Below are 72,089 nucleotides of genomic sequence, written 5' to 3' on the forward strand. Positions count from 1 at the left end.
GTAATCAACCATAGTAAAAATATAGTAAAATAAATTGAAAGAAAATCGTTTCATGTTGCATTAAAGTTATTCGCTGATAATACGATTTCATTCTGTTTGGCTTTGAAATTAACACGCAAATAATTTTTAAACTTACACTTTTACTGTAAAACTTGAGTAAAAGCAATTTTTTTAAATTAAATTCTCGTCAATATCGCATGTAATTTTGATTCCATGTTTGGAATTTCATCGTGATAACGCAACGTATAACTGCCCGTGACTAAATTTCGTTTCTTTCTCTCTATTAAATAAAACGACTTTTTCAAACGTTTGTCCCTGTGATTTGTTAATTGTCTTTGAAAAAGCTATTCTAACGGGAAACTGTAAACGTTTTAATACGAATGGCATATCAGGATCTCCTTTGGTTTCTAATGTTATCCCCTGGAGATGCACTACATGACCTTTCTTGGATACGTCCTTCTTTCTACAGTAATTTGGGCGTTAGAAGACCGGACGGTGTTAACGGTTGTCGATATTCTTCGTGATATTGTAAGTTGATGTTTTCATCTTCAGCACCATCACCACCAACTGTTTCAGCAGAGTCTATTGATACGCATTTAACCAATTTGCCGTGTAACCGATCGACAATTTTCACGTTAATTCGTTTGACTTCATTGTTTCTTGCTGCCATATTTAGATGAATGGCTGATTCTAAACTGGATCTTCATAAGTGTGTGTGTGTTCATAAGTAAACAGATTGTTATTTTCATGGGAATTGTTACTTATGCTTAATAGAACTATTTTACATTAAGCGAGTAATCAACCATAGTAAAAAACCGTAAAATAAATTGAAAGAAAATCGTTTCATGTTGCATTAGAGTTATTCGCTGATAATACGATTTCATTCTGTTTGGCTTTGAAATTAACACGCAAATACTTTTTAAACTTACATTTTTACTGTAAAACTTGAGTAAAAGCATTTTTTTTTTTTATTAAATTCTCATCAATATCGCATTGAATTTTGATTCCGTGTTTGGACTTTCATAGTGACAACGCAACGTATAACTGCCCGTGACTGAATTTTGTTTCTTTCTCTTCACTTTTTCGAATGTTTGTCTCTGTGACTTGTTAATTGTCTTTGAAAAAGCTGTTCTAACGGGAAACTGTAAACCTTTTAATATGAATGGCATATCAGGATCTCCTTTGGTGTCTAGTGTTATCTGCAGGAAATGTACTACATTAGCTTTCTTGTCGCCTGTTAAAATTTTACATGTCAGAATTGTTCGACCAATTTTGAATACGACTAATCTTGTCCTATTGCATAGCCCATCACTTAGACATAAATTACACAATAACATTACGATACATCCTTCTTTCTACAGTAATTTGTGTGGTGGAAGACCAGACGCTGTTAACGGTTGTCGATATTCTTCGTGATATCGTAATTTGATGTTTTCATCTTCAGCACCATCACCACCAACTGTTTCAGCAGAGTCTATTAATACACGTTTGACCAATTTGCCATGTAATCAGTCAACAATTTTCACATTAATTTGTTTGATTTCATCGTTTCTTGGTGCCATATTTAGATGAATGGGTGATTCTAATCTGGATCTTCGTGTTGGTGTTTCTCCAGGTTTAGTGCCGGAATGCACCTGATGATGGTTGTCGATATTCTTCGTGATACCGTAATTTGATATTTTCATCTTCAGCACCATCACCACCAAGTGCTTCAACGGAGTCCATCGATACGCATTTAAACAATTTGCCGTGTAACCAATCGTCATTTTTGGCGTTAATTCATTTGACTTCACCATTTTCTCGTTGCTAAGATTGCCCGTGTACTCATTTTTTTTTTTGCTGATAACCCTTTCTTCAATAGGATTTGGACGTAATACGTCATTCTTTAATTGGGAACTTAAGGTGAGGAAAACATTAAAATTTATAAGAGCTGAGAGAGCAGGAAGTGCGTCTGCCCAAAGCATTTACACAAATGAGAGGTGAGATTACAGTGGGCGTGGCTGAGAGGAGGGCGGGACTTGAAAAAATCTCGTGTGCCAAAGTCTCGTGGGACTTGATAAAATCTTCAAAAATGTCTCGATTCGTTGTAGGATTTTTTTATATAATAGAGAGATAGATAAAACTAACATGCAATTTTGTCCATTCTAAAAACGTTACTTTTTGAAGTTAGCCGGTGGCAGCCTGCGACCCAGACACTGTGGCGTGATGTCCATAATGGACATAATAGAGTTGTGCTGTGAATTAACATTGTGCTGAACGTTGATGATCTATGTAATTTGAAATTGTTTAAAATAAAATTCTTCTTTACAGGATCCGTTCAAAACTTTTTATAAAATGATGGCTTGACCTAATTAAAATTTTAGAATGCTGTCAGCGTTTGTGTCGGGGAAACATGGAAGTGACTAAGCCTTGCGCTGTGGTAGCCTACAGTAACACGAGGGGAGTGCCGATTGTGCGGATCAGGCGTTGACATTCTACCCTCTCAAATGCAAGCAACAAGAAAATAAATTTCTTAAAGTCGCGCAAAGAAACACGCGTCTAGCAGCCCGATTGTGATGTCGAGCTGCGCATTGGTCACGAAATGTCACATGTTAGTACAGCAGTGGACGCCCGCCATGCTTACCTACCATTCTCCTGTTGACGTCTTGCCGTTTACGAGTTTTTGTTACACAAAATCACATTTTTTCTTGCTGATAACATTACGTAACATTACGGGAGTAAACTTAACGGTGAGGAGATGAGTGGAGAGCGGACAATTTTTGTGCCATCTTGTCGGTGTCACGATTCCTGGTTTACTACCGTTGTTAAAACCGTTGCCAGGTATGTGGTGGGCACGGGGCACCGCACTTCCTCGCACTAGAAATGTTTTATTTTTTTTTTCCTGTGAATTCATATATCATGCCCGTGCTTTTTTTTAACCTTCACGGTGGGCCGCTGGTTCGTGTTTCCGTTTTGACCCTCCTGGTGGACTGTTGCCCCCTCTCTGTTTTTGTTTATGCGGATTTTATTTTTTTGGGCTACATCCAGTTTGCAATTCCCAAAAAAAGGAACATTCCAGACGGCAGAGCTGTGAAGGGGGCTTATCATTGTGTGTGTGTGTGTGTGTGTGTGTGTGAGATGCTCTTTTCACACATTTTATGTGATTTTCACAGCTGAGCTTTACTGACTCTTCACCCATCATTCACTGCTCCATCTCCGCATGCCAACAATGAAGAGGATGCTCCTCCAAGCCCAGCTGCCGACCATTAAGCTCCTTTAAATCTCTTTACTGTAAAATGGCTCAATGGCTTCAACAACTCCAAGTTATTTTCCAGGTAATTAAAGGGAATTGCCTGAACAAAGGAACACGGGTGAGGGCTTCCTCTTGTATGAGATGCGTAAAGAAGTCCAAGAACAGCATTCAAAATGTCACAAATGGCTTCATCACAAGAACAGTGACCAGTGTGTGGCAACAGTGTGACCCGAGCTCGGTCCCCGAGGACTGACATGCACAATGCTGGTTTAAGGTTAGTGGACTGGCCATTGCTCCCATTGTACAAGTAGGAAAGCAACGGTAGTCTGCCATTAGAGCGTCTTAGGACGGACATCGCAAGTATTAGGGGTTGTCACAAACTCCACAAAGAGCCAGAGCAAGGTTTGGGGCAGCCACCCATATAACTGGTATCCTGGCTGCAAAGTCATGAGCATGTTACACCGCACTGATGTCCAAAACAGAACTGAGGGAATAAGGAAAAGGTGGAGGCTTTTAAAGGGGAAGACAGGAAGTCTTATGTCTTATAACATAAGAAACATGATAATTATATTTGAATACTAACCCTCACCTATTCCGTTTCTTTTCTCGGTACCCAAATGTGGCCATTGGTGCCACGGCCCACCTGCCAAGTTGTTTGCCTGCCTATGGTAAAGTCATCCCTGATGGAGGATCACAGGAATCATGGGAAAGAGGGGTCTTATCATCGGAGCAACGTTTCAGCTGTGGCATGGCCAAATGGGGAGGCAGCTAGATGGATGAGGTCTCCAGGACTCTAAAAATATCCAAACCTAATTATGTCATATCATCTACTGTTAAGCCGTACTTCTAAAATTTTTATTATTATGCTGTCTTAAGGAATTGTTCTGTTCTGTGTATCGTATTGTATTGTATTGACCCCCTACTTTTGACACCCACTGCACGCCCAACCTACCTGGAAAGGGGTCTCTCTTTGAACTGCCTTTCCCGAGGTTTCTTCCATTTTCCTACAAGGTTTTTATTGGGAGTTTTTCCTTGTCTTCTCAGAGAGTCAAGGCCGGGGGGCTGTCAAAAGGCAGGGCCTGTTAAAGCCCATTGCGGCACTTCCTGTGTGATTTTGGGCTATACAAAAAAATAAACTGTAACTGTAACTGTGACATCAAAGGGGTCGGACTCATAAGGGTCTTAAACCATAGGCTCGAGCCTGGATGTGACATCAAAGGGACCAGAGCTGGCGAGGTCTTCTTCCATAGGCTTGGACCCGGAAGTGACATCAAGATGGCCAGGTGGAATCTCCCGTGAATGGTCTGCAGAAAAAGGAAGAAAAAGAGTCAGTGCACTCTGCCACATCCCGGTCGGATTCGGAATTCCCTCACTCAAGCCCTTTGGCTGCCTCCCATGCTCACGCGTGTGACAGGGTGTGCGGGGGCCTCGGGCTGACCAACCCCACACGGGGCCGGTTACGTCAAACGCTGTTACTGGTATGTGTGGTGTGGCAGACTACCAGGGACCATGCTCCACCAGGACACCTAGAGAAGGGATGGGACAATATCTTCCCCGGGGTGCAAGAGGGGAGCCCCACCTGGATTACATCAGGGCCACGGATTGGGAGCTTGGAAGCTCAACCCGGTTGGTGTCCATGGCCTGGAAAATCCCAGAGCCCTGTATGGAAGCACTTCCACCACACCAAGAAGTGCTGCTGGAAGAGGAAGAGGAACCAAATGCATCTGGAGTGCTTCTGGGTGCCCATGCAGCACTTCCGCCACACCAGGAAGTTCGTCAGGGCGCAACATAAAAGGAGCCACCTCATTTTGTTCGGGGAGCCGGAGTGGGGAGGATGAGGATGGGTTTTGTGAGTGGAGGAGTGAAGGCGGAAGAGGAGAAGGAAAAGAGAAGAAAAGAAGGAATTTTGAGCTAATTATAGCTGTTTAGAGCATTGTGTGGTGCTGTAGGAAAAGGAGGAAATAAACGTGTGTGTGTATTTTTTATTACTATTTTATTACCACACTTCTTTTAACTTCAGCTGTTTGTTGTCTGGTACAAATCTTGTAATCGATATTTAGCCCACTTCCTATTGTCCAAATGACTTGAACTTTTGCAGAATTACTCACTTCAGATGACAATACATGAATCAATAATCAGTTTCACTAATTGATCAATTAAGCCATGTTAATCAAGAAATGAAATTTCATATGAAGAATAGTTCAAGATTTCACCAATAGAAATATGAAAGGAAGTGTTAAAATATTGATAACAAAATTATACTAAAACAAACCCAAGACTAAAAAGTTGAAAATAATATGTATATAAAAATACTTTTTAAAAGCCACACTTATATTAAGTGCATTAAAAAGTAAAAAATAAGTTTCTCATATATCACTCGTAAAATAAAAGCGTGGGCGCTTTTCATCGATCAACATTCAAAAAACACAAGGCACCCACCTTTTATTTTCCGAGTGATGTATTATTTTTTATTTGTTAATACACTTTATAACTTAATATAAGTGTGGTTTTTAAAAAGTATTTTTTTATATATATATTATTTTGTACTTTTGGCTGTCTCAGTGTCTGTCTGTGTCCGGGTTTCATTCACAGTGGACCGTATAAACCTGCGCGTGAATTTAAGAAACATAATGTTAAAATACACCGGATTTTCTCTTTATGGTATTCAGCTAAATGTTTTACAAGATAACACACTGACTTTATCAGAATATAACGATATAATCTATTAATAAAGCTCAATTCATAACTCGTGACAATACCACGACGGTACGAAATGCGGTGTCATGAAGAAATTAGCAGGGCCTCTTCTAGAAAAAGGAAGTATACTCGGAGTCTCGATATGCAGGATGTCGTCGTCATAACTCACGTTGCTGTCACGTCAGCCGGTTATCAAGTTTCTGTGCATTAATATTCGGACATGTGAGTTAAAACGTGAGTTTCAGTGTTTTAACAGGCAGTGTGACATTAATGTAGAAGTACCATCATGAAATCTCTTACCGGTTTCCAGGTTCAGAGACGAAAATCCACTTTTCTTGTCTTCCGAACTTTGTAAGTCTAATTGGGATCTGCCGTGTCTTTTTTCTAGTGATAGGATCGCCAAACCGCAAAGCCTGTCTTCAGACGTGGTTGATCTATCCTGGAGAATATAACTTGACAAATCCGCTTGAACAGGACACGCGCACCTCAAAAGCGTGTCCCCTTAGGCGATGGGCCTGGGGTGGTTGCCTGACTTGGCCACCGCCAAGCAGCGCTCTTGAGGATTAGTGCAATAAAATTAGGAATACGCTACCCAAAAATAATATTTTTTTCATCTGTTTCTTAGCCCACTTTGTCTGTAATGATGGATAAGAAAAACATAAATCATAATATCATGCTTTCATAGAGATATAATATTCTGATATAATAAGGTTGAACAACGTCAAAAAATAAAACAAAGTCCTGAAATTGAAATTCTTAACAGGGAGCATAAAAGTCACAAAAACTAGAAACTCCAATAGAAAAGGATGCTTACATAAACTCCATAATCAATGGAATGATTCCCAACTCCTGAGCCTTCTCCGCTGACTTAAATAGCCAGAGGAGTGGTGACGTCAGGGTGGCCCCGCCCCCTAGGGCTGCACTGACTAAGAACAAGGAAAATTAAGTCAATTTGAAAAAGACAAAAGGAATACCAAGACAAGACCAACACATAAACACACGTTTTTAAACATAAGGGACCACCCTCATCCTTTAAATTCAGGCGAGGGGAAGCGAATCCCTTAGTGGTTTATCGATTGGTATTGCAGTTGCTAAGGATGCTCTTAAAGCTTTCACTGCTTTTACCCACAAAACCAAACAGCTTAGAAAAAAGAGTGCCATCTAGGCTTTACCAGCCTACCACCTGAACTTCAGAGCAGGTCGTCCACCTGACGCTAAGGCTGCTCAGGCCCAGGCAGGACTTGGATGGGAGACCACCTGGGAAAAACTTGGGTTGCTGCTGCAAAAAGATGTTGGTGATGCCAGCAGTGGGTACTTACCTGGTGGTCTGAAGTATCCCAATGCCCCCCAGTGCAGTGACGGGGAAACTGTGCTGAAAAAATGGTGCCATCCTTTGGATGAGACATAAAACTGAGGTCCTGACTCTCTGTGGTCATTAAAGACTCCTGGGTGTCCTTCGTAAAGATCAGGGGGTATCTTGATGTTATAGATAAACTGCCCACCACAGCCTAATCATTCTGGCCCCTGTCTCTGATTGGCTAAGCTATCGCTGACACTGCTTCACCACCTAACAGCTGGATTGGTGAGTGCACTGGCACAATAATGGCAGCTGTCATATTGTCCATGTGGGTGCTACACATTGGTAGTGGTTGAAGATGCTCCCCACTCACTTTATAAACCCTTTGGAAAATGCACCATATAAATGTAAAGTATTATTATTATTATTATTATTATTGTTATTACTACTAATTTGTTAATACAAGCTAAAGCCCCCATAGCCAATATGGGCACAATGCCACTTACCTTCTCAAAGCAATCAGCAAAAGTGTATTTCAATGGCGGTCCTTACGGCTCGGCATGTCTTTCAGACTTTTTCAGGGACGTGCTTTTGTTCCTTTATATGCCCTGAAACAATTACCGTGTCTGGTTACAAATTCTGACATATTTGAAAGGACGCCGGGCACACAAAGGATGGCTTATGGGTCATTCTGTGCCTCAATGGGGAAAGAGCCAACGGTAATTCTATCAAAGTGATAAAGCCTGAGATAAAGATTTAGGGATCACTAATAATTGCCCAATTTAAGGCTTATCCCCTCAGAATCATTTTCTGAAATAATCTTGGGAGTGGCTGCGGGGACAAAGTGCCATACTTGATGTGAAACGTATGACTGGGCACAGGTTCAGGGGCAAAGGCACCGCAGTATGAGCTCATTGGCTCATTTAAAGAATCGGCTGTCTGTCAGTGGCAGTTTGGAAATCAAGGGGCAACGTAAGGGAGAAGCGTAATAGGATTTATTCTTTTATTTGTTTTGTGGTTTTGCTTTGAAACTTAAATAAATACAATGCATATTGCAATTAATAGAAATGAAAGAATGACCTCATTTGATTACAAGCAACCACAATAAAATTAGAAAAAGGTGTGCATTTGGGGTCTGCAATGGATATCAACAGAGCCCTGAAGAAAGAAAGAAAGAAAGAAAGAAAGAAAGAAAGAAAGAAAGAAAGAAAGAAAGAAAGAAAGAAAGTGTGGCACACGGCTCGGGGTGGTACCCAGCCGGGACACCCTGGAGGACTGGAGGAGGGCCCATGAGGGGGAGACCGCCCTGGTTGCATGGGGGACCACGGGTGCAGAGCTTGGAAGCTCAACCCTGTAGGGGCCCGTGATCACCGCCAGGGGACGCCCCGGTGCCTGGAGAGCCCTGGACCTCAGCACTTCCGCCACACCAGGGGGTGCTGGGAGGAAGAAGACTTAGGACACCGGGAGGGCTTCTGGGTGCGCAGCCGGCACTTCCATCACACAGGGGAGTGTCCCCAGAGGAGTGTCGGGAAGCAGCTGGAGCCCATCCAGACTTGTATAAAAGGGGCCGCCTCCCTTCATTCGATGGCTGGAGTCAGGTGGAAGTAGACGGGAGTCTTTAGGGAGAGGAGTGGAGGGGGCCTGAAGAAGGCATTGGAGAGAGAGGCCTGGACTTTTGGGGATCAGTGCAGAGGCTCTGGGTTGTGCACGAACTAATACTGGAAATATTGTGAATAAATATGTGTGTGTTGGGTGAGAAAACGTTGTCCGCCTGTCTGTGTCCGGGGCTCGTTCCACAATAGATAGATAGATAGATAGATAGATAGATAGATAGATATGAAAGGCACTATATGATAGATAGATAGATAGATAGATAGATAGATAGATAGATAGATAGATAGATAGATAGATAGATGTGAGAGGCACTATATGATAGATAGATAGATAGATAGATAGATAGATAGATAGATATAAAAGGCACTATATAATAGATAGATAGATAGACAGATAGATAGACAGATAGATATGAAAGGCACTATATAATAGATAGATAGATAGATAGATAGATAGATAGATAGATAGATAGATAGATAGATATGAAAGGCACTATATAATAGATAGATAGATAGATAGATAAATAGATAGATAGATAGATAGATAGATAGATAGATAGATAGATAGATAGATATGAAAGGCACTATATAATAGATAGATAGATAGATAGATAGATAGATAGATAGATAGATAGATAGATAGATAGATAGATAGATAGATATGAAAGGCACTATATAATAGATAGATAGATAGATAGATAGATAGATAGATAGATAGATAGATAGATAGATAGATAGATAGATCTACATCCTCTACATCCATTCCTTGAAATGTAACTACACATAGAGGCTCTTTGGTGCAGTGAAACTCAAATACATTCTAGTACTAATGTGGAGTTCCCAGAACATTCAAGTAATGAGTGGACGTTTCCAGAACATTAAGCAATAAGTGGAAGTTTCCAGAACACTCTGGTAATGAGTTGCATTTTCCAGAACATTAAACAGTAAATGGAAGTTTAGAGAACATTCTAGCAATGAGTGGAAGTTTCCACAACATTAAGCAGTAAGTGAGAGTTTCCAGAACATTCTAGCAATGAGTGGAACTTTCCACAACATTAAGCAGTAAGTGGAATTTTCCAGAATATTCCAGCAGTAAGTAGGCTAAGTGATTAGTCAACAATAAAAAACTTAAACAGAGGTCATTCTAGCACTAAGGTGCAGATCCCAGAACATTCTAGAGGTAAGTAGAAGTTTCCAGAACATTTTAGTAATAAGTTGGTGCTCTCAATAACCCAACACACACACACACACACCTCCCCTGTACAGTTCCCTCATCACTTACTTTTGTAGTTATAGAAAAGCCCCAATTTCATAGACTTTATGATAAGAAACTACAGGTGTGAACACTATCTGGACTTCACAGGGAGCGTCACCCCTTATTGTTTCAATGCAGTTGGGACTTCACCCCCTCATTGCTTTAACACAATCTGGACTTGATGATGGAACCATCACCCCCCATGCTTTAACATGAATGTGACTTCAGCCTCTCTGTCAGTTTGAACCATTGTGGCCATTTTCCTTTGACCCCTCTCATCATCGATGTGTTTCTGAACCCCAGGACCACCACTCACTGGGCGTTTTTCATTTGTCACACCCTTCTAAGTAAACTCTGGAGACTGTTGGGCCATGGAGATCCCAGGAGATCAGCAGTTACAGAAGCACTCAAACCTTCTCACCTGGCAGCAACAATGATACCAACCTTCTGCTGTTTGATGTGAACATTAACTGACGCTCCTGACCTGAATCTGCAGGACTTTGTGCAGTGTACTGCTGCCACTTGATTGGCTGATGAGATCATTGAATGCATAAGTGATTGTAAAGGTGTCCCAAAGTCAGTATAAGTCAGTGGCAGTATAACCAGGTGCAACTGTCATCTGAGTGGTGCTAACCCCTGTGCCACCACACTGCCTCTTTACTTAAACACCCCGACAAGCCTATTTTTGCATTTTTTTTAATATTAACCAATCGTGTATGGGGGAGGAGCGAAAGCTTTAGATTGGAGCTCCGGTCTTTGACGGCTCTCGACATTTTAGGCTTCCCTGGTACATCTCGATGATGGGGGTCTGTCCGTGCGTCACAGTTTCTGCAGTTGGTCAAGAGCTGAAATGGCTGGACGGAGAAAAACACCAAACTCGAAACTGAAGCCTGTTATGAGAGGACGATGTGCCGATTAGTTTTTTAGCCAAAACGTGAAAGAGAAAAGAGCGCCCAGGAGGAACCCTCAAATATCGTAATTCTGCAATGAATGATGAATTCTTCTCGTCAATTGCTATCGTAATGACTTATTTTATAATCAGAAAGATTAGCATCAGAGCGGTCAATAATTATTGAAATGTTAAGTAATAGTTCGGGTAAGTTGGTTCCTATAGGGCGAAAGCCTACTGACGCTCACGTCCGAATTTTGTCATTTAGTCTGATAGCGCAGTAGTAATATGCGCCACCGCGCATGCTCCATCTCAGGGTCCGTTCCAACATTCATTTTTTAAAATTGTTTCATGATTTTCTTTTTCTCCTGATTAAAAAAAAAAAAAAAACTGGCAAATTTAGCATTTGATTTAGCCATCAAATGTGTACACAGTCGGCCAGAAGAAGCCAACCAATTAAAATCGAAATCAAAAAAGCCTGCTGATGGCAACGCTGCCTTCATGGAAACAATGGAACATGAGGCGCGTTTTCTCAATGGTAATTTGTAGGTGTAGCGATCTCAGCGGATAATAACACGTCTGCTCATCTCCAGCACATCTGCTCACACATGGGTGTCTGGGAGGCGCGGACTTGTTGTTGTTGTTGATGCTTCTCTCTCTCTCTCTCTCTCTCCCTCCTTCATTTTTAGCACACAGATCTCGCTCTCCCGCAGGTGCATTGAACTGTGAACCGGGCTGTAAATCAAGCTAAGTTACTGCTGCTCCCCTGCTACTTTTATAGGTGATAACCTGCCACTTCAAAAATGAAGCTGTTACTTTAGTAGCGCCCATTACCAGCTGATTATTCACTTCATATGTGTGCCTTGCCACATGCGGTGCCGTGGGGGGCGGCGGAGCCCAGCCATCTGGGGATACTAAAACCGAAAAGAAAGAAATGCATCAAACATCCATCCACTATTCGATTTATTAAACCCAACGTTAAGAAGACGGACTGAGCCCATCATAATGGCAACAGGCATCAGGCAAGGGAACCCTGTGGGCGTGAAGTTATCACAACGCACTCAATGCCAGTTCATTACAGGGCACAATCAAGAGGATGCCCACAAATATTTACTTATAATCTTCAATAAATCTAGCAAACACATTTTAAAAATTAAATATATCACAAATATGCTTTTATAGGGTTTTGTATTTTGAAATATATGTTACTCATCCTTGAATTCTCTTAATTTCTTTCCCATTTGAGAGTTGTAAACAGCAGCATTGGAAACACAGGGCTGCCAACAGTAGGTAGCTGTGAAGATGAATAACCTTCAGCGTGCCACTTTAGTGAGTCGGCCTTAATAAAAGGACAAGCGACTGTGTGTCTGTCTGTCTGTTTGTTTGTCCACTTGTCACATCCCTGCCATTCCAAAACATTTTTAGTAATGAAATGCACTGTATTTCTGAATTTCCCCAATGGGTGTAGTAACGTTTATCTAGTCTAGAGAAAACAAGAATCAAAAATATGAAAAATTCATCTATTGAAACCAAAACAAATTAACTTAAATTACATTCTGATACTAGAAAAATAAATATAGAGTTAGATAAATGTCGATAAATGTTAAGTAGGTATAATAAAATATGCATCTATGATATATCATTAATTAAAAAAGAACGAATTATTATTAGTGGGCTACTTTCAAAAAAAACATTAGGGGGGCACGATTAAAACTATTATGAAAACTTGGGTCGCAAATACTTAAAGGTTAAAAAATGCTGATCTAGTCTAATCTCATCTAATTTCTCATTCCAACAGATGGCGCATCGCAAATATTAACACTGTTTTTACAAATCCCATACAAAATGGCATATAACGGAGACATTTGCATTGTATTTTCATTTCAAGGGATGACTCATCACAAACATTTGTAATAATTAAATGCTTTGCATTTGTCATTCCAACAAATGGTGCATCACAAATATTTATGCTGTCTTCACAAATTCCACACCGAAAAGCATATACAGTAATAGAGGCATATGTATTTCATTAGTCATTCCATCACAAACTTTAAAACTGCTTCAAAGAATCCCATACCAAATGGCATGTAACAGAGACATATGCATTGCATTTGCCATTCCAACAGATAGTGCATCAGATGTTTACACTGCTTTTACAAAATCCATACCAAATGGCATATAATAGAGGCATATGCCTTATATATGTCATTCTGACTAATGGCACATCACAAATATTTACACTGCTTTTACAAATCTCATACTAATTGGCATATTATATAACAGAGATATATGCAATGCATTAGTCATTACAGCTGATGACACATCACAAACATCAAGGCTGCTTTTATGAATCCCATACCAAATGGAAAATAAAAGAGGCATTTGCATGGCAATTGTCTTTTCAACAGATGGCGTATCACAAACATTTACACTGCTTTTCGAATCCTATACCAAATGTCATACAACAGAGACATATGCATTGCATTTGTCGTTCCAGCTGATGGTGCATCACAAACATTAACACTACTTTTACAAATCCCATATCAAATGGCAAATAAAAGAGGCATTTGCATGGCATTTATCTTTCCAACAGATGGCTATCACAAACATTTACACTGATTTTATGAATCTCATACTGAGTGGCATACTATATAATGGAGATATATGCATTGCATTAGTCATTACAGCTGATGACGCATCACAAACATCAAGGCTGCTTTTATGAATCCCATACCAAATGGAAAATAAAAGAGGCATTTGCATGGCAATTGTCTTTTCAAGAGATGGCGTATAACAAACATTTACACTGCTTTTTGAATCCTATACCAAATGTCATACAACAGAGACATAGGCATTGCATTTGTCATTCCATCAGATGGCGCAGCACAGGTATTTGTAATAATAAAATGCTTTGCATTTGTCATTTCAACAAATGGCACATCACAGTGGTGTGTCTGTAAACTGACAACTTCAACTGACAAAGAGCTTGGAGTTCTGCTCCATTCAGTGTCCCAGGACTGAGTGCTGTCTTCTCCAGTTTGTTGCTTGTAATAAATTTGCTAAAACTTCCTAAATGTAAATGAATTTAGCACAAGGCCTCAATAAAATGTGGACAAATTCAAGGGGTCTGAGGACTTTCTGAAGGTACGAGACATCAAAGAAATATGATATCTGTGAGACTGGCATATGTGATCACTGGTGTGATGAAGTTTCAACATCCACAGGGACGACTGCTGTAGTATCCCTTGGTGGGAAAGCCAATTAGGTCAGCATTTACGGCCAGCGTGCTGATGTCACGGTGTTGGAAAATAAGATTCAGAAATCATAAGTGTGGCTCCCTTAAGGACAGCGCCATTCCATATATAACATTCCCGAGGTGCCTCAGTGAACGATGTGCTTCACTTGGGGTTACGTCATCTCCCTGCAGTAGGAGCCGTGGTGTTGCCTCGTATCCGTTTTGGTGTGGGTTTCCATGTAAGTCCTTGTGGATCCAGGAAGACAAGGGATGTCAGTAGACAAATCCCCAGGCACTTTGAATTGACGAGCACTTAAGTGAATGACGTCAGGAAGCGCCGCTCAAAGGAAAACATGGAGCTCCCCCCTCCCGCCAACCTCTAACTTGTTTAACTGCCATCTGCATCACAGGTATAAAAATGGGTCGTATTCATGCTGGAGTTTGAGTACGTGTGTCTTTAGGGCTTGCAAATGGAGGGGTTTCTCTTTTTTAAGCAACCAGCTGCAGAAGTACAGCGCATTGCCGCACCCATCACACAAAGAAACAGCTCGGGACCCCCCTCAGGCATTCAATCCCAAATGAAATGACGATCCATCTGCCACAGCCAGGTGTTAATGTGGATGTCTCCTTGGCTTGGTCCAGCCGCTTGGGTCCTCAACAATGAGCCGGATCACCCTCGGGTAATCGTGTCACATGGCCGTAGTGCTGTAACTGACGCTCACTCACAGTGCAGGTGATGTGCCCCATTCGGGACTCCGTGAGCAACACAAAGTCAAACCAGAAGTACCCAAGGACCCTCTGAAGAGACAAAGTACCGAAGGAGTCCAGTCTTCATCTCAGGTCACTTGTTAGAGGCCATGTCTCGCAAACAGGAAGCAGCAGGACTCTAAAGAATGAATTGAAATGATTTTATCAGAAGACTGCAACATAATGAAATGGGTAAAAATGGGATGGGGTCTGAAGACTTTTTGAAGGTACCATAGCTGGTCTTTTCTGGGTTGCCTCCATCGAAGGACTACCATTCTGACATCATGTAGGGAATGTCTCCTTATTCTGATTCTCTTTCTTCACATCAAGAGCTCTTGTTCACACTGTGTTTTTGTGCACTTTCTCCATCTCTTAGATTGATTGGTGACTCTAACTAAGGATGTTCCTAAAAAGTGACATGAGGAGATGTTCAGAAAATGGGTAGGTGGACATACAAGAGTGACTTTGACGTCTCCCATTATAGGCTTGCAGGGTATGCCAAGAAGGAAGCAAGCCTTGCATGGACGCCAGTCAACTGGAGACCACATACTTACTCCAGGAAGAGTTACCAGGTGAACTAACTTGTTTGTTCTTGAGAGGTGGAATGGAAATCAGAGTTCCCAGTGGAAAAACACACAGAAAACATCTGACATCAGGACATGGCCTACTGTGACAGGGTCAGAGAATGAAACCTGTTTGGTCTTGAGCAGAGGAGACTCCTGGGAGACCTCATCCTGGTTTGAAGAAGTAGATCTGGTGAAACACTTTCCACTTAGTGATGGTGAAGGACAGGTTCAGGTCAGGTCAGGTTGTTGAACTGGCATTGGTACAGCACGTTGCAGCGCCCACTACTCGACGAAACAGCTTGGGATCCTGGTTGGCAACCCCCTAGGCAGTCCAGTCCCAGCCTCCAGATATGACCCTCTTTCTGCCACAGCCAGGTGTTATGTGGGCGTTCCCTTGGCCTGGTACATCTGCTGGGGTCCTCAACAATGACGGTCCTGTGAGCCGGATTAGCCTACAGGGAATCACTCAGGGACACTGATACTCTCTCACAATGAAGGTCATGTGCCTCATTCGGGAGTCCGTGAGCAACACAAAGTCAAACCAGCGGTACCCAAGGACCCTCTGAAGAGACACAGCACTGAAGGAGTCCAGTCTTCATCTCAGGTCACTCATGTCTCGCAAAGAGGAAGCAACAGGACTCTAAAGACTCAGACCTTCATCGTGTGGGCTTTGCCTTTTATTAGTATAGATAAAGACATCTAGAAAGTAAAGTTTCCTTCACGTTAGTGATACACAAATACAATATACTTAAAGCTAAGCAGTAATGAATGATAAATCCCAGACTGATACATGTTTGGAGAAATAGGTCTGTGGGGCTCTTGTGTGTCCAGAAACGATTAATAGAGCTGATCAATACTTGGAGACCAAAGACTCGCACATGTCATTGGGTATGGTATTCCGAAAAGCAGTTTGTGGTGCGCCATGTGTTGGAATGAAACATTTAATACATTTTATTATTACATGCATTATATAATTCATTCCAAAAGATGGGACACTCCAAATGTTAACACTGAGATCTACGTCGATTATTTAGGTTTCAATCCATCTTAGAATGGGTAGCTCAGCAAGTTATAATAACCAATGGACCAGCAACTTCATCTGGGGCTAGTTTTGCCATATATCATATGACTGATGCTGTTGGGATATGTTCTGGGAGTTCTGAGACCATAAAGTGTTTCCAAAAAGGTAATGGATGATGATGATGATGACAGTAATAATAAAAATAAGAACGAAAAGAGGAAGAAAGGGATGGCTACCTGTCTAACCACTGATGATGAAGAGTTAACCCTAACCCTAAGCCTAACGTTGTTTCAAAAATAAAAAAAAAATGAATGAAAAATACACAGTGATCATAGCAAGAATACGAGTAAGAGTAATCTTCTTCTTGTTCTTCTTCTTATTATTTTCACTGTTATTATCATTATTATTACAAACTAGCTGTCCCCCACGGCTCTGCCCATGTAGTAGTAATGTGTTAAAAGGACAATAAAATAATTTTAAAAATGTAATTCTGGCCAAGTGGAAGGTGGGTGTGCTCCCACGTCAAACGTTAGCACTGTATCTGATCATGTTCAGCTCTGACAGGAGAGCGTCCCCCTTGTAGGGAGAAAAGCACATGGCCGTGATATCTCTGGCAATTATCAGCTCCCCTCTAAAACACAGGAACTGTAGCTCTGATCGCTCTCAAAAGTGTCAAACGTTACTCCTTAACAACCTCTAGATGATAATGTATGTTGAACAAACAGGTATCGCTAGCTAAGCAGAGGCAAGGTAATGCACTCCAACACGTGGCGACAGGCAGTGCGACTCGAACAGAGGCTGGCATATGAGTGGGAGGCCCCGCCCTCTTCCCTTTGACCCGCAGCCTTCGTCTCAGATTAGCGCAAATACAGTAAGTCGCTCCTGCCAGCGAACTATGACACTTGGTGCGATGAGAGAAGTCGCAAAATCAGCCGGATTGTTCAAGCAAATTCTAGATCCGTTAAGTAGTTCTCTTGTGAAAAGTGGACAGACAGACAGACAGACAGACAGACAGACAGACAGACAGACAGACAGACAGGCATTGGATTTTATATCTAGAGAGATGTTCTGGTTGACATGTCTAAGATTTCCAGGAAAGGCTTCCGCTCCCTTTACAAATGTAGAGATCTGGATGTTTAATAATAATAAGCTTTTATTTCATTTTTTTCATTTGGGTCGTGAAGATGTTGAGACCCGAGAGCTGAGACAAGTGGCTCCTTATGCTCTTTATCCTCTCCTTAAAGGTCATATTTGGTTGAATGCGTATTCTTTCAAAAGAATGAGCTGAAAAATCCCTAATGCACTTTACCTTTCTTCAGGAGAAAGGAGCTTGGAAATCTGTAACCTTCTATTATTAAAGATCTCACCTCTCCCTTATCGTTCTTTCTGTTCTTTATGCAAAGCAAAAGAAGATAAAATTACAAACAAATAAATAATTTTAACACAGTGTACACAGTTGGAATCTCAAGGAGATCATTGCTGTGCGATTAGATGAAGATTTCCTGATTTCGCTCCTTTCCGGAGTTTTAGTTTTGTTGTGTTTTGTTTTGTTCTTTCAAGAATACTGTGACAGGGATCTTATAATATTAAAAAAAGAAACAAACAAACAAACCAAAATGCAGTCTTTAGAATCAGGTAAACAAGATAAACACAATCCACCTGAATGTGACTCTGTGAAGGATTGGCACCCTGCCTAAAGAAAGGAAGAACACAAGAAGTTTGAAAGAGAATCAGCCACTCAGCCCAACATCGTTCACAACTTGCTATTCACCTAACTGTTACAAAAATATCAGCCAGTCCCCATTTTAAAAATGATTCTTTGTATTGGAACATTAGGGACAATTGTGACAGCCATTCAGCCCAAAAAGCTCATCAACCCCATTCAGCTAGCGTGTCCAAAATAACATCAAGTTGAGATGTGAAGGTCATTCAAATCTTACACTTAACCACACTGCTTGGTCACTTAAAATACAATTTGAAATCCACTGTACTCTATATGTATATATATTAAGGTAAGCTCAATAATCCGGAGGCATTTAGGCTTCTAAGCTTCTACTCCCACCATCTCCTGACCAGACCAGAATACTCTTCTCTCTCCTTCTCTCTTTCCTGTCTACCAACATAGAAGGCGCCCAAGCAACCAGAAGTACCAGTTCAGTCTGGACCACAAGACCATCTTGAGCACTGGGACACTTCACCTCTCTATTCTACATCTGTGGTTTTTGCTCCCTCATGTGCTCTTGACTTTTGCCGTTTTTCATCTGCCATTACGTAACAGGGTTGTCAACGGACTTCCCCACGTCTTTAATCTTTACTCTCTGTGTTTATATATATATATATATAGTCACACACGCGCGATTAGGGGACAACTAGAGGGCTTGAATAAAAGTAATTCCACGCCTGAACAAGGGGCAGCGAAGTGCACTGATTCTCTCTCTCAATTCCTTGCAGACCATTCTCAGGAAGTTCCGCCCGGCTCCGGGGCAACCAATCATGTCACTGCCAGTTCCGGCCCTGATGACATCACTTCCTCAACTTGCATTTAAAGGCCGCCATTTTAAGGCAGCAAGTCACTTCTGTTTTGGGCTCAATCGTATGAACATGTCTGTTCTTTTTGATAGATTTTGTAGCCGGGAAATATTATACAGGTGGCTGCCGCAAACCTTTCCAAACCTGTCTCTTTGTTGTTCTTGCGACATATATATATATATATATATATATATATATATATATATATATATATATATATATATATACTACTCTCTATATTTATATTATATAGTTTTACTGTCAAATAATGAAAAGAGTATTTGGCTCATCAGGCGTACACACTCCACTGCACCCCTCGCGGGGATCGAACCTCGGACGTCAGAGGCAAAGCCCCTTTACGCTGCACCATGGCGTGTGGTTCGTTTTTTTGACAGCCTGGAGATCAGAATAATTACATTTATTGTATTCGCAATCTGAAACACAATCGTGTACGCCTGATAAGCCCAAATAAGGAAGAAACACGTGTTGCGTACTCTTTTCATTATTTGACAGTAAAACTATATAACATTCTATGATCTGCTTCTCACAACTGAGAGGGCGTGGCAGACATTTGCCGGCTTGCAGACCAACCACATGCGTTACCTGATAGGTAACCACCCATACAATCAGATCGTGTTTCAGGCTACGAATGACTTGAATATGTATATTGTGGAGCCGACCCGGACACAGACAGGCGGACATGTTGTAAATCACCACCACACGTATTTATTTACAATTATTTACAATATTTATGAGTGACTAAGACACAATCCTGTGCACAAACCCCCAACACACACAGTCCTGACCACACAATGCCTTTCTTTGGGCCGCCTCCACACTCTCTTCTGCCTCGTCCTGCTTCCACCCAATTCCAGCCCTGAATGAAGGAAGACGGCCCCTTTTATCCATGACCCAGATGAGCTCCAGGTGTTTCCGACACTCCCCCGTTGGCCACACCCCACCGTGGCGGAAGTGCCGGCTGTTCTCCCGGCAGCTCTCCGGGTGCCCTTTTAATTCTTCCCCCCAGCACTTCCTGGTGTGGCAGGTCCCAAGGCATTGGGGCGCCTCCTGGCGGTGACCATGGGCCTCTACAGGGTGGGGCTTCCATGCCCTCAACCTGTGGCCCCCAAAGCAACCAGGATGGCAGCCCCCATGTGATCCAGGGTGGGCACAGACCCACATCCGGTCCCTCACGGCGTCCCAGCCAGGTCGTTGCCCCTGGCATCCCTGACAATATATATATATATATATATATATATATATATATATATATATATACTAATAAAAGGCAAAACCCCCACTGACTGACTGACTCACTGACTCATCACTAATTCTCCAACTTCCCATGTAGGTAGAAAGCTGAAATTTAGCAGGCTCATTCCTTACAGCTTACTTACAAAAGTTAAGCAGGTTTCATTTCGAAATTCTACACAGAACAGTCATAATGGTCGATAACGGTCGACAACGTCCGCCATGTTGAACTTTCTTATTTATGGCCCCATCTTCACGAAATTTGGTAGGCGGCTTCCCTGCGCTAACCGAAACCGATGTACGTACTTATTTCGGTGGTATGATGCCACTGTCGGCCGCCATATTGAACTTTCCAACGTCACTAATTCTCCAACTTCCCGTGTTAGTAGAAGGCTGAAATTTGGCAGGCCCATCCCTTACAGCTTACTTACAAAAGTTAAGCAGGTTTCATTTCGAAATTCTATACGTAACGGTCATAACGGTCAACAACGTCCGCCATGTTGAACTTTCTTATTTACGGCCCCATCTTCACGAAATTTGGTAGGCAGCTTCCCTGCACTAACCGAAACCAATATACGTACTTATTTCGGTGGTATGATGCCACTGTTGGCCGCCATATTGAACTCTTTGCTACTTATGGGCCCATCTTCAAGAAATTTGGTACGCGGGTTCCCAACGCTAACTGAATCCTACTTATGTACATATATACGTCCAAAGCCTGCAGCTCGGCCACCGTGTGAGGTGGCGTTGGGTTCCCATCCCAACGCATCCCACGCTGTTGGCTGCCTGCCTATATAAGGCTGTCCGTCGCCCGTCTCTACATTCCCTTCCTTGCTTCGCCACGGATTCACGTCTCCCTGCTGATAACTACAGCCTTTTTATTTAATCCACGGCTTCTCCGCTGTTTTATTGTTCATTTATTACGATTATAGTTATTGTGTAGGTATTTTAGACTTACTTTACATTGTTCAGGTACCCATTTCCTTTATCATTCCAACCCCCATTAACATGTCTATCGAGGTGATCACCATCGATCAAAGAACTGTCACTTACCGAGTGGTTTCCATGCCCGGAGATGGCACCGGCCTTTTCCATTCTCCGTGTTACATATTGCACGGCCATATCAGGCTCACTCTTGATATCCGGAGGAACATTGTGTCTTATGTATCGAATGACTGGCACAGGTTCAAGGTGTGGACTGATGACGGTACAGGAGATAATTAGACTACACAGGAGCACTAGAAGAGTGAAATGCTTAAGCCCTTCACCTATGGATCTGCATGTGAGTTGATGGCTGCCGCTGAATTGTTCGGTTGTCACTTTCAAGTGTAACGAAATGGCCAAATATTTTACACCTTTGGACAACCGCCAATGCCTCTTAAACATCTTAGACTCACAGGTGACGATTTCAGTAGTGGACACTTTGATGTTTATGAATGTTTAAACTCTCAAAAGCTGGATGTGAAGTTATCGATGAAACCAGTTGTGTGCTTACAACGCTTGACAGATGCCGAATGTCACTTCAACACAACAAATCCTGCAAATACTGTCGTAATTGAAACAAACCATGAAACTGAAACCGATTAAAGAGTAAGCTCAGCACACAACTTGGTCATATTACAACCGGAGGGCCGAACTCACAATGTGGTATACAAAGAGATGCTTAACAAATAATTATTGGCATATTTTCCCTCAGTTTAAAAAGGTTTAATTTTCTTCTTAATAAAAATTTTAATGCAGTACTTCGCCGCTGTGAAGCGCGGGTATTTTGTTAGTATATACTGTATATATATATATATATATATATATATATATATATTGTGGCAGTAGGGAGCGCTAGTGCTCTCTTGAACCCTCAGGTACAACTCCAGACACCGGATAAAAGTCCAAGACTCTTTATTATATTTTACAGTGCACCAAGCACCCTCCAGACTGTTCATAAAGTAAACCAAATCCAACACAACACTATAATTTTCTCTCCTCCTCGCCCAGACACTTGCTCCTCTACCTCCCAGCTCAGCTCAGTGTCTGGACTGAGGCACCGCCCTTTTATAGCCCCTGACCCGGAGGTGTTCCTGTCCCAACAGTCCACAGTTCCTTATTCCTTCTGGGTCAGGGCAAACAGTCCTTTTCTTCACCCCGGGAGCACGCCGTTCCTTCCCATCACATGACCGTGACGTACTCCCGGGTCATAAGGCACAACAGAGCCCATAAGTCCCCCCACAGCGACTCTTGGTGGTCCCCAAAGGTATCCAGCAGGGCTGTGTATAAACACTACAAAGTCCATGAGGCCCTGCTGGACCTTGGGGCACGATCCTGCTGTCAGGAGAGCTCCTCCTGGCGGCCTGGGGGTGCGGACCGGCATGGGAAGGGGGCAGTCCTCCACAATATATATTTATATATATATAGTACAGGCCAAAAGTTTGGACACACCTCCTCATTCAATGTGTTTTCTTTATTTTCATGACCATTTCCAGCACTCCAACACTCTCCTTCTTGGTCAAATAGCCCTTACACAGCCTGGAGGTGTGTTTGGGGTCATTGTCCTGTTGAAAAATAAATGATTGTCCAACTAACCTGACTTCTGCACAACACAACTGCTGGTCCCAACCCCATTGATAAAGCAAGAAATTCCACTAAATAACCCTGAGAAGGCACACCTGTGAAGTGAAAACCATTTCAGGTGACTACCTGTTGAAGCTCATCGAGAGAATGCCAAGAGTGTGCAAAGCAGTAATCAGAGCAAAGGGTGGCTGTTTTGAAGAAACTAGAATATAAAACATGTTTTCAGTTATTTCACCTTTTTTGTTAAGTACATAACTCCACATGTGTTCATAGTTTTGATGCCTTCAGTGAGAATCTACCAATGTAAATGGTCATGAAAACTAAGAAAACACATTGAATGACGAGGTGTGTCCAAACGTTTGGCCTGTACTGTATATAGATATATATATATATATATACCATATTTGTGCATGTACCATGCGCACATTTTTTCCTGAAAATTAGCATTAGAAAATCAGGTGCACGTCACACAAGGAAATTTTATTCTGTAATGTTTACTTCTTCTGCTTGGGCTCGCTCGCTTGCTCGCTCTCTCTCTCTCTCTCTCGATTGCTTGCACTCGCTCGCTCTCTCTCTCTAAACGTTTCCTATATACTCACAATGCGTGTCATACGTATCTTAGAATAGTTTTTTATTCCTAAACTTTCGACAACCTGCCAGGTGTCATCATCAGAGGAAAATGATTAGACATACAGGAACCAAAGGCAATGTCATAAAGTGTTTTTTAATCTCTGCCACTCTTAGTACTGGCCAAGATATGTATTGTGACAGACGGCCGGAGACCTTGCCCTGTTGGAACACCCTTCTGGTAGAATGACCGGGGGAGAGGACATATCCACAACAATACTTCCCCCAGGACTTGAGAGGACAACCCCCCTGGACAGTCCCAGAGGCCTGCACTACAGCACTTCTGTCACACCCAGAAGAAGATCAGTGTGCACCTGGAGAGGCCTCCTCATTCCGTTCAGGGAGCCAGAGTCGGGAGGTGGAGGACAGAGCTTGTCTGGAGGAGTGAAAGAGAGAGAAAGAAGAAAAAGGGAAAAAAGAAGAAAGAGAAACTGAACAGTATTAAGTGTTATGCATTGTATATTGTACCAGGAAATGGGGAGCTGAGAAACAGAGCTGCCCCATGAGGAAAATGAAAGGGTGTCTCTCTGCCTGTGTGTGTGTCTGGGGCTGATTTCCATATATATGTTTATCACTCTTTAATTTAATATTGTTTTTTATCAGTATGCTGCTGCTGCAGTATGTCAAAGTCAAAGTGAACTTTATTGTCATCTCAACCATATACAAGTATACAGATAGACGAAATTGCGAAGCTCAGGGTCCACAGTGTAACAACATGATGTGCAAATAGTAAATTAAAAATAGAATAAAAATTTTAAAATTTATAATTAAAACACAAACAAGACAAGACATTGTGCAAAGATAGGACAAACAAGTAGCAGCAATATTGATGTGTAAGATATGTAATATAATAAGTAAATAAATAATAGATATAGATAATACAGAAATTATCAGTGTATGATAATAGTTGTTTAAGACGTGTGTAAACAATGACAGGTCAGAATGTTTCATAAATCCTTAGAGGTCAGTATGAGATTTTCAGTTCTTAGCAGGATAGTGGTTTTCATGTATAAAAGTTCTGTTTTTAGTGGTGGTTGAGGCCGTGTGGAAGGTCCCAGGGGGCAGCCTGGTGTTAAGGAGTCTAACAGCTTGGGGATAAAAACTCTCCTGCAGCCTCGCAGATTTGGCTTTGATGCTGCAGTATCTTCTCTTGGATGGCAGAAGTGTGAAAAGTCCATGTGAGGGGTGTAAGGGGTCCTGCACAATGCTGCAGGCCTTGCGGACACTGCGTTTGTAAAATATGTCCTGTAGTGAAGGGAGAGGCACCCCAATAATGTTCTCTGCTGTCTTCACTATCCTTTGCAGGCGCTTGGTCGGATATGTTGCAGTTGCCATACCAGACAGTGATGCAGCTGGTCAGGACACTCTCTATGATGCCTCTGTAGAACATGGTGAGGATGGAAGGGGGAAGACGTGCTTGATTCAGCCGCCTCAGGAAGTGTAGTCTCTGCTGGGCTTTCTTGATTAGTGATGAGGTGTTATGTGTCCACGTAAGTTCCTCAGTTAAGTGCACACGAGGAACTTGGTACTCCTAACAATCTCCACATCTAAACCGTTGATGCTGAGCGGGATGTGGGCAGGACGTGATTTTCTGAAGTCCACGATTATCTCTTTTGTTTTGTCAACATTGAGAGATAGATTGTTGTCTTCACACCATGCAGACAGCCATTTCACCTCATCTCTGTATGCTCTTTCATCATCCCTGCTTATCAGTCCCAGCACCGTCGTATCATCCGCAAACTTGATGATGTGATTGGTGTTGTGCATGGCTGTGCAGTCGTGAGTCAGCAGGGTGAAGAGCAATGGACTAAGCACAGCCCTGCGGTGCTCCAGTGCTCAGTGTGATGATGCTGGAAGTGTTGTGGCCCATCCGAACTGACTGGGGCCTCTCTGTCAAGAAGTCCAGGATCCAATTGCAGAGGGTGGTGTTTAGGCCCAACCTGCTCAGTTTTACAACCAGCTTTGGAGGGATGATTGTGTTGAAGGCAGAGCTAAAGTCTATGAATAGCATCCTGACATATGTGTCTTTTTTATCCAGATGTGTCAGGGAGATGTGAAGGGCAGAGCATATGGCATCCTCAGTTGACCTGTTTGACCGGTATGCAAACTGAAGTGGGTCAAGGGAGGCAGGAAGATTAGTCTTTATGTGTGACATGACTAACCTTTCGAAGCACTTCATTATGATTGGTGTGAGTGCAACTGGTCGGTAGTCATTCAGGCATGTCACTGATGACTTCTTTGGCACTGGTATGATGGTGGTCGACTTGAAGCATGTTGGGACTGACAACTGGCTCAGAGATGTGAAGTTCCCCTTGGGATTAATAAAATATCTATCTATCTATCTATCTATCTATCTATCTATCTATCTATCTATCTATCTATCTATCTATCTATCTATCTATCTATATATAAACTGCTCAAAAAAATTAAAGGAACACTTTGAAAACACATCAGATCTCAATGGGAATAAGAATAAGAATAAGAATATCCTCCTGGATATCTATACTGATATAGACTGGGTAATGTGTTAGGAACGAAAGGATGCCACATCGTTTGATGGAAATGAAAATGATCAACCTACAGAGCCCTGAATTCAAAGACGCCCCAAAAATCAGAGTGAAAAAATTATGTGGCAGGCTAGTCCATTTTGCCAAAATTTAATTGCAGCAACTCCAAATTGAACGCAGCACTTTGTATGGCCCCTGTGTTCTTGTATATATGCTTGACAACATCGGTGAATGCTTCTAATGAGATGACAGATGGTGTTGTGGGGGATCTCCTCCCAGATCTGGACCAGGGCATCACTGAGCTCCTGGACAGTCTGAGGTGCAACCTGGTGGCATTGGATGGACCAAAACATAATGTCCCAGAGGTGTTCTATTGGATTTAGGTCAGGAAAGTGTGGTGGCCAGTCAATGGTATCAATTCCTTCATCCTCCAGGAACTGCCTGCATACTCTCACCACATGAGGCCAGGAATTGTCGTGCACCAGGAGCCACTGTACCAGCATAGGGTCTGACAATGGGTCCAAGGATTTCATCCTGATACCTAATGGCAGCCAAGGTGCCTTCGTCAAGCCTGTAGCGGTCTGTGTGACCCTACATGGATATGCCTCCCTAGACAATCATTAACCCGCTACCAAACTGCTCATGCTGAATGATGTTACAGGCAGCATAATGCTCTCCATGGCTTCTCCAGACCCTTTCACTTCTGTCAGGTGCTCAGGGTGAACCTGCTCTCATCTGTAAAAAGCACAGGGCACCAGTGGTGCATCTGCCAATTCTGGTATTCTATGGCGAATGCCAATCGAGCTGCATGCTGCTGGGCAGTGAGCTCAGGGCCCATTAGAGGACATGGGGCCCTTGGGTCACCCTCATGAAGTCTTTCTGGTTGTTTGGTCAGAGACATTCACACCAGTGGCCTGCTGGAGGTCATTTTGTAGGGCTCTGGCAGTGCTCATCCTGTTCCTCCTTGCCCAAAGGAGCAGATACTGGTCCTGCTGATGGGTTATGGACCTTCTATGGCCCTCTCCAGCTCTCCTAGAGTAACTGCTTGTCTCCTAGAATCTCCTCCATGCCCTTGAGACTGTGCAGGAGACACAGCAAACCTTCAGGCAATGACACGTATTGATGTGCCATCCTGGAGAAGTTGGACTACCTGTGCAACCTCTGTAGGGTCCAGGTATCGCCTCATGCTACCAGTAGTGACACTGACTGTAGCCAAATGCAAAACTAGTGAAGAAACAGTCAGAAAAGATGAGGAGGGAAAATGTCAGTGGCCTCCACCTGTTAAACCATTCCTGTTTTGGGGTCATCTCATTGTTGCCCTCTAGTGCATCTGTTGTTAATTTCATTAACACCACAGCAGCTGAAACTGATTAACAACCCCCTCTGCTACTTAACTGACCAGATTAATATCCCATAAGTTTAATTGACTTTATGCTATACTCTGATTAAAAAGTGTTCCTTTAATTCTTTTGAGCAGTATATATATATATATATATATATATATATAGTAGCAGCTGAAGATCCACAAAATGGGAAAATGAATCACGTATCATAAAGTAGTTTTTATTCCTGAGCTTTCATCCCCCCTGCCAGGAGCCTTCATCAGAGGATAATGCTAAGACATACAAGAATCAAAGGCAATATATAGCAAAATATTTGGGGGCTGGGGGGAGCTAGGTCAGTGTGTGCTTATTGGTCATGAAGTTTTATTTATTATGAACATGTTCTTCTTAAGTTTGCATATGCTGGGCTGAAAGCTCAGGAATAAAAGCTACTTTATGATACGTGATTCATTTTATCCTTTTGTGGATCTCCAGCTGCAAATGTGCAAACCGTATCACAGACCTTCACTTCCATTCATATATATATATATATATAATTATTAATATATAGTAATAGTAATAAATAGTAATGATGCGGACAATCTGAGTTGTCATTCCATCATGTAAACGAGCAGCTTCAGGAGAAGCTGCAGGGGAGCCCATAAAATCTGCAAGGTTTCTAACTTAGTGCAGTCCTGTTAACAATTTAAGACAACTAAAGGAGTCATTTAAAGAGCACAGAATCAATTAGGCACTTGGCACCGACACTACATTGGTGTTAGAAGTGGGATAAGTATAAGACCTATCATCTGACAGCAGAGACCTAATGAGGAGTTGCTGGGCTCTTCTGAAGAGATGCTGGAGAGCTCTGAGTTCCAGCATCTGGAATGGCGTTAACATCATAAGTACAACAAGGAAGATAGCTGAGATAATGCTACCTTTACACCTCCACCACCACCACCGCTTCTCCATCTGCTAAAGTCCATCAGCCAGGATGAGTGAGTCCTGTGAAGCAGGACCAGTGGTAAGACTCCACAGGCAAAGAGTAAGGAAGATCATAGAGGTGTTGCAGAGGAGCCATGGAAGGAGAGTCACAAAGCTATGATCTGAACCTGGAATACCATTTTCAGCATTAGTTCAGTGAAGGAAGACAGGGAAGGGTCAAATCTGCTGGTCCATACGAGGAGGCCGTTAAACATTAAACATCTCTGCTCAGCCATATCACCGTGCAGCACTCAACATCCGTGCTGTGCCACCTGACACAAAGAAGCGCTCAAGACCCTCCTCTGATGTATCTCTGTCACCACCCCATCACTTCAAAGAGTTTGTTGTGCTGTTGCTAGGAGATGGAAGTGATCATGGGTGGGCACTGATGAGCTGCACCAGCCTGGGGCCTGAACCACCATCAGCATAAGCTGGCATTTCATCCTGTGAAAGAGCAGCTTCAGAGCCTGCTGCAGGGGAGCCCAGAAAAAACAGCAAAAGAATTCCACCTAGTGAGGCGGCAGCTGCCTTTTTAAAGATATTGTGCTCCCCAAAAGAGCGATGTAAAGAGCGGAGAATCCCTTTTGGCATCTTTACATACAGCACATGCCAATAATAAACTTTTAAGGGCTTCAGTTTCGTTTCATTCTGACTCCACGATAAGGATAATCAAACTTTATTTTTCCGTATTTATGGCCCACATTAATGCCATATGAAGTCAAGTCGGTCCCGAAATGGAGACAGGCATCACTTGCCGACTCTTTTCTTTTCCCTTTCAGCTGCACCACAGGTGCCCGAAGGCTCACCAGCTTGCGCTCAGGTAGCGCACACCTCAATTAAACAGCAAAAGCACTTACACAACTGGAGATGAGGAAGAAATGTGTCACAGCAATCAGTCTCCCAGACAGAGGCCACAGTGGTTATCTTTTTTTAACAGCTTAATTATATACTGCCGCAGCCGCGTACTTGAGGGCATTCAAGCATTCTGAGAAGTTGCTAAGAAGGAAGGCACTTAGGGCTTCATCACCAGCCTTTGAATTTTTGCACAAATGGCGTCAGACCCCCTCTAACTTATTCAAAGGAATTTTTTTTTCCCTTTGATTCCTGAATTCTCCATTTAAACCGAAGTCGTCAACAGAAATTGACAGGCCAGGCAGTTAGGATTGGGATGTGCAATTATTGATTCAATCCACTAAGAGCGGGTGGTACGGTGGCACTGATGCTGTTTGTTTAGTCATCACTGTATGAGGCAAAAAATGAATGAATACGTGAGTGAGTGAGCACTTGTGAAAATAACTTGTGAATTTGTTATTACTGTAAATGGATGAACGAATGAACTGTTAATTAGATTAACTAATAAGTAAGTGAATGAGCTTGTGATTAAGGACATAAAAAATGAGTTAGTAAGTGAATAAATAAGTGCATATAGTGAATGAAGGAATGAGTCAGTGAGCGAGCAAATGACCAACTGAGTAAGGGAATTACTGAATGAATGAATGAATGAATGAATGAATGAATGAATGAATGAATGAGTATATGACTACATATAGTAATTGGATGAAAGAATGTGCCAGTAAGTGAGTGAGTGACCAACTGAATGAGTGATTTAGTGATTGAATGAATGAACTGCTGCGGTGGGTTGGCACCCTGCCCGGGATTGGGTCCTGCCTTGTGCCCTGTGTTGGCTGGGATTGGCTCCAGCAGACCCCCGTGACCCTGTGTTCGGATTCAGCGGGTTGGAAAGTGGATGGATGGATGGATGAATGAACAGTTAATTAGATTAACTAATAAGTAAGTGAATGAGCTTGTGATTAAGGACATAAAAAACGAGTTAGTAAGTGAATAAATAAGTGCATATAGTGAATGAAGGAATGAGTCAGTGAGCGAGCAAAGCGACCAACTAAGTGAGCAAATTACTGAATGAATGAACAGTTAATTAGATTAGATAGTTAGATTAGATTAGCAGGCAAATGAACAAGTTTCTGATTGAGAAAAATGAATGAATGAGTGAGTATATGACTACATATAGTAAATGGATGAAAGAATGGGCCAGTGAGTGAGTGAGTGACCAACTGAATGAGTGATTTAGTGATTGAATGAATGAATGAATGATCCATTAATTAGATGAGCCTGTAAGTGAATATGTTTTGATTGAGCAAATGAATGAATGAATGGGTGAATGAGTAAACTATTAATTAGATGAGCAAGTAACTGAATGAGTTTGTGATTGAAAAAATAAATGAATGAACATGTTAGTAAGTGAATACATGATTGCATTTAATGAATGAATGAATATGTGAGTGAGTGAGCACTTGTGAGAATAACTTGTGAATTTGTTTTTACTGTCAATGGATGAGTGAATAAACTGTTAATTAGATTAACTAACAAATAAGTGAATGAGTTTGTGATTAAGTACATAAAAAATGAGTTAGTAAATGAATAAATAAGTGCATATAGTGAATGAAGGAATGAGTCAGTGAGCGAGCAAATGACCAACTGAGTGAGCAAATTACTGAATGAATGAATGAAAGAATGAGTGAATGAATGAACAGTTACTTAGATTAGATAGTTAGATTAGATTAGCAGGCAAATGAACAAGTTTCTGATTGAGAAAAATGAATGAATGAGTGAGTATATGACTACATATAGTAATTGGATGAAAGAATGCGCCAGTAAGTGAGTGAGTGACCAACTGAATGAGTGATTTAGTGATTGAATGAATGAACTGCTGCGGTGGGTTGGCACCCTGTCCGGGATTGGGTCCTGCCTTGTGCCCAGTGACCAACTGAGTGAGCAAATTACTGAATGAATGAACAGTTACTTAAATTAGATTAAGATTAGCAGGCAAATGAACAAGTTTCTGATTGAGAAAAATGAATGAATGGGTGAATGAATGAATGAATGAATGAATGAATATGTGAGTGAGTGAGCACTTGTGAGAATAACTTGTGAATTTGTTATTACTGTCAATGGATGAGTGAATAAACTGTTAATTAGATTAACTAACAAATAAGTGAATGAGTTTGTGATTAAGTACATAAAAAATGAGTTAGTAAATGAATAAATAAGTGCATATAGTGAATGAAGGAATGAGTCAGTGAGCGAGCAAATGACCAACTGAGTGAGCAAATTACTGAATGAATGAATGAAAGAATGAGTGAATGAATGAACAGTTACTTAGATTAGATAGTTAGATTAGATTAGCAGGCAAATGAACAAGTTTCTGATTGAGAAAAATGAATGAATGAGTGAGTATATGACTACATATAGTAATTGGATGAAAGAATGCGCCAGTAAGTGAGTGAGTGACCAACTGAATGAGTGATTTAGTGATTGAATGAATGAACTGCTGCGGTGGGTTGGCACCCTGTCCGGGATTGGGTCCTGCCTTGTGCCCAGTGACCAACTGAGTGAGCAAATTACTGAATGAATGAACAGTTACTTAAATTAGATTAAGATTAGCAGGCAAATGAACAAGTTTCTGATTGAGAAAAATGAATGAATGAGTGAATGAATGAATGAATGAATGAATGAATGGACAGGACTGTGAGGCCCCAGGTCCCTGCCTGCCTGCCTGCCAGTCTCCAGTGTTTTTCTTTGTTTTTTTTCATGATGCCCCCCACTGAATGACGCCCCCCCTGCACGTTGCGTTGACCGTTCTGACCGGCGCTCTACAAGATGAAGATTATCGGCCGGTTTGCAGCGTTGATCAGAGGGCTCCCGTCCCATCGGCGGTGACAGGCCGCCACACTCTTAGCGGTTTTCTCGCAGGAGCCACAGCACAGCTGACTGTGTGCGGCCGAGCCCCCCCAGACTCTGATCAGTGTAATATCCTAACAGAAACAGAGAAGAGCCGATTAGGGTGAGTGGCAGTCATTTTTATAACCGGCGACATAAATGCTTTCAGCTGTTTACCGCGTCCTGACACGCCAGTGTTTATCGGTCTCCATACTGAGCCTTTTTGCCTTCCTTATTGTCTTTCTCGTTTATTGGAAATGTCAGCGATCCATAACACAGTGATCACTTCTGCTGCATCTCTTCCTCATCCCACCCACTGTGCTCTGAGAAGTCCTGCTAATTTGAGGATAACGCTGATGCCGATTATCAGGATCCGTGCAGCCATGCCAAGCGTCTCTCTCTCTCTCTCTCTCTCTTTCTCTTCCTTCCCATTTTGTTTCTTCACAGATCCACTAAGCTTTGGTGGTGACATCCAAGGTAAGGCTAATCAGAGTGTCACGATTGTTGTTATCTTTGGGGTCCGCTGCCTGTTGCAGAAAGGTGGTCTTTAGTCCAGACACATTAACTGATATGCCCACCAAGGCAATGTCAGCCTCGTCATCCGCTGAATGCCGAGGAGTCCAAAAAGAAGAGCTGAGGACCACCCCATTTAATCCATCCATTATCCAACCCGCTATTTCCTAACACAGAGTCACATGGTCTGCTGGAGCCAATCCCAGCCAACACAGGGTGCAAGGCAGGAACAAATCCCGGGCAGGGCGCCAGCCAAGCACAATTTAGGATCGCCAACACACCTAACCTGCATGTCTTTGGACTGTGAGAGGAAACCCACGCAGACACGGGGAGAACATGCAAACTCCATGCAGGGAGGACCTGGGAATCGAACCCGTGTCTCCTAACTTCAAGGCAGCAGCACTGCCACTGCACCACCCATCCATCCATCATCCAACCCGCTATATCCTAACGGGGGTCTGCTGGAGCCAATCCCAGCCAACACAGGGCGCAAGGCAGGAAATAAACCCCAGGCAAGGTGCCAACCCACCGCAGGGCACACACATACACACCAAGCACACACTAGGGACAATTACGATCGCCAATGCACCTAACCTGCATGTCTTTGGACTGTGGGAGGAAACCCATGCAGACACGGGGAGAACATGCAAACTCCACGCAGGGAGGACCCGGGAATCGAACCCAGGTCTCCTAACTGCGAGGCAGCAGCACTACCACTGTGCCACCATGCCACCCACCCCATTTAATGCTAAGTAGAAATAAAAACAACGAAAAATTAGCTGGGCACAGTGGCATCGTGGAAAAACAGGCCCTCTCTGGCAGTTATAGCCTCGCTTTGGCTTTCAAATGAATCAACTCTGAAGAGAAAGTCTGGTGGGCGGTTTGGCTGCCCTTCTGGGGTGGTCTGTGTGTTATAAAGGGCTTTGACCAGAAGGGGCGGGTCTTCTTGAGGCTCGGTGGGGGTGCGTGGTCAGTCGCCCAAAACTGGGCATCCTCTCAGACCTGCAGAACGGAAGAACTGACATTGTTAGCAACAGCGCCCCTCACGCCAAGCAGTGGTACTGCAAGCTTTGCTGAGCCCAGAAGGGGAACCAGAAGATGCTCATGCATGACAATGTGTACACTTTAACTCTTTCAGGGCGGCTTTTGTCCAAAGGAGGGGTTAGCATTGGTAATCAACTGTAAACGGTGACAAAACCCGCCGTTATATTTTCACTGGACTCTTTTTGCTAGAAGGAAAGTTAGCTTCGTTGGTTTGACCGTGGTTCCCTGTGCTCGTGGGAGTAGTGAGCAGCTGACAACGGCAAAACTGGCATCAACGTCTGGCAAGAGATCAAGGTGAATGCGTAAAGCAGACCACTCCATGGATGACGTTTTGCATATTATCTATCACTGAATTGGATTGTGATACTGATATAAGTGATCAACACGAACGTGAGGTACCAGCATCAGCTCCTCATCTGATCGTGAGGCTGAACAGGTTTGTGTAGCTGACACGCCTACGGCAACATTCATCTGGGAGGACCCCCCCCCCAACTTACAATGACAAGAGGTACAAATCAGATCACAGCCGCTGCTGTCCCCGCATCCCACCACGTGAAGGCAGCCTGGCAGACAGCCTGCTACCCATTCCTGCAAGCTGGCAACCACAATACGCAGCAACAGACATTTTATGTTGATTTATGTATGAAATCATTGCTTTGTGTGCTTTTTGGAAAAAAAATATATTCAGCCCTCAGAGAGTTAATGGAGTCTTCCTCACTGCTGCAGGGCCCTGAGTTCAAGTCCTGCATGAGCCATTTGTGTTATGGTGGAGGACGGGAGGATTTTCTCATCTGGATATTTTTTGATCTTTTATTTACCTGCAAGATTAGTGACCCTCAGGTTATTCCTCACTCATATTAGGAATTGAGCAGCTATGTATTTTGCTAAATATAGTTTGTATAAAGATAAAGACCTGGGGTACCAACCACCATATATTACTGGAGCAAAAAGGCAATGAGATTGCACATAGAATTTATGAGACATCTTTTCAGATGCACATCCTTGAGTCAGATTGGTGAGCTGCCGGTCATGTGATCTCTAGACAGGAAGAGGCGGAGTTAGACAGGAGACTGGCTGTGACATCATCGATCCGTGACTTTCAGAGCCTCTGGTCTGCCGAGGAAAAGGCAGAAGCTGTAAATAACAACGCCCCCTATCAACCTGGGGTGGCATTACAACAGACCAGAGAATGCTCCATACGCACTCATGTCTGTCTTGTTTGTGACGAATAACGTTTGCCTTGATTTGAAATTAAAATTAATAATAATAATAATAATACATTTTATTTATATAGCCCCTTTCCCACGCTCAAGGCACTTCATTTTATTCCTTATCATCTGAAGTGTTCATAAGTCTGAAGGGAATTAGTGGTGCGGACCCTGGCTGTTACTTTAAATAAAGTCTCCACACAGGGGGCACAGGGCAAGGGCAATACACAACAGTCTTGGGTTTCCCCTATGAAACCCATAGGGATACAAAGAAATGTTATATAATACAACAGTACTGAATAATCATGTGCAATATTAACAACAATCATACAATTGCAAAGTTTTAAATTAAAAGCAATCCAAAAAACTGCATTAATGTGACATGAAAAATAATATATGACAGACGGCAAACACTTTAAAACTTCCTTGAGCCAGGAGCTAGAGCAAGGCTGATATATAAAAGGGACAGCCAAGGTATTTTATTAAAATAATAGACTGGAGCCATGGGCAGAATAAAGGTGAGGTTATTATAGTAACATAATAAACTGGAGTCGTGGGTGAAGTTCAACTGTAACACTAACATGGTAGCCTGGGGTCACATGCAGCACGAGACTGTAATAAAGAGCATCAGAGAGGGAACAATGTCTAACAAAATGGAGTCGCTCTATGAGTGGATTCTTGGTGTAAGGCTAATCTACTGTAGTGGACAAGGGAAATGAGCAAAGTCGAGGTGTTACACAAACTTTACAGACCAGGGTCATGGGTGCTTCACGATGTTATACGTACATACTATAGTAGGGGGGACAACTGGTGGAGTCCAGGTCCTCTGCTAACATGACAGACTGGACCTACGGGTGGAGTCTTGACATAATACTGATATAGTCTAACAGACTGAGCTCGTGGGCGGAGACTTATGCTGACACCAGACTAGAGATAGGGGTGGAGTCTCAGTGTAACTCTAACATAGCAGACTGGGACTATGGGCGGAGTCTTGGTGGAACACAAACTGAAACTGACCAGGGAAATGGGTGGAGTCAAGAGCTAACACGAACATACCATACTGAGTCTGTAGGCGGAGTCTTTGTGTAACACTTACGTACTGAAATAGACAAGGAAATGGGTGGAGTCAATAGCAAACACTAACATACCATACTGAGGCTGTAGGCGGAGTCTTGCTGTAACACTTACATACTGAAATAGACAAGGAAATGGGTGGAGTCAATAGCAAACACTAACATACCATACTGAGGCTGTAGGCGGAGTCTTGCTGTAACACTTACATACTGAGTCCAGACATGACACTTACAAAATGGACCTGAACCACAGGTGAAGTCCAGGCGTTATACTAACCTAATAGACTTTGGCTATGAGCAGAATCCAGGCCTGAAATTAATGTAACAGACTAGAGCCATGAGCGGAGTCTTGGCACAATACTGACGCGCTGCAGCAGACAAAGACCACAGGGGGCGTATGTTTTGTAATTCTTTTTCTTTCATTGTATTCCACCCCCCAATACAAATACTACATTTCTAAATAAATTGCGATTATTATTATTACAGCGGCCTCTTTTTCATACCCTTGTTGATTTCCACTGTTCTATTGCTCATATTTTTAGGGTGGAAAATGAAAATGTTTCTCTGCTGTCATACATGTAGGTGGTTTCCAAAAATAGGCCGCAGCCGAAGCTGGCATCCTGGCATTCTTGATCTCCTTCTCCATGCGGATAATTACCAAGCATACCTACCCGATTTTTTCTTTCTGCCGAGAGCCTGAATGTTTCCTCTTTCGAGAGCCCCGTTTCAAGCCCTGGAAGAGAACGTCAATCAAAATGTAATATCTTTCTGCGTCAGGCGCCACAAATGGCCAATCTCCCCAGTTTTTAGAGAGTTGTTAGGTACATTGAAGAATTTCCTTTTCGCGCTCTGGCTGAATGGGAACAGCTGGCCAACTGCTGTGATTTAAATTCTCTCCGGGTTTCAGTGCTGTCAATACTGTCCGTGTAATTAGCTTAGCAACTGGATTTCACTGATAGTGTGGAAATCTAGCGACTCTCGGATGCTGCACCACCAAATTAGATAAAGCGAGGACACCGGCGCCAGACGCTATGGGACACCTCCGGAATCTATTTATGAGGATTTGGGAAGTAGGAGAATGGAAGACTAGGTGTTGTCGGTGTTGTGCTTGTGGATTCTCCCTGTTTGTGTCTGGGCTCTCTGTTTTATTCTCCCACTTCCCAAAATTGGCAGATAAATTGGACTCAATGCTGGTGGGAGTGTGAGAGTGGGTGGGTCTTCATAATAGACTGGCACTCCATTATGGCTTAATTCCTTCCTTGCTCTGAATACGGTCAGAAAGGCATCTTCCTCCCAAAGACCCTGAATTGGAACAAGAGATTTTTCAGTGTGTTATATTATGTTAGAGGTTTTGAGAGCATACAGCATACACATAGCAACCGGACGAAGATACAGGCACACACAGACAGGCACAATAATCCACCTTTTAGTAAGGTGGGCAATTTGATTTCTGTCTGTCTATCAGTTACTCTCTGTTGAATCTATTCGGAATTAATCTTTGCAGTGCACCATCTGTTGGAGTGCATTGTGTTATTTATGTAGTAATTAAATTCATTGTATTATTTAGTGTAACAGATGGTACATCACAAACATTAGCATTGCTTTAGTGAATCCCATCTTAAATGACATATAACAGAGACATAGCGACCAGAAGGACACACAGTTTATTAACACGGGTAAGCTGATTCCTGCCAAAAGGTTTGATTCCTTTCAACCCAGCAGTTACTCTCTGTTGGATGGAATTCAGCATTAATGTTTGCAGTGCACCATCTGTTGGAAAGCATTTTATAATGTTTGAAGTAATTAAATTCACTGCAATATCTATTCCAACAGAGGACACATCACAAATATTAATATTGCTTTCACGAATCCCATATTAAATGACATATAACAGAGACATAGCGACCAGAAGGACACACAGATATGCAGACACACAGTTTATTAAGATGGGTAGTCTGATGCCTGCCAATAGGTTTGAATTCTTTCCATCCAGCAGTTACTCTCTGTTGGATGAATTTGGTATTCATGTTTGCAGTGCACCATCTGTTGGAATGCATTTTGTAATGTATGTAGTAATAAACTTATTGTATTATTTATTCCAATAGATGGGGCATCACAAGCATTAGCATTGCTTTCACGAATCCCATATTAAATGACATATAACAGAGACATAGCAACCAGAAGGACACACACATATACAGAAATACAGTTTATTAAGATGGATAATCTGATGCCTGCCAATAGGTTTGAATTCTGCAGTTACTCTTTGTTGGATAAAATTGGCATTAATGTTTGCAGTGCACCATCTGTTGGAATGCATTTTGGAATGTATTTAGTACTAGGGTGTTGTACTGTGTTAGCCATTATGGATGTAGTTAGGCATTAAACAAAATGACACCTTTTATTGCCTAAATAGAAAGACTGAAAACTGAAGAAGGGGTCGGAGTTGCCTTGAGATTTATAATCTTTCTAGCTAGCCAATAAAAGGTGTTGTAATGTATTTAGTAATTACATGCATTGTATTATTCATTCCAACAGATGGTGCTGCAAAAACATTAGCATTGCTTTCACAAATCCCATATTAAATGACATATAACAGAGACATAGCAACCAGAAGGACACACACATATACAGAAATACAGTTTATTAAGATGGATAATCTGATGCCTGCCAATAGGTTTAAATTCTTTCAATCCAGCAGTTACTTTCTGTTGGATGAAATTGGCATTAATGTTTGCAGTGCACCATTTGTTGGAATGCATTTTGTACTGTATTTAGTACTAGGGTGTTGTACTGTGTTAGCCATTATGGATGTAGTGAGACATTAAGCAAAATGACATCTTTTATTGCCTAACTAGAAAGACTGAAAACTGAAGAAGGGGTCTGAGTTGCCTCAAAAGCTTGCATTTTATAATCTTTCTAGTTAGCCAATAAAAGGTGTTGTAATGTATTTAGTAATTACATGCATTGTATTATTCATTCCAACAGATGGTGCTGCACAAACATTAGCATTGCTTTCATGAATCCCATATCAAATGAGATATAACAGAGACATAGCAACCAGATGGACTCACAGACACACAAATGCGCACATACTTACACGCACACACACACGGACACGTCCTTTTATCAAGATGAATAATTTGATTTCTGTTCATCCAGCAGTTGATCTCTATTGAATGCATTCAGTGTTAACATTCGCAGTGCACCATCTATTAAAATATATTTTAGATAGATAGATAGATAGATAGATAGATAGATAGATAGATAGATAGATAGATACTTTATTAATCCCAAAGGGAAATTCACATATTCATATTTTGCAATGCACACAGTAATTAACTGCATTCCATTATTCATTCCAACAGATGGTGCATCACAAGCATTAGCACTGCTTTTACGAATAACGTACCAAATGGCGTTTAACACAGATATAGCAACCAGATGGATATACAGATACAAACTCAGACAGACACTTGTCCTTTTGTTAAGGCGGTGTCACACACGTTTGCATGGGAAGCAGTCGATGGGCTTAACTGGGCGTAAATTGGTGAGGCAGGGGTTGATGCCGTGCAATAATGCCTTCTCTCCTCCCTCTGCAGATCACCAGAAGGCAAGATGAGCTAAACCCTAACCAGCTTCCTCATTCCTCTCCAGACCACGCCCTCCTCCTGACCTCACTTCCGCCTCTTCCCTCCTGGATCCACTTCCTTCCCACCACCTATAAAAACCCCAACCTCTTACCCTTTGTTCTCAGTCCTGTTTTGGACACACTCTTTTGTTACTACTCTCTCTGACTGTGATATACAGGGTGAATTCCCAGACCTTTTTTGTCTTTGCTTCTTGTATTTACAGTGGATAATTTGATTTCTTTCGATTCCAGCAGTTACTCTCTTTTGAACATTGGCTGCTGTAAAGTTTGCAGTGCACCATCCATTGAAAAGTATTTTGTAATGCACGGAGTAATTAAATGCATTGCATTATTCATTTTAACAGGTGGCATATCACAAACATTAACACTGCGAATCCCATACCACATGGCACATAACAGAGACACAGTTCCTTAGGTGGTCACACAGTGGGATCTAAATCCACCGTTTGAGGGTCTGAAATCCCACCAAACTGCACAAGACACTGGACCTGCAGGCGCCCAGGCATGCAATAATAAGAAATCTGTAAAGATGACGGCATCAAGAGTCTTATTACATTCAAGTGTGGAGCATTGATGAACACAAAAAACACAAACGCAAAGAATATGTTTAACAGCAAATGAGTTCTTTGATTTCTCATACGGTCTCTTCATTTTTAGTTAATGAAGCTGTTAATTACTTTAACTCTTTATAAAATACAATAGTGAAAAGTGCACCTGATAAATGTGGTCCGCTTACGTTAATGACAATCAGGCCATTTCTAATGCTTATAAGCTGGTTTTGTGTTTTAGAGCTGCTTGGAGACCCCGCAGCCCTACTGTCTTCTTTATGAAGGCAGAGCGCAGTGGTAATTAGCTTCTAAGCGCACTTGATGGTCTCAGGGCCCCCCAGTGAAATGCCCCCTGCGTGAGCGATGAAAGACACCTGCTGGGTCGGCGGAGGCTGCGCTTGTAAGGATTACAGTCCAGATCAACTGCAAATTGTACTCTTTATTGTTCTTCCCCGAATTTCCGAAGTGAGGGATTTCACCGGGAAGACAAGTTTAGATTTTTGGAAATAAAGCACAGAGCACATTGCATCGGTTTTGTTTTGTGCAGGCAACCGGTTTTTTTTTTTCCCCCTTCCTCACGGTGCCACGACTGCCCGACTCTTCTCTTTACGGAGCTCTTCTTCCATGCGGACTCTGCCGTATGACTCTCAACATTTAAAAGAAAATAACAAAGAAAATCCCTTTGCGCACCTCCAGCGACTTTAACTACTGAATTATTGAAATGACACAAGCAGAAAAGAATGTTTTACATTTCCTTTGACTTTTTTGTGTAAACATGGAATTTTAAACAATGAAAAGATTAGAGATTTTAAGCAGGTTGAAGTTGTGCCGAACGAAATGACAAATATATGCAAATGATAAATAATTGGTCTGTTTAATTAAACCTCAAATAAGCCATAATGTGAAAAAATAGAAATAAAAAAAAGAAGACGTCAGCTGCTCAGTAGAAGCGAACAGCAGAACAATTGCATAAAGACAATAGAAATGACGTGCGCTGAAAATGTTAACGTTTCGGGGGAAACAATTGACTGTTTCCGCAATCTGGTTTAATCTCAATTCTTCACTCTTAATAAGCAACTTCTCCACATCACCTGTTTCTTATAATAATTAGCAATGCCGGCTTTGTTAAAGTAAATCAGTACACACTAAAAGGTGCTCCGCCGAGTAAACAGATAAGAAGACGTGTTGTGGCTACGAGAAAGAAAAACAAGGCAATTTAGGGGGCTGCTTTATTTTTCTTTTTTTTTTTTTTTGTTTTTTTACTTTTTTTTTTAACAATTCAGACACTGCCGTTGGGTGCTTTGCTGCACTTGCAGCTTTTCTCCCGAAGCATCCCACAGTTAATTCATTTTAAGTTCTCATCGCGTTTTTAAACAAAATCTCAGCAAGACGACACACGTGAGTCGAAAACAAAAGAGGGGCGAGGGTCTCAAAACGATCTGTTTGCCAATAAACATGAAATATTAAAGATAAATAATAGCAGACATAACTATAGAAGAGTAAAAGGAAACGAGATAAACCGCACTTGAACAATAATGAATGTTTATTTAAAGTGCGCTGTCATTTCAAAAAGTGTTACTATCACAGTTGGATCGTCTATCCTTTATATAGTGCCTTTTCTATCTATCTATCTATCTATCTATCTATCTATCTATCTATCTATCTATCTATCTCAGGGGTCTCTCTAAATCCAGTCCTGAGGTGTTACAGTGGCTGCAGGTTTTCACTTTAACCTTTTTCTTAATTAGTGAACAGTCAGACAGACCTCAAACTCCAACCAGTTTCACTCCAGCTATAGTTCCTTAATTAGAAGCCAATTCTTACTGTTTATTAACTCCATTTATTTAATTCCTAAGGCTTGTTCCTGCCCTCATTCTGCCACAGAGGACATTTCCAAAATTGTTTCTGATTTTCTTTTTTTCTAAGAGCGCCCTTAAAATGTTTTGTGGACCGGAGCAGATCAGTAGTGCAGAGGCCTTCACCTTTCTCTATTTTCAGATATTATATAATGGAATCAGGTTAGGTGGCTATGTGGTGGTTCGTTTTGCATCTCATTATTTTTTTTGCATTGTTTGGCAGCTAATTAAGGAAAAAAATAAATAATTAAGGGGTCAGGTTCTTAAACAACAAATCATTTACAGTTGTAGCAAAAACACTGATCAATAATTAAGAAAAAGGTTAGAATGAAAACTTAAATCCACGGTAAAGCTCCAGGAACTGAGCAGGAGACCACTATCTATCTATCTATCTATCTATCTATCTATCTATCTATCTATCTATCTATCTATAATAATAATAATAATAATAATAATAATATGCCTTTCATGTCAATTTATGCAAATTTATAATCTTGCCTATACTATGCTATCTATCTATCTATCTATCTATCTATCTATCTTATATAATGCCTTTCTTATTAATCTATCTAAAGTTTTAATCTTGCCTACTATACCATCTCTCTCTCTCTCTCTCTCTCACTCTGTCTCTATCTATCTATCTATCTATCTATCTATCTATCTATCTATCTATCTATCTATCTATCTATTTAATATAATGCCTTTCATATCTATCAATCCACATGTTTTTCAGGAATATTGCAGTAAATTTCCCTTTGCCAAGGGAGCAGATCCTCATCTTTTCTGCGTCTGACTTTTCTGGCAGGTCATCTGAATATAAACGTGACCATTTTTCCCAAGACCCCAGTGACTCCAGGCTCCTCATGGCCTCTCACTCCACAGCCCACTTCATTTTCAGTCCATTTATCTCCGGCTTTACTTTCCAGGTCACATGTTTAGACTTTTCATGAAGCCGCATATATTAAAGGAAGCCCCCGAATGTCAAGTAAGAGGCCGTCATTCGCACGTCTGCATTTGAACAGCAGATGCCGGTGGGGAATCGTGGCAGGACCATTTTTTTAAACAAATGGGAGACAAAACATATGCAGAGGGCTAGCAGGGGAGGCTATTGACAGGCAAATTCCCTTAATGGCCCAGAAAAGAATGAGTCGTATTCCTTGAATGGAGGGGCCATGATGGACACGGGAAGAGAGCAGGTCAGCAAAAATAAACAGCTCATTAAAAGCAACGCTCGATGGTCACTTCTTGTGTTTTGTCTGAGGGGCTCGTTAACTGGAATAACAGAAAGCTCAGTTGTTTGATGCCTGTTTTATCAAAATGTTTAAGCTGGTTTAGAAATGTTGGGGTGGCTGTTTTGGGGGTCTTTTTTAAGTCTGGAAAAGACAAGGATTCTTCTTCTGAGGGGATGCATTAATGGGAGTCACAATACTCTTCCCTATATTCAAAGGAAAACGAAAAAAAAAAATCAGAAACTTGGCTTTTCATCAGTGTGTTGAGAGGACTGACTTGGGGGGGCACCATCTTGGGTGGTGGTGCTGTCTTGTAGCCCCAGTGTGTTGAGTTCAAATCCTGTTACATAAGAATATGAGGTGTTTAAAAAACGAGGAGAGACCATTCAGTCTATCAAGCCCGTTGGTGTAGCTCATGGCTAAGCTGTCCCAATGTCCAGATCCTACTTAAAGATTGTCAACATTTCTGTTTCAACTACTTCAACTGTCACAGTTGGGGGACGTTAACCAAAATTGTGCATAACACTCCAGACATGGTCTCACTACTGCACTATATACTCTGAGCATATTGTCCATCCATTAATAAGTAATCTGTACAAAAGTATCCTCCAGATCTTTCTTAAAAGTTCTCAAGGTTTCTCCTTCAACTCCAGTACGGTCACAATCGTTCTTGGAGGACGTTGACCAGAACTGCACACAATCCTCCAGATGTGGTCTCACTATGCACTGTACAGTCTGAGCATAATGTTCATTAATATCTAAGCCATCCCCTTATCTCATCCAGACCCTCTTAATGGTTGTCAGGGTTCCTGATTGAACTACCTCAGCTGTCACAGTTGGGGGAAATTGACCAGAATTGTTCATAATACTCCAGATGTTATCTCACTAATGCACTATAATGTCCAGAATATCTACACTGTCCCAGGTTGTCAAGGTTTCTGCTTCAACTGCTGTATGATCACAGTCATTCTTGGAGGATGTTGACCAGAACTGTACACAGTTCTCCAGATGTGGTCTCACTAATGCACTATGATGTCCAGAATAGCTAGGCTGTCCCAATATCTCATCCAGATTCTTCTTAAAGGTTTCAAGGTTTCTGCTTCAGCCACAGTACAGTCAGAGTAGTTCTTGGAGGACATTGGCCAGAATTGCACACAATACTCCAGATGTGGTCTCACTATCTCATGTACAGTCTGAGCATAATGTCCAGAATAGCTAAGCTGTCCCAACATCTCATTCAGATCCTTTCTAAAGGATGTCATTGTTCCTGCTCTAACTGCTTCAACTGTCAGAGTAGTTCTTGCAGGATGTTGACCAGAACTGCACACAATCCTCCAGATGTGGTCTCACTACTGCACTATAATGTCCAGAATAGCTAATCTGTCCCAATATCCTCATCCAGATTCTTCTTAAAGGTTCTCAAAGTTTCTCCTTCAACTCCAGTATAGTCACAGTAGTTCCTGGAGGACACTGACCAGAATTGCACACGGCACCCCAGACATGGTCTCACTACTGCACTATATAGTCTGAGCATAATGTCCATTAATAGCTAAGCTGTCCAAACATCTAATCCAGATCCCTCTTAATGGTTGTCAAGGCTCCTGCTCTAACTGCTTCAACTGTCACAGTAGTTCTTAGAGGGTGTTGACCAGAACTGCACATGATCCTCCAGATGTGGTCTCACTACTGCACTATAATGTTCAGAATAGTTAAACTGTCCCAATATCCCATCCAGATCCTTCTTAAAGGTTCTCAAGGTTTCTCCTTCAACTCCATTATGGTCACAGTAATTCTTGGAGGACATTGACCAGAATTGCACGCGACACTCCAGACGTAGTCTCACTACTGCACTATATAGTCTGAGCATAATGTCCATTAATAGCTACGCTGTCCAAACATCTCCTCCAGATCCTTCCTAAAGAATGTCAAGATTTATACTTTAACTCCATGTCTCTGTTGTTTGTTCCAGAGTCTTACAACTCTTTGTGTAATGAAGAGCATCCTGTCTTCAGCCATAAATGCACTTCCCATTAATTTCAACTGTCAAGGTTTCTCCTTCAACTCCAGTATGGTCACAGTAGTCCTTGGAGGACATTGACCAGAACTGCACATGATCTTCCAGATGTGGTCTCACTACTGCACTATAATGTCCAGAATAGCTAAGCTGTCCCAACAATTCCTCCAGATCCTTCCTAAAGGATGTCAAGGTTTCTACTTCTACTCCATGTCTCTGTAGTTTATAACACAGTCTTACAACTCTTTGTGTAATGAAGAGCTTCCTGGCTTCAGCCATAAATGCACTTCCCATTAATTTCAACTGTCAAGGTTTCTCCTTCAACTCCAGTATGGTCACAGTAGTTCTTGAAGGACATTGGCCAGAATTGCACACGATACTTCAGATGTGGTCTCTAATAGATCAATAGAAACAAACAAGTAATGAATTGATAGTGATAAGTGTGGAGTGGTGGCTCTGTGGCTAAGGATCTGTGCGAGTATCTGGAAGGTTTGCCAATTTAAATCCCATCACTGCCAGAAGGGTTCCTACTCCATTGGGCCCTCGAGCAAGGCCTTTAACCTGACAATTGTTCCATGAGTGCAGTACAATTGCTGACCTGTGATCTGACCCCCAAGAGGTCATACAAAAAGACAATTTTCACCTCAATTTGGAGGAGCAGTGACTCTACTCCTGAGTCGCTGAGTTTCTCTGAAATAACACATTAGATCCTTTTGGTTACTCCATCATTGAAGACCTTTTGGCAGCCATTCTAGTCCTGGAGTCTTCTTGGATTCAATGCAACAAGCTTCACATCCCTGGATTTGGGGATTTTGTGCCGTTCTTCTCTGCAGATCCTCTCACGCTCTGCCAAGATGGATGGAGACCCTTGGTGGGCAGCTACATTCGAATCTCTCCCGAGATCAACACAATCCTGTCTTGTTGCTCTGCCGGCTTTGTTTTGGCTCAGCTGTGGAACCTTCTATTGACAGGCATGTGTGTGTCTTTCCTAATATGGTCCAATCGGTTAATGTGACCACAGGTGGACCCCAAAAAAGTGTGCAGAAACATTTCAGGGATGATCAATAGAGTGGGATTTCACTACGTGTGAAGTGTCATATGAAGGGGTCGAAATAATCAATGAGGTCTTCATTGGGTGTAGTGGGTGGAAAAGAGTGTCAGGAGTGATTTGTGACAGTCGGGTAGTGACAGGGAAGGTCTACAGGATGGTGGTGAGACCAGCTATGTTATATGGGTTGGAGACGGTGGTAGAGACTAGAAAGCAGGAGACAGAGCTGGAGGTGAAGAAGAGGATGGACAGGATTAAGAACAGCTCAGGTTGGATGATTTGGAGACAAAGTCAGAGGGGCGAGATTGAGTTAGTTTAGATGTGTGCAGAGGAAAGATGATGAGTATATTGGGTGAGTCTTGCTAAGGATAGAGCTGCTAGGTAGGAGGAGAAGAGGAAGGTCTAAGAGGAGGTTTATGGATGTGGAGAGAGAGGACATGCAGGTGACGGGTGTGACAGAACAAGGTGGAGAGGAGAGGAAGATATGGAACAAGATGATCCACTGTGTCGACTCCTAACAGGAGTAGTTGAAAGGCAAAGAGGAAGATTTTTAATAAAATCCTGTGTTTGCTTTGTCATTGTGGGGTACTGAATGTTGTCTGATGAGGGGAAAAAAAATGTAAACACGTTGAACGTAAGGCTACAACACAGCAAAATGTGAACAAAGTGAAGGGGTGGATGTTGAAGACCCTCAGAGCTGATGAGATTTTAATAATCGCACTGAAAGAAATGAATGACATCATCTATAAACATTTATTAGTCAAATCTGAGCAGCTGCTTGAGGAAGGAGAACTACCGGAGGACTGGAAAGTTGCAAATGGGGCTCCAGTCTTCAAGAAGGGAGACAAAAGTGATCCTGGTATTTACAGACCAAGTAAGATTTACTTCTGTACCATGCAAATTACGGAAACTATTACAAGAAAATAAATTCCATCCATCCATTATCCAACCCACTATATCCTAAACACAGGGTCATGGGGGTCTGCTGGAGCCAATCCAAGCCAACACAGGGCACAAGGCAGGAAACAAACCCTGGGAAGGATGATGGATCTCGATGTTTTACGGTCCCCTGATAATGAAAACATTGATATCTCAATGATGGGTGTGTGTCTGTCTGTGTGTCATAGTTTCTTGAGGACGATCGAGAGCTAAAACGGCTGGACAGAAAAACACCAAACTCGAAACTTAAGTCTGTTATGAGATGACGATGTGTTGATTAGCTTTTGAGCCAAATCGTGTAAGAGAAAGAGACACTCAGGTGGAACCTTCAAATACCATAATTCTGGAATTAATTATGAATTCTTTTTCTTAATTGCTATCGTAATGGCCTTTTTTATGATCAGAAAGATCAGCATCAAAGCAGCAAATAATTACTTAAATGCTACAGAATAGTTCGGGTATCTTGGTTCCTATAGTGCAGATGTTCACGTCCAAATTTGTTTTGTCTTTTTTGTATTCCTTTATTTTTACTTTTGTCTTTTTTTGTTAGTAAACATTTAATCATTAAACAGAACATTGCATGCGATTGTGTAGGCCAGAGGTTTTATGGTTTTCTCCTCTCCATTTTTGTGATTATTGAAGTCTTCAAGTCTTTATCCCCTTTGGTTGGGCCTGTGCAGACTGCAGGCCTGCTTCTGGAGACCCATTTTGTTACTGGCCTTCTTCTGAGGCCTTCATGGTTCAGTTTGTAAAGCAAAGCCTGTTTTGGAGTTTATTGTGGACAAATCATGAAGTGGGGAACACTGGGCACAAGGCAATAAACTATCACAGGGTTCAAATAATAAGAATGACTAGGATTGATTGGTGTGCTCAACTCTGAAAATTCATATTGTGACTCTGATGGGAAAAAAAACAGACTGAAAGGGAAAGTCAAGTAAAGCAGAACGCCTGATAATTACATTTAAATGATGACAACTTCTTTGCAATGTTTTTTGTATTATTGAATGGTAAAATAAAGTCTAGGAAACAGCTACTCTGATTTCAATCAAACTGAAAATTCCCTTTCATTTTGTGTGCCCTGAGCGTCATCACAACTCTGAACTTGCACATCCGGTGCTTCAGCGAAAAAGCTGAAAAATTAATGTACCAGGGTCTTCTTGATTACATTTTAGTGGGATGTGGATTAGCTTCTGGTGGTTTCATCGATTTTCTGCTCGCTGTCAGCTTAGGGATTGACTGATGTAGGTTAGAGCATGTGGCTCTAGATAAGACTGCGGTCAACGTCTTTGCTTGATTATCAACCAGGAGTCCGCCAGTTATTACAGATTACATTTAATATTGTTAACTCTTTCAGCTCCTCTTGCACCAGATATTCAATGTAAAGTTTTTAAGTAACATGCCGTGTTGTAGTAATAAACCCATAAGCATTTAATAAAAGAGATTATTAGCTGTGTCCATTACTGGTAACTCACTGGCCTTCCCTGGTGACGACCTCACAAAGCTGGCTACATGGAGATTTAAGGACTTTGGAGTAGATAGATAGATAGATAGATAGATAGCATAGTAGGCAAGATTTAAATGTAGATACATTTAAAAGAAAGTCATTTTAATACAGATAGATAGATAGATAGATAGATAGATAGATAGATAGATAGATAGATAGATAGATAGATAGATAGATAGATAGTGTAGTAGGCAAGATTCAAATGTAGATAAATTTAAAAGAAAGTCATTTTAATACAGATAGATAGATAGTGTAGTAGGCAAGATTCAAATGTAGATAAATTTAAAAGAAAGTCATTTTAATACAGATAGATAGATAGTGTAGTAGGCAAGATTCAAATGTAGATAAATTTCAAGGAAAGTAATTTTAATACAGAAAGATAGATATGAAAGGTGCTATCATCCAGCAGAATTTGGAGACCAATGAAGATGGGGCACCATCTGTCTGGTCTCTTCCAGTGTGGCATTTCCTAAATGAGACCTATCCCCAAAGTTGGATAGGAAGATCTGGGAATCAAGATTTGTCACTCCATCATTGGCCTCCAAGATCCCCAGATATCACCCCATGTGACTTTTTCCTTTGGAGATACGTCAAAGGATTAGTGTTCCAACCACCAATGTCTACAACTTTGGACGAAATGAAGTTGAAGATAACGGCTGCCATTCAGAGCGTCAATCCTGACATGTTAGAGAGAGTTTGGCAGGAATTTGAATACCGCCTCGATATTGTTACAGTTACTCGTTGGGGACAACATTTATAGCCAATGTGGGAAACACATGAATATAACAGTTTTTCTATATGTTTGTATAATTAAATAAATATAGCTCTTTGAAACTCTGATATTCTTTTTTTATATATGAAATGAAACTAGATTAATTCCTCAAGACGCCACTAGGTTGCTCTGCAGTCTCCAATGAATGGGTGCCAAGCTGCAGCTCTTTAAATCTCAGATATTCTTTTTGGGACACCCTGTAGATAGATAGATAGATAGATAGATAGATAGATAGATAGATACAGTAGATAGATACAGTAGATAGATAGATACAGTAGATAGATAGATAGATAGATCTTTATTTGTCCCAAGTGGGGGCATTTAGCTGTTTTACAGAATCTGAAGAGGTCCTATAGCACAGAATGACCCCCTTGTAGTAAAGGACCCCCAGTTGTGGGCTACATATATCTTGACACACTTCTGCTGAGTATTTCTTTGTCTAGATGTTGTCCGTGCAGTTGTGTGTCACAGAGCAGATGCACAGCATTGTTCATAATGACCTTCATCTTTGTTTCTTCATCTGCATCACGTCCACACACCTTATAGTGACCAGACGTAGAGTCTCCTTGGTGCAGTTCAAGTCAATGCACAGTTCTTTGGTTTTGCTGATGTTGAGTAGCACACAGTTCTCAGAGTCCTCCATGTGACTCCTCTCCACTGTCTCATCCCCCCTATCACTACACCTCCATAAGTTCAGAATCATCTGAGAAGTCCTCCAAGTGGCCTGCCCTGCTGTCATTTCATGTATAGTCTGAGGTGAACAGAGTGAAGAGTAGAGATGACAGGCCTGTTCCTTGTGGTATGTCCAGTGTTGCTTGCACAGTCCTTGAGTCTCTTAAATTGAGTTTTACCACACAGATAGTCCATCATCCATGACGCTCATCTACCTGCATATCTCTGAGTTTACCCCCTAACAGGGGTGGCAGGATGGTTCTTAATGGGGTTCCAGAAATTAAACCAAATTATCCTCAAAGTCCTGCCAGCTTTGTCCAGCCTTGTGGAGCAGACAGATTAATTGCATCTTCCATGTCCATCTTTTTCCGACAGGCAAACTACACTGAGCGTGAGTGACCTTTCACAAGAGGCCTCATATAGTTCAGGACCGACCACTTGAAGGTCTCCATGATGGTCACTGGTCTGCAGTCATTAGCTGAAGAGCTGCCCACCACCCAGAATGACTTCTACCGCCGTGGACATCAAAGTGCTTTCTCCAAATCTGCTTCCTGTAATGTTAACAAAGGGTCTTTTCTGCAATGCCCTCATCAGGTATGTTGAGCATCCGCCGGCCGGGGTACTGTGGTTCATCTTCAGAAACATAGATGTTAATATCAGACTGGCAAGCAGAGGCGGTCACACATCAAAGTGTTTCTAAATATAAAAACAGAGACCCCAGGCCAGTCATAAATCAAATACGGGTTGCCCATGACGTGATTATATTTTGACAAACCCTGGGACAATGATACATGCAAATCGATGGCACTGAAAAAAACCTCAAGTTGACAAAAAGCATCAGTGTGCTGGCCATATGGCATGGGGCACCGGCTTGAATGGAGCTTACACAGGTCACCCTCTGTGTTTATTTGGGATAATGGGTGCCATCAAATGAAAGCCAGATGTGCAAAGCAAAAATGAAGAGTCGTGTGGCGGGCCATTCAGGAAATGAAATATAGCGCTAGTTTTTTCTTTCTTTGGCTGGCGGCATGAAAATCTTTAACCAGTGTGTGTGCCATAGTGAAGTAAAACCTTAACTGTCTACCAAATGTCACCCTGCCCAAAAAAAAAAAGCATAAAGAGAAGTCTGGAATATTCTTAACTGAATGAAAACACTTCATTGTGTTGTAGATTTCATGTTGAATGGAGAATATTTGCCACTTCTGCCCATCCATCTACACCCAATAACCATCCATTCATCATCCAAACTACAGGGTCACGGGGGTGCAAGGCAGGAAACAAACCCCGGGCAGGGCACCCAATAACCCATAATCCATCCATCCATTTTCTAACCGGCTGAATCCAAATACAGGGTCACGGGGGTCTGCTGGAGCCAATCCCAGCCAACACAGGGCACAAGGCAGGAACCAATCCAGGGCAGGGTGCCAACCCACCACAGGACACACACAAACACACCAAGCACACACTAGGGCCAATTTAGAATCGCCAATCCACCTAACCTGCATGTCTTTGGATTGTGGGAGGAAACCGGAGCGCCCGGAGGAAACCCACGCAGACACGGGGAGAACATGCAAACTCCACGCAGGGAGGACCCGGGAAGCGAACCCAGGTCTCCTAACTGCGAGGCAGCAGCGCTACCACTGCACCACCGTGCCTGCCCATAGCCCATAGCCCATAGCCCATAGCCCACAGCCCATAGCCCATAGCCCATAGCCCATAGCCCATAGCCCATAATGACAAATGTCAAACATGTTTTCAGAATGGTTTGTAAATTTATTAAAACTCGAATCAAGTATTTGGACGCCTGATTCAATACTTTGTGGAGTAGAAGTCCCTCAGCTTCAAGTCTTCTTGGCTTGGTCTCTACTAGCTTTGCACACAAAGCACTAAAACCGAGAGGAGGTGCCATTGCTAACTCTGTTCCAGCTTCACCACCGAGAACACGCCCAGTGAGGTCATGTGGCCCCCGCTTTTGGCACCCATAAACCAGGAATGGTGTCTCATCCGAAACCGAGCTACCTCCACTGCGAAGCAGCCGATTCAAAGCATTGTTTTGTTGTGCCCGTGTGCACCTTATATTGAGCTTTATTTGGAAAAATATTTTTGTGGACCCCTAGCCTCCTTTGGACCGTCACACACTCCACTTGCAATTTTTAAAAATAACGGCATACTTTATTAAGGACGACTGCTGTATGTGGAGCCTGACAAACTTATTCATCCATCATAGGGATACAGGGAGAGCATGCAGACTTCACCCAGACTGTGATCTAGTAGAGATTTGTGTTATAAGAGATTAGCCTTTTAAGCCATTGAGACTGGCAATAAAAGCAACAGGGGAAAAGTGTGTGAGGATTTAGGACAGCCTACTGTGCCAATTGTGACCTCTAGGGGGTGCTACTAAGCCCCAACTACAGTGCCACAGTCAAAAAGAAAAAGTGATCATTATATTCAAAAGGTACCTTCACAGCGACATGCACGTGTGTCCGAGGACCTCCTCACAGGCTTGTTCAAGGAATGTTGTAACCCACCGGGATCGATAGGGGGTTCTGTCGCTGGCATGTATTCCTCCTTATCTCCCTGCAGCCCCGAGAACCCGCCCAGTGATGGTGTTCAGCCCCGCCCCTTCCAGTCCAAATGAAATAAGAAGCCTGGCCATCCAGAAGGAGGCGTCTTGTGCACAGAGCTGACCACCAGAAGGGAGCTCCCTGAAAAGACTCCTTGATTTGCCCAGCCGGGCTGCGTTTTGAAGCCATAAAGGCGTTTACTTTATTCTGGACTGTAGAATTAAACGGGACGACCCGCACGGTGCCCTGACCATTCTTTCATCTCATTCCTATCATTCCAGCACTCGGCCACAACAGCTTCCTTCTCACAGTAAACACAATACAAATCAATATCCGTCTTTTCCTCACTCTTCCCGGGAAGGCTCTGCCCACCTCCTGTGTGACGTGAGGCAGTTTCTTTTGTGTGGGACGTGGCAGCACTTCTGGTGCCACAGTATTGCATGGCAAAATTGCAGAAGCTCATAAATATGGGAGATCTCACACCAGCAGCACCCTCTTGAGGAATCCAAGGACCTCAGCAGGGTTGCCTGACCAAACTATGAGTCCCATGCCCCCCTAACGGGCATCCAAACTGGAGGAGCACTGCCACCCGTCACGCTGAGGGATGAACTGTTCCTGGCAGATAGCTTCTTCTCCCAGTCCAAACATTATTTCTTCTCCCCACCTCGGCCAGGTTGTGCCACTTTCCATCTATGCTGTCCATCCGTTATGATTAAGAAGCCACTTTCCATCCCAGTTGGGACATCAGCCCACCCGCTACAGCATTCACACCATTGATAGCATTGACCGCCTTGGACCACTTTGCATTTTATTAACAAACAACATTAAATCTCAGAGAATAGAATTTGGTGTTTTTGACACTGAATAACAGCACAATTAACACTCTTTAATGTGGGGACCACCAGGGGGGGCGCACCAGCCGTCCCAGCCCCGACACAGACAGACGTGGGACACAAGTGCAAACACACGCCTTTCTCTTTTTTCTCGTGGGAAATGCCTTCCCCCATTTCCCACCTGTACAGCACGGTTCCAACACAAGCACCAAACACTTTCTTTTCTTTCTCGTTCCTTCTCCGCCCGCCCGCCTCCTCTCCTCCTGGCAAGCTTTGCCCTCTCCCACCCGACTCTGGCTAACTGGAGTCGTGGCCTCTAGCTCCTTTTATAAGGCACCCGGAAGTGCTCCAGGTGCTCGATGACCTATTTCCGGAAGCACTTCTGGGTGTGACAGAAGTGCTGCGCCAACAGGGTTCAACAGTTCTCCAGGCACCCCCTGGTGGTGGCCACGGGCACCAGCAGGGTTAAGCTTCCATGCTCCAAACCTATAGTGCTGCTGCATGCCTGGGGGACAGCCCTCAAACACTCCAGAGCAGGTAGTTAATGGTCTGGGTAGACTGTCTCCCCTGGACCTTCCATTATAGAGGCGTCCCGGCTGAGCAAGGGCCCTGGCCACCCGTGACAAATGTGAAAACAGATCTCTGCAGGGTGGTCTACCGTACATTAATTACAGATATAAAACCTAAAACAATTGATCTCCTAAGTTTTTTCACCTCCATTAATATGACATGACATGGCATTTGCATCAGCCTGGGGGGACTTGGTGGCACAGTGGTTAGTGCTGATGTTCCATGGATTCCACTTGCTGTGTCTGAATGTTGTCTGTGTGGGCTTTGCATGTTCTCTCTTTGCTTTGGTTTTTCCTCCCATGTCCCCGAAATAGGCATGCTGGTTAAGTTTGTGTGCGAGTGTGTGTGTATGAGTGGGCTCTGGGATGAATGGGCAGCCTGGTGGTTTCCTACCTTGTGCTCAGAGCATGTGGAGTAAACTCGTGTCCCCGGTACCCTTATATTATATTAACCTTGTTAGACAATGACTGACCACCATGATGCTCTTAGGCCGAGGAAGTCCAGTTGCCCAGATTAAAGTTGCTCACTTTAATGTGTGTTCCCTCATGCTTTCTTATCATTTTAAGGACAAGGACAGCAAATGTGGCTCAATGGTGTGTGTTGCCCAGGCGTCATGCCAGGTCTGCGTGAAGTCTGCATGTTCTCCCTGTTGTCATTGTGGGTAGCTTGGGTTAGCTGACTTGAACCTGAAAATCAGCCCGGTGTCATGATGGGCTGGCAGCCTGTCCGGGACTAATTGCAGCCTTGCACCCGTAGCTGCTGCAGGCAGTCCTAACCCCTCCGTTACCCTGAATTGGATTAAGATGTTTTAGAATACTATGACGAGGAGTTCTGTATCGCATTCTAATAAAAGTCAGGTTAAGAAAGCAGTCTGCGCGCTAAAGTCTTCATCTCCTGCCGAGAAATGCCGCCTCCCCAGAGCTGCACACTGGGGAAATAATGGATATTACTGTGAAATACGTCAAAAATAATAATAATAAAAAAAAATCTCCCCAACTAAAATCATGTCCACATTATTAGTTTTCTTTGAATCTAATAACATTTCAAAGGTCAGGTTTAAAACTTGAATGTGAAATGTTTCAGGCACCTTGGATAATAATTCTTCACTGACGACCATGCTGCTGGGGTTTTGATTGATATACTTTAATGGATGATTCTAAAATGATCCGCTGGCATCGTGCCCCTTTGAAATGTTACAAACTGCCCACCTTTATCCCTGAATCTGCGTTTACAATTACAAGTTATATAATATACAGAATTTACTGTATGTCTGTCTGGGCACACCCAATAAAGGCTACACACGTGAAACGCTGGGTCTTCTACCATCTTTTTCTTTTCAACTTGGAAATAACTTTTAGCCTAGAAAATATTCACCTCTTGGAAGATTTTACACATTAATATTCAACAGCATTGAATCTCAGATACTTTAATGTCAAAATGAAAACAGATTTCTGTAAATTGCCTAAATTAATTACATCACAAACATTACCACTGCTTTGACCAATCTCATACCAAATGGCATATAACAGACATATGCATTACATTTGTCATTCCAACAGATGGCACATCATAAACATTAGCACTGCTTTTACAAATCTCATACCAAATGGCATATAACAGAGACACATAAATTGCATTTGTCATTCCAACAGATGATGCATTAAAAAACTTTACCACTGCGTTTACATATCTCACACCAAATGGCATATAACAGAGATCCATAGATTTTATGTCATTCCAACAGATGACACATCACAGCCATTAACACTGGTTTTACAAATCTCATACCAAATGGCATATAACAGAAACATATTGATCAAGTTTGTCATTCCAAAAGTTGGCACCTCACAAACATTTGTAGTAATAAGACACATTACATTTGTCATTCCAACAGATGGCACATTACAAACATTAACACTACTTGTACGAATCCAATACCAAATGACATATAAGAGACGTATGCATTACATTTGTCATTCCAACAGATGGTGCATCACAAACATTTGTAGTAATAAAATGCTTTGCATTTGTCATTCCAACAGATGGCACATCATAAACATTAACACTGGTTTTACAAATCTCATACCAAATGGCATATAACAGAGACATATGCATTGCATTTGTCATTTCAACAGATGTCACATCATAAACATGAACACTGCATTTACATATCTCACACCAAATGGCATATAACAGAGATCCATAGATTTTATGTCATTCCAACAGATGACACATCACAAACATTACCACTGGTTTTACAAATCTCATACCAAATGGCATAAAACAGAGACATATTCATCATGTTTGTTATTCCAACAGTTGGCACCTCACAATCATTTGTAGTAATAAGATGCATTGCATTTTTCATTCCAACATATTGCACATCACAGACATTAACAAAGCTTTTATGAATCTCATACTAAATGACATATAACAGATATATATGCATCACATTTATCATTCCAACAGATGGTACATCACAAATGTATGTAGCAATGCAATTTACTCTTTCACTTTTTTTTAGAAATAACTTCAACATAATTGGCCTTTGCCTTATTCCCGAGTAATGACAAAATATTAAATTACCACCCAGTCTCTGGGGTCATTTATTTACCAAAGCAGAATGCCTCTGAAGCCCTAAGCAGGTGTCACCCTTAAAAGGGGCGTTGAAAAAGGCCCCTTGCCATCACAGACCCCTGGGCCCAAACTGGAACATCTTGGATTGGACTGATGACAGCCTGTTATTTAATAAAAGCCATTTCTTTACAGTTGTCTCCCTTTGTCCAAATGCTGCAAGTGATAGTCAAGGCCAAAACTGCTGTGCCACCAAAAGTGACTGGGCCACCAACACAACACAAATTTCAAAGGAATAAAGTGACACTTTGGCTAAAAGGAAGCCTGCGTCAGGTGGCTTATCAGCCTAATGACATTCACACACAAACAATGCAGCAGCCGGGGGTGCTGGGGGGTTTGGGGCAGCTGGCGGGATGTGAGACTTCTACCTCATGTAAATGTGCCATTTCACACGTTTGCCTTGTTTCTTTCAGCCCCTTTGATCTTAAAATTCTTCCTAGAGTTGTAAAGCGGCGTAATCAAAAACATGCTGCCACTTGAGAACAATTGCAAATTTTAGCTTTAAACATGACAAGATTGGAAAAATGAAAGCTTATTTAGGGGGATTGCCTTTTATTAGGGGAATGTGTTTAAATTAAGAATTGTATATGCTGTAAGGCATGAAAATCATAGTGATAATAGATATTTAGGACCATTGAATATGACGAGGATCAGGATGTCATGCAATAAAAATGAAAAGAAAAATGAAACTCAAGTGGATTATTTAGACGCAGAGATAAATAAAGCAGCAAATAAGAAAAGTAATGAGCTTCTGCATTATATTTTCTCATCTCATATAATATGATTTAATAAAGATGGAATGCCATATATTTTTGCATATATATGATGGTATATCCAAAAAGGAGAAATATTAAACAACACGAAGGAATTTAATACTGATAGCAAAAAAGAGGAAAAATAAATGGCACCTGAGGGTACGAAACTGGCATCAAGTACAACAGAAAACGACACTTCTGAAGGAGCACTCAACTTCAGCCCAGTGGAGTCAGGGCTCACATATCACCAGCCTGGAAAGGGGTGGAGTTTTGAGGTGGAGGCGGGGCTCAGCCACACATCTTCCAGCTGGTGAGCCTTGGAACTGCAGGCAAAAACGGAAAGGTGATTAGTGACAGCGCCCCCTCTCTGCAGCTCAGGGTGCTGTCGCTTACCTTCCCCGAGCCCTGAAGATGTCCCCTACGCCAGTGATTCTCAAAATGTGGGGCAGGCCCCCCTAGGGGGGCATGAAGTAACAAAAATGGGACGCGAAGATGTGAAAAAAATAAAACAAGAATCAAAAATATGAAAAATACATCTATTGAAAACAAAACAAATGAACTTCAACTACATTCTGATACTAGAAAAATAAAAATAGAGTTAGATAAATGTCAATAAAAAGTTAAGTAGGTATAATAAAATATGCATCTATGATATATAAAATATATTATAAAAGAACAAATTGGTATTAGTGGGCTCCTTTCAAAGAAACGTTAGGGGGCGCGATTAAAACTGTTATGAAAACTCGGGTTGCAAATACTTAAAGGTTGAGAAATGCTGCTCTACGCACATGTGTTTGACAAAATAGAGAGTGGAATTCACCCTCTTGGAAGTTTTCACTTTTAGTATTTTATACCTGTAATGAATTTTAATCATATACAGTAGGAGTAGGGCATATCTATCTATCTATCTATCTATCTATCTATCTATCTATCTATCTATCTATCTATCTATCTATCTATCTATCTATCTATCTATCTATATATTTATATACAGTATATCTATATATATATATATATATATATATATATATATATACACTGTGAGTGGAAAAAAAACACACCAAAATGTTTTTCATCACATCTTCAACAATAGTCGGCTGATTTACTTAATGTTTGATACAAAGTGTATGTAATATGTTTTCCAAGAACAGTTGTATTAATTACTCACAAGTTTATACAATGTTCCAAATTTTATCAAAATCGGCCGACTATTGTTGAAGATGTGATGAAAAAGTGTGTTCCTCACATATATATATATGTTACAGCCAAAACCCAAGGTTTGGCCAGTTCCTGTATTGGCCAGCCATTTCGCATTTTGGCCGAGAGGTGTGGTCAAAGTCCAGATTACTAGAAATGACCAGCGTATATGCTACATTGGCCGGCCATTTTGTGAAGAGGCGAGGACTCCCTGGCCAAAATCCAATGCACTGATGTAAGACTGTCCTCTCAAGGTGTGAAGACGCTTAAAAACTTCACATGCAGATTCAGAAGTGAGTTTTCCATTCTGCACGAGAAACTCCTCAAAGTGGGTCTTGTTCAGAAAGCAGACGCCACTTGAGACGGCCTTCCCCTCGCACAGCACTAACCTTAAGGTCAATAAAAATAAAATAAAATAGGTCCCTGATGTTAAGTCACTATTTTAGGGCTTAAATGATAACAGAAATGTGAAAGCTACTTATATACCTAATTATTAATTATTGTGAAACAACCAAGTGGCTTCTGCTTTCTGAAAAAGAGCTGCCAAGGCTACAATCAATGCAATTGCACTACTAAGTACGCAACAAATTGCTGCTCGTGCCTTTTTTCTTTCTTTTTTTTTTTCCGATTGCCCCATGCCATTTCGCACACTGGCTGGCCAAATCTCGAAATCAAGGAAAAGATTGGACATTGGCTAATCAATTTACAGCGACATTGGCCATTTTCTGATTCGGCTGGACACTTTCCGCTTTGGCCAATTTTGGGTGTTGGCCGTAATATATATATATATATATATATATATATATATATATATATATATATATATATATATATATATATATATATATATGATACAGTATCTGCCAAATAATGCAAAGAGTACACAACATGTGTTTCGCTGTTATTGAACCTCAGACTTCAGCACCTCAGGCACTGCCTCTGACGTTGCACCCTGGTGGCTGGATCGCTTATTTGACAGGGAAAAGATCAGAGTACGGTATTAGATTCCTAGTTCTGAATCTGATTATTTAAGTGGTTACCTACCAGGTAATGCTTGTGGTTAGTCGGCCAATTGGCAAACATCCGCCATATCCTCCAACCGCAAGCATTACCTGATTGGCAACCAGCTAAATAATCAGATTGAGATACAGAAGATAGATAGATAGATAGATAGATAGATAGATAGATAGATAGATAGATAGATAGATAGATAGATAGAAATGCATGTACAGTATATGTAGAGTATATATACACAAACAGTATATAAATATACAGCATATGGTCATGCACATGTACTGCAGTAGTGTGTGGGGAGCTCAGACCGTGACAATGTAGCTAGAAAATCCCGTGAAACAAGTGCATGTGCCACATGCTCTTCCTCTTTCAGCTCAAGAGTGGAGGAGAACTCCTATGAGGAGCACTGACTTCACCTCTGGAGGTCTCCGGATGTCCTTCCTCCTCCACGCCAGACCTATGCAATGTTTGGAAATCGACAGTCTGATTCAGATCAGTGACTGTTAGGTCCATATCAGCCTTCAGAAGCACTAGTGCAAGAGCATGAAAATGCATGCACCATTCATTTTGTAGTCTACATTTTTTGTTTCTTTATTATCAAAAAAAAAAAAAAAACTGGGATCATAGAGACCCCCAAACTTTATGACGTGTTGTCCTATTTTCTCCGACTATACATATATGTATTGTCACACATGAGCATTGGAGGTCCTCCTCATAGAAGGTATGTAATTAGCTATCACTAACACTGTTATCACCTTTGATTTTCACAGTCCCAAGAAACAGCCCAGTGAGGTCAACTGACCCCACCCCTATGCGGTTCAGCGTCAATGGCACGAGTGACCCGTCGAACAGAGCTTACCTTGACTAACCAGCCCAACAAACTTCATTTTGTTTAACCTTGATACCCTGAATAACGGGAAGCAGATGCTGAAGAGCGTTTCCTTTTTATTTTGACAGGACGTGGCAGATCTTTGCTGGCTGGCCGACCAACCACAAGTGTTACCTGGTATTGTACCACCTAATAAGTGAACCAGCTCCTGTGGCACCATGTCAGAAGCTTCACCTTAGGCGCTGATGTCCGAAGTTCGATCCCCATAAGGGATACACCTGGCAAACCCCAATAAGGGGGTCTGTTTATTATTTGGCAGGTACTGTGTAACATGTCTATGATATGCTTCTCGCCAACCACAAAGCGTGACCTGGTAGGTAACCACCTAAGTAATCAGACTGCTATTCAGACCTATGAATATATACATTGACTCATTTCACTTATTCAGTTATTCTCTATTTTCTCACAGACACACACACACACACATAACAATTTCACTGTAATATTAAGGATGACACCAAGGAGTGTCATCTGAATACATCATTGTACCTAAGCATTGTTACAGATCCCATCATGGCTGACCCTTTATCAAGCAGATAATATACGAAATCACAAAGCACGCATCGCCTCAGGGTGGCCCCCCCAAACATGACAGTGACTTTCGTTTTTTTCCCTGCACTGTTCCCAGATCTCAGTCCAACAGGGCACTTTTTGGATGTGGATGGCAGCAAGAATTTGTGGCTGCTTGAACCTGTCAAGTCAACATGGGTGAAAACCCATAAGGAATGTTTCCAGCACCTTGCTGAGTCCAGGCCTCGAAGAATTCAAATTGTCCTTCATGCAAAGTGGAATTCCCCCCCAGTTTGACATGGGCAGACCTAATAAAGTGGCCCCAACCTTCAGTCATGAAGGCCACTTGAATATCCATCCATCCATTATCCAACCCACAATATCCCAACCACAGGGGTCCACTGGAGCCAATCCCAGCCAACAAAGGGTACAAGGCAGGAATCAAAACCCCAGGCAGGGCACACACGGGACAATTTAGAATCGCCAATGCACCTAACCTGCATGTCTTTGGACTGTGGGAGGAAACCCATGCAGACACGGGGAGAACATGCAAACTCCATGCAGGGAGGACCCGGGAAACGAACCCAGGTCTCCTAACTGCAAGGCAGCAGTGCTACCCACTGCGCCACTGTGCCACCCGCCACTTGCATACGTTCTCGCTATTACATCCATTCATTTTCAGGCACATTTAAATTAAATTCTAGCTCAAGGGGGTCCGGAACCCCTTTTCAACACTGTATGGGGGTGCCAATTGATTACGGGGCACACTCACTCACTCCTTCTGTTGTAAATTAAGGTGGCAGCTACAAGTTTGGGGTATAGGGATATGTTTATTTTATTTTTTTATTTTTTTGTTATAGTCGGAGCGCCGGAAGTCCGAGTGACTGGCCCAGGGGGTCACACAATGAGTCACCGGCGGGGACTGAAGCGTCAAGCACGTGGTTTACAGCTCAAAGCATTAGCCGTGAGGCCAGGCTTCCTGTGCAAAACAAAGTGACCACATTATAGAGTATCAGAGGCAGACAGACCTGGCATTTACCCTTTACTAGTTAGTTAGCATTAATGTGCGCCAAGGGTGAAAATGGAATCCAGTTCCTAAATGGAACGTGAGTAATCAGGCCTGAGACGTGGGCATCACCACCAGGCGCCACTTGATTCTCTGATGTGAGGACACCGGCCAAAGCAAAGGAAGGAGTCGCTGGCAACTTCAGAAGAAAAGAACGTGTGTCAGGGGTGGCACCATTATGGGGGTCACGTCTCCAGCCAGGCCCCCAACTGGTGTAATGTGAATGGTAGCTGCCTGGCATGACTTCAATCAAGACAAAAAATACCACAACTCAGATGACATCAAAAAATGAATTACCTGTAAGAGGCTGTAATCCAAGCCTTCATTATGACTGGGAATTCATTGTTTTAACCATTACCTTTTTTTTGTGTTTTTATCCTTCTGGGATTATTTAAGGAGCCATCTTTCAAGCACCCAGGGATTAATGAGGACTTGTCGGTAAATCTCAAAAGCAGATATACCATCAGGTTAAAGTCACGCATGAGGAAAGGTGCCCATTGTTCAAAAAAAAAAAAAAGAAAAACAAATTACGGTTACGTCGGCAGCGTTTTTTAAGTGTCTGGCTTGTGGAGGAAACAAACACTATTAATAAGAGAGCTTAGTCAGCACTAATGCAGACCGCCGGCTTGAACCGTGTGGGGCCTGCTAAAACGTTACATGCCCCTCGGCTGCTGTGAGGTAAACCCGCACTCGTCACCTGCCACATGAAAGAAAGAAAGAAACAGTATCTTAATACCGTAATGTATGGTGTATGAGCGCACTCACAAACCCTGCGGCTCACCATAGGAACACAATTGAAAGGTTACGGTTTAAAAATAGGGGCTTCTAGACATGTTATACGATACATTACGTGATTTTCAGTAGTTTAATGTCATGGCACTGTCAGCATGGGCTTCAAGATAGCAACTGGCATCGGATGTGATGCCAGTCTATGACAAGACCCAATCAATCACACGCTCGAGCCTGCACTTTTAATTGAGATGTATCCAGCTGCAGCCAGAACAGTTTCAAGTCTGCACCCTGAGCCTGCGTGAAGAGTACAATATACTGGGGGAGTAAAGGGTATGTCACATTACCCGACTTCTTCAGGGATTTTCAGTCGGAATCTACATTTGCAAATTTGTAGCGTGTCAGAGGCAGTTGGCTTTCACGTACTGCGACATACCCAACGACTGAGAGCAACCAGTCTGCGACTCCCTCTGATACAATCAGGCAGGTTTGATTGTGTCGCTAGTCGTAGGGGCGGTCTCTGCGTGTGAAGGAGATGAGAACCAATAAAAGGTCAGCCGGAAGTAGAATTTGAATGATGCAGGGATGAGGTATAAGGAATTGTGGGTGTTTTGGACCTTTATAAATGGAAGAGAAGCTTGTTTGTCTGATGTCTCGTGTTTTATGTAGTATGATGGAATAGTAAAAGGAAAAAAAAACTAATGAGTCCAGATTGAGGAGGAACTCACTAAATGTAAATGTTTAATCTTGCCTACTACACTATCTATCTATCTATCTATCTATCTATCTATCTATCTATCTATCTATCTATCTATCTATCTATCTATCTATCTATCTATCTATCTATCTATCTATAGATTTAATCTTGCCTACTATACCATCTCTCTCACTCTATCTATCTATCTATCTATCTATCTATCTATCTATCTATCGATTTAATCTTGCCTACTATACCATCTCTCTCACTCTATCTATCTATCTATCTATCTATCTATCTATCTATCTATCTATCTATCTATCTATCTATCTATCTATCTATCTATCTATCTATCTATCTATCATGATTCAAACTTCCTGTGCATTGTCCATCAATGACAAGAAGACAAATGGAGCAATCAAGGCCCCAGTTATAATCTAATCATTCAAAAGTCAAAGAGCTCTATTGTTAATGCCTGCCTTCTAAGAACGAAGATGGCATAGAAGGAATTTGAATCATCAAAAAACAGGAACAAAACTTTCTTTATGAAATCTCTGAGGTAAAACTCCGAAACGTCAACTTAGTCACTATCTATCTATCTATCTATCTATCTATCTATCTATCTATCTATCTATCTATCTATCTATCTATCTATCTATCGATTTAATCTTGCCTACTATACCATCTCTCTCACTCTATCTATCTATGTATCTATCTATCTCCTTTCATATCAATTAATGTAAATGTTTAATCTTGCCTACTACACTATCTATCTATCTATCTATCTATCTATCTATCTATCTATCTATCTATCTATCTATCTATCTATCTATCTATCTATCTATAGTTTTAATCTTGCCTACTATACCATCTCTCTCTCACACTCTCTATCTATCTATCTATCTATCTATCTATCTATCTATCTATCTATCTATCTATCTATCTATCTATCTATCTTTCTATCTATCTTGGACACAGAGGTGAAAGGTTGCGGTGCAGGATGGAATCCCATTTGAAATGCAGTCATGAGAGAAGTCAAGTACAAGTAAGTCAGGACCATCATGACCATCAGTCTCTAGAAGTCACTTCTGAGGAATGAGCTCCATTTTCTTCAGACCCAGGATCATAGGGCAGGACTTCCAGGGTTTGTTATTGAGGAATTGATGTCAGAGGTCCTCTTGCGTTTTCTAGTCCAGTTTACGGGTAAAGAAGTAAATACATTAGTGTTATATTGTAACAGGTTAGCACACAGTAAGTAGCATAGTCTGCCATTTCTATGATAGAAGTTGATCAAAAGAGTCCCATTAGCAATCGTAAGCAATGGGGAAAATGTAATGAGCAGGATCCATTCAGGGAAGGGCCTCGTGATAAGCACGAAGCAATCAGCATTTTCTAAACTCACCATTTTCACCCATCCACACGTTTTAAGAAAATTACAGACTGGAAAAGCATTTTCAAAAGTCTCTGTTTTTCGGTCTTATATTCATTTGGGTTGTGTGGCCGAAAATGGCGTATCTGCATATTTTTTAATAAAACATTTGGTAGTGTGGCCGTCCCCTTAACATGCACCCGCCCTAAGAGACACAGACCAATGGGGGAGCTGCCTAATGGAACACATGACTCACCCACAGGACTCTTCAAAATAATAGCTGCATCCATTCTGCATTTCAGAAAAGGGTTTTCCCACACTCAATAAATCTCACAAGCAACACGATGAAACTCTCAAGAGGATCCACTAACTTTGATTTCTTAAAAATGGCTCAACTCTGAAGTTTTCTGTCCAGCAATGACAATTTAGAAAATGAGCCGCTCGTCCAAGAAAACAGAAGAAATGTATTTCTTGCTCTCCTTTCTTAATCAATTTCATTTTACCTTTACCACTTTCGTCCATATTTCACTCCCACATAGTGCAGCCCCAAGCTAATGGATTAACATCCTTCACTTATTTATTTACTTAGTAAATTGATTTTTTGGATTCCCAGAAGGCGTGACGTCTTGAGGCCAGGACAAATCGGTCATCATTAACTCTCCTTGATGTGACACCATCACAACACAGTGACCTGTTCTGGCCAAGCTGCATGCTGCTATCTGTCAAAAATTCCCATTCATTCAGTAGAAGAGTCCGATTTCTAGTCAGCCATAGATTGATTCTGCTCTGAGATAATTAGAGATATTCTGTTTTTCTGCTTTTCCCAATTCTTGAAAGGATTTGTGGGGATGAGTTTTAATGTAAATGCAAACAGTTGTGGGAGTCAGGAACAAACTTCTGAAACATGGGGCGTAAGCGGAAAATTTATCAACCTTCAAGAAGTATCTGGATGAGACACTGGGCAAAAGAAACGAGCAGCATGGACTCAACAGTCTCCTCTCGTTTGTCAAATTTCTTATTTGTCATGTTAGCTAAAGTACTGCACAGAGCCAGCAAAGATATAGTCCATAAGGTTGCTTCCTAAAGGACACCTGTGCTGTACCCTGATCACACTCTCACTTTCAGTGGGCATTGGGTCCTTCTGCCATGCGGGTAACAACCACAGCAACTTCCATTTATATAGCACATGTTCATGTGAAACGTGTAGCTCTAAGTGCCTTACAAAAAGTTAAGGACAAAAAATACAACTACAAAGAAGAGAGAATAAATTCATTCATTCATTTATCTGCTGTCACACGCGTGCGCATAGGAGGCAGTCGAAGGGCTTAGCAGAGGGTAAGATGTCAGCTCGTTGGGTTGATGTAATGCACAAACCTCTTTTTCCTCCACTATAGATCATCAAAAAGGAAACCCAGTTAAATCGGCATCAACGTCCTGTCCAGACCAAGCCCTCCAACTGAACTCGCTTCCGGCACTTTCCCCATGGACCTACCAGCTATAAAAGCCCTAACCCTAACCTTTCCTCTCCATTTAGTTCTCAGTCTTTTGTGATTACTCGCTAATTTTGCTTGTTTTCCTTACAATATACGGGGTGGACCCCCAAATCTTTTCTTGTTATTACACTGCTTATCCGAAACTGGGTCACAGGTGCAAGAGCCTTAGCAGTGAGGCCCATATACACCCCCTTGAAATGAAATTCTTCTTTCCCCCATCTTTCAAGATTCAAACTTCCTGTGGATTGTCCATTAATGACAAGAAGAAAAATGAAGCAATACGACGGCTATCAAGGCCCCAGTTATAATCCAATCATTCAAAAGTCAAAGAGTGCCATTGTTAATGCCTGCCTTCAAAGAACGAAGATGTCATAGAAGGAATTTTCTTGAATCATCAAATAACAGGAACAAAACTTTCTTTATGAAATCTCTGAGGTAAAACTCTATGATCACATCACCAGGCCTTTCTTGTAGTTTAGCAGCAGCTCACTAATCAAACTATTCAATTTTGTCTTTTGTCTTGCAAGTCTTCTATCTATCTATCTATCTATCTATCTATCTATCTATCTATCTATCTATCTATCTATCTATCTATCTATCTATCTATCTATCTATCTATCTATCTATTATATAGTGCTATTCATATCTATCTATCTATCTATCTATCTATCTATCTATCTATCTATCATGGTGAACAGCTGGGAATCCTGCCGGGATGCCTGGAAGGACCGAGAGATGGCCACGAGAGGGAAGCCTCCCTGGTCAGCATGGGGGCTCGTAGCCACTGTCAGGGGGCTCCTGGAGGATTATGGAGCCCACAAATCTCTCTTTCTGTCTTTTCTTGTTATTACACTGCTTATCTGAAATTGGGTCACAGGTGCAAGAGCCTTAGCCGTGAGGCCCATATACGTTCCTCATTAACACTTGTCAACTTACACAATACAGATAAGTGAATAAATAATCTGCCCAGAGAATGCATTGTGTGGGGGGCCCATGATTAGAAGACCTACGTGGAGGGGGCGCCCCTTGAGGATTAGCAGATCTCCATGATTCAGGAGCTCCACTGGATAACCAATTGGATTGCACGTTTTTTGTCACTCGGTTTACCTGACCTGAGTCTGATAACTCCTCCCACTACCCATTTCGTGTAACCGGGCGTATCACTTAACATCACTGGTGTATAATGTAAAGCGACAACGTCCTCAATGGAGTGGAGCTCTGGAGGTCTGCAGCTTGACTCTCCTGTCTGGGTATCATCGCAGAGACTGCTGCCCCCTTGACCACAGCCCCGGATGAGCGGCAGAAAATAAATAGATGGATGGATGGATGGAACTTTTTTTAGCTCTGAGGAGATCCGTCGTAATTGTTCATGGATAGCTCTTCCCTTGTGGTGACCAACTTTTGTAACCCAACCTGCTACACTTCTTTAAAACAGCCCCCTTATCTTGATGTTGATCTCCATTGTAAGTCATTTTGGATAAAAGTGTCTTCTTAGCAAATGAATAAATATTTTTTTTTATTTGACTAAGTGGCTCTACCCCCTGCTCACTTTGCTCGCCAACCCCCAGGTGGGTGCCACACGCTAGCCACTTCACGGCTCTGCAGCTTGCGTATTGGGAGGTGGTTGTACAATTTAAACAGATTGGTATTTTCATGGGAATTGTTACATATGCATAATAGAACTAACTATTTTACATTCTAACGAGTAATTAACCAGAGTAAAAAATAGTCAAACGTAATAAATTGAAAGAAAATTGTTTCAATGTTGCGTTAGAGGTATTCATTGTGTTATACGATTTCATTCTGTTTGGCTTTGAAATTAACACACAAATACTTTTTAAATTTACACTTTTACTGTAAAATGTCAGTAAAAACAATATTTGGAAATAACTTCAAGATCGCACTGAATTTTGATACTGTGTTTGGACTTTCATGGTGACAACACAATATATAACTGAATTTCATTTCTGACTATTTATTAAATAAACCGATTTTTTCTAATGTTTGTCCTTGTGATTTGTTAATTGTCTTTGTAAAAGCTATTCTAACAGGAAACGCAAAATATTTTAATACGAATGGCATATCAGGATCTCCTTTGGTGTCTCATGTTATCCCCTGAAGATGTACTACTTTACCTTTTTTGTCAGAATCGTTCAACCAATTCTTAATACAACTAATCCTGTCCTATTGCATAGCCCATCACTCAGACATAAATTACGCAAAAACATTATAATACGTCCTTCTTTCTACAGTAATTCGGCCGGTGGAAGACCAGATGGTGTTAACGCTTGTAGATATTCTTCGTGATATTGTAAGTTGATGTTTTCATCTTCCGCACGATCACCGCCAACTGTTTCAGCAGAGTCTATTGATACGCATTTCACCAATATGCCATGTAACCGATCGACAATTTTCACGTTAATTCATTTGACTTCATCGTTTCTCACTGCTAGGATTGCCCGTGTACTTGTTTCTTCTGTTGATAACCCTTCAGGATGAAATTCTTCAATAAGATTTGGGCATAAAACGTCTTCTTTAATAGGGAACTTAAAGTGAGGAAAACATATACATTTATAAGAGTTAAGAGCGCAGGAACTGTGTCTGTCGAAAGCATTCACATGAATGAGAGGTGAGAGGACCGCCGTGGGCGTGGGCCGCTAACCGGAAATGATGGAAAGACTTGAAAAAATCTCTTGCCAATAGTCTCGTCTCGTACTCAAGATTTTCTTTTATAATAGAGAGATATGCTATATTTAACCTCCAAGCGGGACTTGTCTTTTGAGGTGTAATGGACGGCATGCAGCGACTGGCATCCTGGCCAGGATTGAACAAGGACTCTTACTCAGCCAGGAGTCCAGAGATGACAAATTGACAAATCAATAGAATAAAATAAAATATCAATAAAATATATATATATATTTTTTACTCCAATACACTAGATATCAGTCTCCCAGGGTTTGGATCCCCACACAGATACCTGCAGAGCATGCTGGGAGCTGTAGTCCTGTGGGGCAGCCCTGTAGAGTTATGTGGGGTCTGCCAGAGGAAGCTGATAGGATTCACAGTTCTTACTTTTTGAGACTTCTGATTGACCCAGAAGTGCTTCCTTCAAGTCATACCCTAGCATCTAAAGTTCTCCTGGGTCCAAAATAAAAGAGACCACTTGACCTCATCCAGGTGAGTCAGAGTCGGAGAGAAGGATGTCAAAGCTCATCTGGAGGAATGGAAGGAGAGGGGGAAAAAAGAAGGAGAAGAATGAATTTTGAAGCCTTAGTAGAAGGTATTGGTTGTGAGTAAACCTTTGACTTATACCAGAAGTGGTGTCTGTGAGGTTGTGTCTGGGGTTAGGGCAGCGGTTCTCAAACTACATGTATAATAAAAAAGGGGGCGCGAAGATGTGAAAAAAAGAAAACAAGAATCGAAAATATGAAAAATACATCTATGGAAACCGAAACAAATTAACTTAAACTACATTCTGAAACTAGAAAAATAAATATAGAGTTAGATAAATGTCGATAATAAAACTTGTAGCGGTGTATCGGCAACAAAAAAAATAGGAATACATTTTTTTAGGGTTTCAAAAAAACGTTAGGGGGGCGCGATTAAAACTGTTATGAAAACTCGGGTCACAAATACTTAAGGGTTGAGAAACGCTGGGTTAGGGGGTGTTGCCAGGCCCCCTAGAGGTCACAGGGTGTAATGTAAATGTCTGAGTTACTACATAGGCTTAGAGCTCAGGAGCCCTTCTATGTGTTTTCAGCCTAGCTGAGTGGTGAAATGGAGTCTGCACGCTCTTCCTCTTCCTCGCACATTCCATGACACGTCCGTTAGGTTGAATTACGACTCCAGACGTCAACACCTTTCGGTGGACTGGCATCCCGTCCAGGTGTGGATCCTGCCTGGCACTCCGTTCTGCCAGGATCATCACCTCTGGCCTGCAATGGGATACACGGATCCACAAGGGGGTTATGTTGACCCCACGTGACTCTATCCTCAGGTGTAAATTTTGTATAAAATTCTAATACATTAATCCTACTGAGCTATTATTTTCCCCTTAATTTTTTTTTTTATGGCAGATTCTAATTTATGCAGTCCTGGAAATATAGTCAGATAATTAAAGGCTGCTTGAAAGTACATTTTATTCTATCATCTTTCTAACACCTACTTACCTTTCAGTGTATCTTACATAAGAATTTTAAAAAAATCAAATATTCCTCGTTTAGCTGCAGGCACTTTGCACAAAGCTGGCGCTTATGTGAGCCGTAGCCCGGGAAAGGCCAAAACGCTTTACTCCAAAGGTCGCGGTCGGCTCGTTGTCACTTCCGTCGTGTTTATTTTAACTAGCAAGGGCGCAGAGACTTACAGAACTGGCTTGTTCAACATACAAAAAGAAAGTGAGAAAACTGTGAGTATCTTAAAGATATAAAATCCAATAAACCAACCTGTAATAATAAAATGACCCAGTAAGGGAAACACTGCATTGTACCACAATTACAGGCTTAGGCTACAATGCAGCAAGAAGCCCTCTGCAAGGATCTCTAAAAATGGAAATGTTCATTGAGCAAATGTAATTTACATTAAAGTCAAGCCGGGTCAAGATGATTTACACTCACCTAAAGGATTATTAGGACCACCATACTAATCCGGTGTTTGACCCCCTTTCACCGTCAGAACTGCCTTAATTCTACGTGGCATTGATTCAACAAGGTGCTGAAAGCATCCTTTAGAAATGTTGGCTCATATTGATAGGATAGCATCTTGCAGTTGATGGAGATTTGTGAGATGCACATCCAGGGCACGAAGCTCCCGTTCCACCTCATCCCAAAGATGCTCTATTGGGTTGAGATCTGGTGACTGTGGGGGCCATTTTAGTACAGTGAACTCATTGTCATGTTCAAGAAACCAATTTGAAATGATTCGAGCTTTGTGACATGGTGCATTATCCTGCTGGAAGTAGCCATCAGAGGATGGGTACATGGTGGTCATGAAGGGATGGACATGGTCAGAAACAATGCTCAGGTAGCCCGTGGCATTTAAACGATGCCCAATTGGCACTAAGGGGCCTAAAGTGTGCCAAGAAAACATCCCCCACACCATTACACCACCACCACCACCAGCCTGCACAGTGGTAACAAGGCATGATGGATCCATGTTCTCATTCTGTTTACACCAAATTCTGACTCTACCATTTGAATGTCTCAACAGAAATCGAGACTCATCAGACCAGGCAACATTTTTCCAGTCTTCAACTGTCCAATTTTGGTGAGCTCGTGCAAATTGTAGCCTCTTTTTCCTATTTGTAGTGGAGATGAGTGGTACCCGGTGGGGTCTTCTGCTGTTGTAGCCCATCCACCTCAAGGTTGTGCGTGTTGTGGCTTCACAAATGCTTTGCTGCATACCTCGGTTGTAACGAGTGGTTATTTCAGTCAAAGTTGCTCTTCTATCAGCTTGAATCAGTCGGCCCATTCTCCTCTGACCTCTAGCATCAACAAGGCATTTTCGCCCACAGGACTGCCGCATACTGGATGTTTTTCCCTTTTCACACCATTCTTTGTAAACCCTAGAAATGGTTGTGCGTGAAAATCCCAGTAACTGAGCAGATTGTGAAATACTCAGACCGGC

This window comes from Polypterus senegalus, chromosome 12 (assembly GCF_016835505.1).
Source record: "Polypterus senegalus isolate Bchr_013 chromosome 12, ASM1683550v1, whole genome shotgun sequence".
Classification (NCBI taxonomy): Eukaryota; Metazoa; Chordata; class Cladistia; order Polypteriformes; family Polypteridae; genus Polypterus; species Polypterus senegalus.